The sequence below is a fragment of the Diadema antillarum genome, unplaced genomic scaffold (assembly GCF_040938485.1).
Source record: "Diadema antillarum isolate AM-2024a unplaced genomic scaffold, OU_Dant_1.0 seq00001441_RagTag, whole genome shotgun sequence".
NCBI classification, from domain to species: Eukaryota; Metazoa; Echinodermata; class Echinoidea; order Diadematoida; family Diadematidae; genus Diadema; species Diadema antillarum.
This window is the reverse complement of record NW_027272190.1, coordinates 560591-632679: the sequence shown is the minus strand read 5'-3', so window position 1 is coordinate 632679 and position 72089 is coordinate 560591. Positions and strand designations below refer to the sequence as shown.

The 72089-nt window shown below is 36.1% G+C and overlaps 3 protein-coding genes across 3 annotated transcripts in view; 2 read left to right on the top strand and 1 right to left on the bottom strand.

Annotated features, from left to right (window-relative positions):
- Positions 1 to 24360: 24360 nt before the first annotated feature.
- On the top strand, positions 24361 to 38310 carry LOC139709520 (organic cation transporter protein-like). Its single transcript, XM_071621480.1, has 12 exons — positions 24361 to 24513; positions 28395 to 28664; positions 30065 to 30168; positions 31098 to 31252; positions 32059 to 32227; positions 32855 to 32993; positions 34030 to 34121; positions 35923 to 36131; positions 36862 to 36970; positions 37441 to 37649; positions 37831 to 37899; positions 38135 to 38310. The coding sequence occupies exons 1-12, from the start codon at positions 24361 to 24363 to the stop codon at positions 38308 to 38310; spliced, it is 1854 nt and encodes a 617-aa protein (XP_071477581.1).
- An 8798-nt stretch (positions 38311 to 47108) lies between these two features.
- LOC139709519 (organic cation transporter protein-like) lies at positions 47109 to 64873 on the top strand. The gene is made up of 13 exons (XM_071621478.1): positions 47109 to 47261; positions 51874 to 51919; positions 51984 to 52207; positions 53608 to 53711; positions 53810 to 53814; positions 54522 to 54647; positions 56034 to 56202; positions 56858 to 56996; positions 57958 to 58050; positions 62644 to 62851; positions 63507 to 63615; positions 64048 to 64257; positions 64678 to 64873. Exons 1-13 carry the CDS (start codon positions 47109 to 47111, stop codon positions 64871 to 64873), a joined length of 1782 nt encoding a protein of 593 aa, XP_071477579.1.
- Positions 64874 to 68935: 4062 nt separating this feature from the next.
- LOC139709518 (F-box only protein 47-like) overlaps positions 68936 to 72089 on the bottom strand; it is a 7018-nt gene continuing 3864 nt past the window's right edge. The window contains exons 5-8 of the mRNA XM_071621477.1: positions 71620 to 71778; positions 70425 to 70567; positions 69619 to 69778; positions 68936 to 69057 (exon numbers count right to left, since the gene is read on the bottom strand). Of these exons, the coding sequence (XP_071477578.1) occupies positions 68936 to 69057; positions 69619 to 69778; positions 70425 to 70567; positions 71620 to 71778 (584 nt within the window). The remainder of the gene's footprint in view (positions 69058 to 69618; positions 69779 to 70424; positions 70568 to 71619; positions 71779 to 72089) is intronic.

Here is a 72089-nt window from a genome sequence, read left to right as displayed (position 1 = left end):
CTCTTTTTCTCTTTCAATATGTGACCTTGCATCACATAACTAACAAAAAGTCGCAATCGCTGAGTTTGTGTGGGGACTGAAAATAGGTGAAATGAGTCAACCTTGTCAATCTTGAGTTTTTCATAACTTACTTTATGAAGAGCAATTATTCTTCTATAGTATTGTAAAGTTTTGGGATCATGAGCCGAATGGGAAAGTGTGTTTTTACACTTATTCTTAAACACTCTGTCTTTTGTAGAAAAATGTGAGCAGGTGTATCATAGAGCCCATTTTCATTTCTTAAAAACCCTTTTCACACTCCTCACTTCAATATCTTTATAATAGATAAAGTAACTGCTTTGGAAGTTTATTTTAGTCATAGATAGACGATGTCCAAAACAATTCAATTATTTTTTTTCTTTTTTTCGACAATATTAATAACATGATAATACATGTAACTTTCTTCAGGAATTGAACATGTTAACAAAGCGATATGTATTTAACAGAGTAAACAATGATTGTAAACTTACAGTAAAGATACATCATAATGGGTCTGAAGGAAAATGAAATAAAGAGAAATATCTATTTATGCACTTTGCAAAAAACGGAGGGAACCACTGAAAACACAAATGCGTGTAAAGTGTGGGCCCCCTGGGAAAGAAAAAAAACGGAAATATTGGTAAAAATGGGCATCTAAACAACAACAAAAAGGTTTGGAACAAAAAAAAAATGTTGGGAAGAATAGGGGGGGAAGAGTAGGAAGCCGACAAAGAGTGTTTTTAGAGAATGGTCAATTCCAATCTGATAGCTTCTTCACTGTTGTTGCTATAAAGTTTTACACACTGTTTGTTTGTTTGTTTGATGTTTGTTTGTTTGTTTGTTTTTGTTTTGTTTGGGTTTTTGGTTCCATTCATTGCACGGAGCGCGACGAGGTAGAAGATTAACTCTCTATGTGCCATGGTGTACACCTCCTGTGCAGCATTATTCTGAGAGAGCAATGTAGTTGTACTTTAGGAAAATACCTGTCTTTTCAAATCTATGTAACTTCTGATTGATATTAATTTGTATGTTACGGATGGCGATTTTTTACTGCAGTATACTTTCCTTTAATCGACAATCGACAACAATCCTATGTAAGTTTTGTTTTCCTCTCTCGGAGGAAAAATCTTCAAACTTCTGTGTTTCTTTGTTATTTTCTGTTATTACTTATCTTCTCTTCTTTATATCTTGTGCTTTATCTGTAACCCTCCCCTTCCCCATTTTACTGCAGTTGGCCAAGACCTTTTCCCTGTGTACTCGATACCTTGACTGCCCCGACAGATTGCCTCTGGTTCGATGTCGGGGTACAAGCAGTGTGCCGATGTCGACTCAGTGTATGCTGGCATTGCGCAGATGGATGGTGCTGGACACGCATCTGCTAGACAGGGATCTGAAATGAGCATGGTTTTCGTTATCAGCTTCATTGTGTCTAAACACTGTATAATCCTCTCTCACTCTCTCTCTCTCTCTCTCTCTCTCTCTTTGTCTCTCTTCGTATTTACTTGTATTCGTCTTGTTACTAATTTAACTTTCTTGGGTTGGTGGTTGGATAAAGCAAAAGCTTGTAGAACGTTGTGTAGAACTAGGGCATGCTCGATGCATTGATGCTTACGGATAAGATGATAAAACCACTGTTTACACATGGTTTATGACAATCAGATCGCAATTAGTGGTTAATATTCCCTACGTGGTTATCGTTTGTTTTCTTTCTTTTGGGGGGCTTAAGTTTGTTTGTGTTTGTGTTTTCTTTTATTTCTGGAGTTTTTAAAGCAGTTTGCCTATTTCTTTTAATTCAGCAGTTAGTCAACTTTTTTCAAAGAAAATGCAAACTATAAAATCCAAATTTTTATTGTCTTTTATTTCACAAAATGTGTTTCAGTTCTTCCTTTAAAAGTTTATTTCATCAATGTTGTTTTTTCCCTTCCACAGAGTGTTCTATTTATACACTTATTCAGAAAGTGACATTATTTCTCAAAAATGTGTTTCAGTTCTTCCTTTAAAAGTTAATTTCATCATTGTTGCTTTTCCCTTCCAAAGAGTGTTTTATTTCTACACATATTCAGAAAGTGACATTTACAAATAATTTCTTAAATACAAAACAGAATAATAATTCAGTTATCGACAAACAGTGGCCTACTGCGCTTGTACATATAATAACAAAATGTCTTTAAAGGACAAGTTCACCTTCATAAACATAAGGATTGAGAGAATGCAGCTACATTAGTAAAACGCATCAGTGAAAGTTTGAGGAAAACTGGACAATCAAAGCAAAAGTTATGAATTTCTAAAATTTTTGTGTTGGAATCGCTGGATGAGGAGACTACTACAGCTTGTGAGTAATTGCGTACAACAGTACAAAGAAAATGTAAAGAAAATTCAACATATTTTCACTTTTTTCGCATAATAAAAGAGCACTTGACTTGCCTCTTTCTAAAGGCAGGGGGAATAATAATACCCATAACATATGTCGGTAACGAGTCAAGGGAATGTGTACTTTTTTTTTTCAAAAGATGAAATTTTGTGAAATTCTCTTTATATTTTCCTTATATTGTTGTACGCATGTGACATCTAAGTCATTCATACATTGCAGTAGTCTTCTCATCCAGCGGTTACTGCACAAAAAACTTCAAAAATTCATAACTTTTGAACGGATTGTCCGACTTTCCTCAAACTTTCAATGATGTGTTATACTAATATTGCTACATTCTCTCAATCCTTATGTTTATGAAGGTGAACCTGTCCTTTAACTTTTTTACAACATATTATAATTCATATTATTCTTTTTTTATTGGCAGAAACAGCCCCGAAAACACTTTGAATATAATGTAATATTAATTAAATATTCAAAGACACTTAATAAACAAAGCCCATTTTTTCACAAAATTCCTTTCTCTACAATTCATTTGACTTATATATTTTTCCATCTCAAAATTACATTTTATCTTAGATATTATTATGTTCGAATGACGGAACGTTTTTTTTTTTAATTTCGCTGAAAAAAAAAAGAGCTCTTCTTATAAGAATCGTCATACAGTTTAATGCACTGTTGTTAAGACCATAAAATCCGAATAACTTATGTTGGTTTGTAAATAGAATTTGTTTGTCTATCTTCAGGAGTAACCATCGCTCAAACTTATTCCATATATTATTTGAATAAGGACATGTACAGAATAATTATATGCATTATGGTTTCCTCATTATCATTACAAAACGTACACTTTTTATCTGTTACAAGACCACATTTCAAAAGAGTGTCTTTCATATATAATATTCTGTTGAGAATCTTATATTGAAACCACCTCATATAAATATCAATAGTTGATTGAAAAGGCATTAAACAGTATAAAGACCATGTTTCATCATCAAGATCCAACATACTACTCCACTTCACAAAACTGTTACAACGTTTTGAGGTGTGTCTTAACAACGTTTGATAAATATCAGAACAACCTTTCTTATGTTTTAATATTACATTTAAACCATGAGGAATAACAGGTTCTGTCATCTTCGACATGCAGATTTTGGCAAATGATTAAATAGAAGTATACAATCCACCGTAGTGAAGAAAGTTAGTTTGTATACCAAACTTCCTCTGAAATTCAAAATATGAAAAAAAAAATCCATCATTATCTAAGGGAAAACGTACACCTTTTTCACACCAAAACTTAAAATATACAGTGTTGTTATTCATTTAATCAAAGGATTATTCCAAAGAGCTTGGCTTGCCAAATTTTCATGCGTATTAATTTGTAAAAATTCTGAAAAAGCCAGAAGTACCTCTTTCCAAAAATCATTAAGCATTACATTAGCAAGTTTTTTTTTTTGTGTGTAGTGTAATGACCCCATATATAAATGAAACGATACTGGTTGAGGCAAGAAAGGACGGAACATGTGGAACGTGTAATTTTGGGTCTGCGGATCACAAATGAACCTTCTGATCCAGGATATTTTAAGAGATTTAGCATGCATAAATTTGATATCAATCATTTTAATACCACCATGACAATATAACTGGTACAATTGATTTCTATTTATTTCATCGGGTTTATTTTCCTATAAAAACGACAAAAATAACGATTTATATCTGTCAATGTTTTAAAATTTGTTTCAGGAAGTGATAACACCAAATAATTTAATTTTCACATCAATAATGATTTAACTACAGTAACTCTTCTTAAAACAGTAAGTGATCGTTTAGAACAGGGGGTCATTGTATTTGTAATATTGTTCATTTTTCACGGTAATTTTGTTCAACCATTTCATGTAATTTAACTGAAAATTCTATTCCCATGTACGTAAAGTACCTACCCTGAACAATCCAGTCAAATTACAATCTTTCAATAATTTAGTTCTGCAGTTCCGATTCTTTCATATCCAAATCATTTTAGTCTTTCTGGGGTTAATTCGTAAATTCGATATATTAGCAAAACTAACAAAAATCTCAAGAGCATCTTTTAGATCTTGATCTGATCCGTTGAGTGTCAAAAGTGTGTCATCTGCGTATTGTAATACTTTCATTTTTTTTTCATCAATTTGCAACCCAACTACAGAATTTGTGTGCCTAATCATAATTCCAAGAATTTCACTGACCAACAGAAAAAGTTAGGGTGATAAGGGATCCCCTTGCCAACAGCCCTGTTCTATTTTGAATCTATCTGTAAAATAACCGTTCACTTAAACACTATAGCATTGTTATAAAAACAAATGGACCCATTTTTTTTTCATTTTTCTTTCATCAATGTTGATTGCATTGTAGGCCCTACCGATTTTGTGTAATCATGTGTACTCAAATGTCTCATCGGAATTGCGTTCTTGATGGAAAATAATAAGATGAAACAAGAAAGAAAACAAATGATTGCATCATATTCCAAATAAAATCAAGAATGTCAACGACTCATGTGTCCCGATGATAAATATGATAGATAAGGAAGTATATGAGATGAAAGCAAACTAGTTTCATTCCTTTACCTGTAGGAAAGCACCGAATTCCGTAGATAATGCTTGCCTCATCACAGTTTGGTGCGTCCATTCCGAGATCTTCAGGATCAAAATACCAGCATCCCGCCAGTGAATTTCCGGCTGAGTAACAGCGGATGTCGACGGGCAGAAAAGTGTCAGCGAAGTGCTCGGTGATTGACATTTGTATGTACTCCCAGTGATGAGTGTCATAGATTGCATTGCATACGGTGTCGGCGATCCCATGTCTAGAGTAATTTCTTATGCATGCGCTGGCCCATGACCCATCGTAGAAGACCTCCACCACGCCCTCTGTTGGCACTGTTGCACCAGCAAGGCGGATGTCTGAGTTGTGATGTGAGCGTATGTGGGATTAAAAAGAAACAATATGTCTGAAAATCGGTAATATGTTAAGTGATTCTGAAGTGGGTGATCATGTTACACCTGTATAAGTAAACGGTAAGTCCACCATCCATACACATCCCCTTTAGAATCATTTTCCATATCAAATTGTCACCAACTTTCAGTCAAATTTAACTTTGAGGGATAGACATCCAAACTCTTACGAGATAACCGGCAGTGTAGTATGGTTGTGTGCGTCTAAAGAATGTACATGGATGGAGGAGTACGGTGCATTCCTCTCCAGCGAACACGATTATGATGAAATTTCTTTGAGACGAAGTTTGCTTATAACGAAGAAGAAACAATCTATGTCCCAAAATTATCGTCGTTAAAGTCTATTTATCAAGATACAAAATTCGCTCATAACGAACACGGATTTAGCATTTTTTTTTTATAATAACGAAATCGTTAATGAACGCCATTGACAAAAGATAACTAAGACAATGAATTTGAATTGATTTGATTTGATTTGATTTGATTTCTGAATTAGTTTTTCATTTATGAAATCCAAAGTCAAGGGAACGAACTAAATGAGCACAGTATAATTTGAATCTGACAGTTTAAACAGATAAATGATTTGGCCTAATTCAAATGACCAACATTTTTGTAAAACAATACAAAATGAGAACAAAAATGCATTATTCTATGCATATATTTATGCAAACATAGGATCCCGTTTATCTGTCGCTCAAAGACGAATTTAGCAACTTTTGATGTAACAAAAATGCAGGAGACCATCATCATAAGCAGACGCTTGACGAAGACAATAGCCTCAGAAATTATTGTCTAAACAATACGACATAGTGAAAATATAATATTCAAGTCACTACTCACTGAGTGGAGGTAAATGAGGGGGAAAAAGAAAGAAAGAGTGCAGCGGTGCATTGTGCACAATATGAAGTGTTTGCCTGGAAATACCGATAAAACATATTCCCATACCAAAATCAGTGTTAACGTTTGTTCCTTTTCATTTTATAACTTCGGTTATAACCAAAGGCAGATCGTTTTGAATTGTACAGAAGAATAAGCATTTAAACAGCGTCTCCGGAGTTCAAACTAAGATGAATAGAAATTCGCTCTGAAAAGTCAACCAACTGAAAGCGTTCACTGAGTAAAACATAATCCTAGTTTTTGCGTAACTAAATTGGCTGAACGTATGCATGTTTTGTTTAAAGTTTTTAACAACAGTGCTAATAGCGATCATCATCCTTGTGTTTTTTTTTTTCCGTGCATTCGTCATCTCCTTCTTGTCCTCAAGAAATCGAAGCTTATTACAGGTAGGCTACCTGACACGCATGAAACTCCAGCGTATTCATCACGGGAGCAGTTGACTCCAGAGACAAACTGGTGATCGCAGTCCCGAATGCTGCTTTCTGTTCCATCGCAGCTTAAGATGTCCAGTACTATTGGGAAAAATTCGGAGCCGTTGGAGAATTTCGATCTGGTCCAAGCGAGTTCCGCCCCTTCAAATCCCATCTCTCTACAAGCCACATCGGCAGCGATGATATCCCACCCATCGTCGCAGACAGCGATATATGCACTGCCGAATTGTATCTCTAAGCGGCCTTCCCAAGGGGTGTTCCGTCCCGAACCACCCAAACGCAGAGACATGTCTGCAGTCCCTGTACACGGAAATGTATATGGGAGGTAAAGACTGCTGAGAATTTGAAGTGAGGATGTTTGTAATAAGATCGATAAAAAGCTGTTCAGGTAATAGGACTATTTAAGAGAAAGCCACAATAAACAAACTCTAAAAGAAAGAGGGGAAAATCAATACAGGAAGTTACAAAAATAACGGGGAAAACCGGACAAGAAAATAAGGAAGATAGGACATTCTAAAACTTTATATCTTGTCCGGAAAACATTTCCTGACCAGTTCTCATAAATATTTACATGAGCAAGTTGACGATGCCATACCCTCGCAGATTTTCCTGTGTGGTATGAAGACGAAAAAAAAAAACCCTCTTTGCTGTTACAGGTAAAACATATTCCCTTTCCAACGTTACATCAGTCAGTCACTGGTGATATCTATTCTGGGTTGTTTTCAACTCAGGTTTCGTACTTGTACGGAAATGTAGATTATGAGATTTTACTACTTATGTGAATGATATAGTCAAGAAATTGTGAGAGGATGTGGTCATGAACCTGTCGATATGAGTATGCCTTTTCAAAATAGCTGATCAAGAAGTGTTTTCCTAAAAAGAAAAAAGGAAATTTCTCAATATCATACTTTCTTTACTTCTTATTCGATTTTGATCATTTTCCTTTCTGTTTTGCAGGATTTTTCTCTTTCTTTTGGTATTGATACAATATTGGAGTACATTTCTTCATTAAGGAGTTTACCCATTTGCCTTTTAACAATCAACGCTCGATGAATGAAACGCACACTGCGCAGTTGTTGTTTTTTTCCAAAAGTATGATTATATCTTTCTTTTGTGCCCTTTTGAATGCCTTACAATAACTTTCAACAAATGTTACTGATGACATGTCTTTCTTGTTCTGATATGAGGAAATACGTTTTTCATCATTTTGGATAATTGAGGTAACTCATGTCAGTCTTGATATTGCCAAAATATTTTCTGCAGCAAGTTTATACATTTTGCACTACACTGTTATAATAATAAATATGTGGGGTTTATTTATTCATATACACCAGAGTTACACCACTACGCACCATATCGAGAGGGAAACAGGTGTTAAAAACTTACAAGGTTCGCAAATTACACCGGCGTCTTCGTGGTGTTGACAGTTGTGTACTAAAACAGGGTCATGTGGGCACTCTAATATCAGATCTAATTCCTCTCCGTTGCACTGGAGATCATCCAAGAGGATTACACCGGAGCCTTCCCCGAAAAATGCTTGAGAATGTGAGGAGAGAGCATTGGGATAGCCGAGCATTCTGCAAGCCACCCTAGCATCAAGTATGTCCCAACGGTCGTCGCAGACGGTACCCCACTGCCCTTCGTGGAGCAACTCAACGCGCCCCTCCCATGGAAGGACACCTCCGACTAGACGGATGTTGGTCACCTCTGTGAGGTGCCTTTCTGTTTCTACTCGTTGGGCGAGCAAACCGTTCACTGCAACAGCTGCATGCAAGAGGAACAAATTGTAAAAAAAAAAAAAAAAAAAAAAAACATAAGCATATCAATGAATATAATCATGACCATTGTATTCTGTAGGAAAAAGACGGAATAACTTAATCATGTTATACTCACTTGAACTGCACATACATGTGACCAGTGTAGCAATGGAAGCACCTTTAAAAGTGCAATTTTCCACCTCGGTTGAATGACATTATCATAAAATGTTTTGTAATAGTAAGAAATGTAGTAAAATGTCAAGATTTGTTTTTTTCTTTCAAAAGTAAGAGAAATCAATATTCCGCGAATGTCAAAAGCAAAATGCCGTTATCTCATCTCTTGCTCAGTGTGGTGATCATGACGTTGTTCTATTAAAGTCTTTAGAAGGGAGGAGAGGGAACATGGAAGGTGTTCTCTCAACGCGACTCAAGCAGATATTGTTGTTGTTGTTTTTTAATCGAAATAGAGTGATCTGATGTAATCCACACTCAGCCAAAAAAAAAGAAAGTAAACGCTTTTTCAATTTCATATTTCTCACAGAATATTTGGTTGAAAGGTAATGTATTGTATGCCATATCAAAGGTTATTCAATTGGCTATCAACTTGGTAGGTCAACAAAAAGGGGAACTGTACACATGAGTGAACACCTTTGTTTACCTCTTCCAGGGCACAAAAGTAAAAATTGCAAAACTGAACAAGTTGTCATTCATGCGTATGTGCTTTCCCATACAACAATAAGAACAAACAGCAAATTTCACTCAAAAAGGAACATGAATTAGGTTGTAAAAATAAATCTTTGATCTTTATGATTTCTTTTAAGCCCAAATGATCAATGAAAGCTAAAAATAAAGGATGAAAATGAAGAATCTAATGTCAAAATTTTGAAATTGCCTGACTTGTTTGATTACAACCTAGGTATTTTCATGTATAAATACTCCACGAATGATCTTCCTGATGTTTTTCTTCACATGTTCAAAAGAAACTACTCAGTTCACAATTATCCCACCCGCCAACGGGACGCTTATCACCTTCCACGTACTCGAACAATTTTCGCGATGAAAACAATTATGTATGCGGGACCGAAATACTGGAACGATCTCCCCTCTGAACTCACAGGTTGTTTATCACTATCATCCTTTAAATGCAAATTAAGACAGTACTTATTGAATAATTACATTAATTCAGCTCACTGAAATCTGTTTTGTGCTGTACAGGACTATCCCATCACTGTACTGTACTCCACGGTTGTTGTTATGTTAAAACCAGCTATTTGTGCCCTCAACTTCTGTCACTGTGTTTATGACCTATTGCATTTTCTTCCTTCTCTAAGACATTTGGGGCGAGGTAACAGCTGGTATTTTAATTCCTTCTGCACTGTAACTGGTTGTTGAATGTCTTCTTTTTTTTTGGGGGGGGGGGGATTTGCAGGTGCATGTGTTCCCTCCTTAATACACGCAATGTATAAATCTTTAATACTTTTTAACCGTATTATTGTTATCATATATTGAGTCATATTGTTATTATCTCCAGAACGACAATGGTTCATCCGCCTACAGCATGTGGCTTATCCGACCCCAAATCTGCATTAGAGAAGAATCTGCTGTATAACTGTATAAATGTACTTTTTTTTTCTCCATGTTTCGGTCATTGTTGTACCCGTGCTCCCCATCTTAATCTTTAACTCGATTTTAATTGGGACCTACGCTCAACAAGCTCGCTTTTAAGTAGGTTCCTTCATATTTCTTTAGCATCCATTCACAAATTCAAAACTTCATAGATCGACCACTATATGTTTTATGTATTTGCAATATTTCATGTATGTCTCCAGCTTGATATCATGTACTTCATTTAATTTTGTTATATTTGATGTATTTTTTCATCGAGAAATATGAAAATAAATCGAAATTGAAATTGAAATTGAAATTGAAATCTAAAATCAAATGAAATAAAAAAGATGTAATAATTATCAAAAATTGTAGAAATTTGAGGGTTTTTTTCAAATTAGGAAAGTGTAAATGTGACTCTGCACCTCAAAACAAACAAAAAGTTGCCAGACATGAATTTTTAGTTAAGACCATATTTTGAAAGAGCAGACTTTAAGCTTCAAAATGATGTATGATTAAAATCAAATGGACACTCCTAACCTATCTAAATATTGGAAAGAAAGCACAAACTCAGGAAAAGTGTGAACTGAGAAAAGAGGCTCTGAAGTACAATGTTTATTCAAGCGCTTAATCTTTACCAAACCGTGCTGGCTGTGCGATGAATAGGACAAAAAACAGGAAGTAAACCACCAGAGTAACAACAGTGAAGGGATTATCAGATTAAACTGAAATTGACTATGCCTCATTAAAACATTCTGTCCATAATTAATGCCAACTTTCAAAGCAGTAGCCCTATCCTGTCAAAAGTTATTAGAGTTGAAAGTGAAGAGTGTGGACAAAATTTTTCAGAAATGAAAAAGGGATTCTAAAGACACACCTAATCACACTATTCTACCAAAAATGTTCGAGATAAAGTGTCAAATAAAACGCTCTTTCCTGCCGTTTTATGATACCAAATTATAGCATAATGTAAAAGAAGACCCGCTCTTTCAGAAAATATGGAAAAGTCAAGTTCGGCTGGGTTGACCCATTTCACTTATTTTCAGTACTCACGCAAAATCAGTGTGTGCGACTTTATGCTCGTTTTGAGGAGCACGGTCACATTTAATAAAGATTGATTGAGAACATATGTAAGAGGAGAAATGATTTCGCTTAAAACATTTTTAAAAGACAATTTGTAATTCCATCACATCCTTAACTTTTATATCGTTCAAATTCTTGATAATATCTATACTTTCTTCTTCACAACACGTTCAAAAATATTCATTGAGAATTCCTATTACCTAAATATTTATAAAATCCAGTTGATGATTTCGGGATTTTACTGGCAAAATGTGGACCAAGACTTGCAAAATAATCATTGAGAGATTCTGACATAATGACCGGGTCGTTAATCTGGCGGCCGTCCGCTGAAATATATTTGGGAGGATCGGTATTATGCTTGTGTTTCAGCGCCTCATTAATCAACGCCTCGTTAATAAATTCAACGATCTCTCCCGCAAGCGTCCTAGTCACACTCATCTTCAAACCAGTCTACTGCTTGGAAATTTATTTGATGCTGCTGTGTTTTTATGATTGAATTTATATCACTGTAATGGGTAACGAGAGCCAATAAAGCTAATTCCCCTTTTACTCCGTTATGTTTAACGCCATAGCATGATATCCATGTGAATTGAAAACTGATGAAAACAGTTCGAATCATCGACTTCTCCGCAGTGTATGCCTTAAATATTTGCTATAGGTCCCAACTAATGTGTTATTCTTGTGAGTGGATGAATAAGACTTTTTACACCGCTTTTGCTTTCTTTTGACATGGAGTTTTGCATTGCAAAGTCCATCAAATTAAGGCATGCCTGAAAGAAAAACATAATACCCTATCATGCCCAGCAACTGCACAAGTACAGATGAATATTTCTGATCCGCCGTAAAGTATGTGTTTTTCATTACACCATGGATCGAGTGATAACGCTCATGTTGTATCATCCATTATCCCCTTCGTTACCTGTCCAGCTCCCCGCCTATCTCTTTCTCTCTTCCTCACCCCCTCTCCTATACTATATTTTTTTTTTTACTTACGACTCTCCTTTTCATCTGTCTCATTGTCGCTTGCTTGTCCTTCAGGAGGGGGTTTCACCCGTGAAATCGATTTTTTTTTTTCTCAATTTCGCTCCGAATATTACGAAAGGTTATATTCATAAAATTGGAATATTGTCTTTGTACTAGCATACACACGTGGTTCTATCTTGTAATGGGTCAATAAATTTATTCGACGCCATTCTTTCTTGATGTGAGAGAGGTGGTGAGAAGAAATTGATGAGTTTGCAGATTGTCATCGACGCATTAAAGTGATCGTATAGTTTTGGTTGAGACTTAATTTCAGGTTTCTAACAATTTTTTTCTTGTGTGTGTGTGAGAGAGAGAGATAATGAGAAACCTCCTTTGAAATATGAAAGAGCATGTTCAGAATTCAACGTTTATTTGATTAAAATTGGTTTTGAAATGGCTGAGATGTAAAAAAAAAAAAAAAATGATGCTAATATAGTGTGGGACCCACACTTCATTACGGTCGCTTTATTTCACTTGTTTTTTGGATGTTTCAGTCATTCCAAGCCCGATTTTCATCAAATAAACTTTGGATTCCTCTGAACATGGTATGCTGCGTACTATATAATCATCATAAATGTTTTCTTGGTATCTCGCAAAAAGTTAAAAACCCGTTTCTCATCTCCTCCAGTATTGTAACATTACTTTAATGTCAGCACAGTGTGTGTGTGTGTGTGTGTGCGTTTGTTTGTGTGTGAGAGAGAGGGACAGAAAGGGAGAGACAGAGAAGGAGACAGCACTGACTGTATGTGTGGATGTGTATGTGTGTGTGCTCGCACTGGAATTCTTAATTTCCATGTGGCATGCGCCCACTATTGACATTGCATCCATACTTGCAATTTCCCAGCGCCTAATATGTACTTACATTATGTCGGCAATGCATACTCCAACCCTTTGCTTATCATGGTGCTGATCAGTCATATTGTTACCATCAAAGGGTAAACACGGTGGCCATTAAACGTCTCCGTTATTGTCAAATATTGACTTGGGACCAAAGTCGTGCTAACTAGTAATGAGACGATTCGAGATGTGACTACATTTTATTGGATTTTTATCCATATCTGATACTGGAAACTATAAACAAGGGTGGGTAGGAAATGACACAAATAGACCGATCACCAATGCCAAATTGGGTTACCACTCCTATGCAAACTTTTCGTAATAGAGTGCGAATTTTAGCAAATCATCTCAATGTCTAGTTTTGTCTTGTTACAATACACTGGCATTTAACATTCACTGGACAGGTCACTTTCGATAATAACAAAAATGATCTTACATAATATGTCTCTTTCCCCCATACACAGAAAGAATAAAAACTGTACTGAAGGCACGAGATTAAAGTAACACAGGAAAATCTAAGGTTGCATTCATTTCTACTGATCTACTGCCAGAGTTAAAAGCGCTACTTGAACCTACTAACAAGTATTTCACAACCAAGCTGTCGAAATATTTATGTCAAACCATCGTACAAAGGGAAATTTAACGGGAGAAATCCATCATAAGCTCCTATGATGAGAATTACTGGAAATGATTATCCTCGGTGTTGTTGTTGTTGTTTTAGCATGTCCTGTTAACAAGAGGTTTATGTTTTTTATCTTCATTTTCAACTCCGTCCCGTCCCCGTAACAATGAGTTATTAATGAATCAATCTCAATCACCCTATACGCTAATGGCTGATTAAAATCTCGCATCACTGCCCGGGGAATGGAATTAACTGGCGTCCCTTCCATTAAAGCTCCAATGCTTTATCTAAATGGAACAGATACATCTATCAATGAGGGTATGCTTCTCCCCCATTGGTAGCATGATTTCAATTGTCATGTCAGCTCCACTATCCCTATAGATATAGTAATGAGGCACATGACCATCATTCATGGTGACATCTGGCCCTTTCTGTATGTATATTTTGCAAAACACATGATTTAGATTTTAGAAAATATAGATGTTGCATGCATCAAAAAAAGTATTACATGTACAATCATAAAACGACACTGAATTAAAGCCTGTGTTCCGTATTTGATGAACATTTACTATATCATTTCGTGTTTCTCGTTTTCTTGGTCATTTCTGATTGTAAAAGAGAGAAGAAAAGTTATTGAAAACGAAAACGGCCCTTTGAATCAGACAGGACGCGCATTATGTGATACACTATACAAGCATTGACAAAATTATAGAGTATACCCTTTTCACATTAAAATTTCCTAATTTGTCTTTATCAAATCAATGGCGCATTAATGATACAAATGGCTCAAATATACAAACTTTATTATAAGACGTTCATACCGCATTCACATCGCTCTAATGCTGAGATTCCGGCCCTATATAGCAGCATGCTTGGGTATAACCACTGCGTAAGAACGGGCTTCATCCTCTGACCATGCGCAGTGATTCAGAAGGAAAAGTCTTTACACAATGCTGAGTAGCGTACTTTTGATAAAAGATGAAACAAGATTTTAAAAAAGCAACAAAGAAGATGTAACTGCTTTAATAATTGGCGAACTAACAGCACACCGGGTGCAAAAGTGTAAATTAACAATTAAACTTTGATTGCATCGATCGTGACTTTCAAAGTGCGCTCTTTATTTGCTAAGTTTGGAATAGCAAGTAGACAGCCGTAATAGTATTTGCTTATATATCATTGGCGGATGATTGCAGGTTGTAATTTAGACAGGGAGCTAGATGGTATAATTTCAGAAGTGCATAGTATTATCACATCATGATTATGATTTTCGGGATTATTCCAAGCTATTCACGAATTTTCTGACTGAATTTCAAGAGTCTGCCTAGAGCTAAGAGGTGATGAGGTGTTAAACTGTTTGGTACTTGTGTTTTCTTTTCGCTATTGTTTACTTTTTCTCTGGGCTTAAACTGTCTGATACTTTTGGGGTTTTTTTTTTGCTATTTTTCTACTTTTTTCCCATGGTTTTAAGGTCACTAAAGCATCATTGCAATAACCTTGCATTAAAGAGAATGATAAAAACATTTGGCACCTGATTAACTCTGCATGGTGGTACGAAATATGTCTGCTTCATTTCTTTTTCTTTAAAAAAAATGCTGACTACCCAAGGGAATATCATGTTTTAGAGAATGGGGGAATGTAAAAGTAGGAGTAAGTTGGGGTACATATCTGAATAATTCTGGACGGCGGAGTAAGGAAATCAATGTATCTGTATATTGCATTTTGCTTTGGAGATACTAAACTTAGAGCCAGGAGCGGTTTACGATCAACGTTTGGAGCAAAGTGCTGTTTACAATCTCCCTGTCTGGAAAATTGTCTGGAGAATTAATTCTTTGAAATTGCTGAAGTGATCCCTTTTTGTTTTTTGTTTTTTTATGATGATGAGGACGTCTGGTCATGATGTCTTCTTTCCTCCAGTAAAAGCTAGAGCAGGAGAAAAAAATACGATGGTGTGTCTGTGAGGGTCTTTTCTCTCATGTACCTCTGGTTTCATCCATCGGGGTAAATATTTTAGGGATTTTGCACATTAAATGGAGTTCGTGTCCTAGACTAGGATAATGGAAGGGCCTAGCTCCTAAAGTAAGCTGACAAAAAAAAGTTAATAGCTTAATCAAACATAATTGCATCGAATGGCAGTAAGTGTTCGCAAGGACCTGGTATACATGAAATTATGAAGGCGATTTAATTTCTCTCTAGCTATCTCTCTCTCTCTCTCTCTCTCTCTCTCTATCTATCTATCTATCTCACTTGGTCAATTCGTTTAGCTGCACGAGCTTTTCACATTATTAAATGGACGACTGCCTAATAAATTTGACCTAACTGATAGCTTACAAAAGTATATTGGCACTCTAAAATTTGACAAGTTTCATGTGAAGTATAAAGGCAATGAAGGTAAGGGAGAGGGAGGCCAATTGTCAGGAAACAAAAATCTGAATTCGAGGAGCTCTCTCTTCCAAATTAGGGCGTAGTAGAATGAGTTTTCTTTTTTCTTTTCTTTTTCTTTTCTTTTCTTTACTTTTCTTTTCTTTTCTTTTTTGTTGGCTTTTGTCATGTCAGTAGAAAGAGTAAGACGCTCTTAATTTTCAACTTTAAAACTTTAAGTAACTGCTAAAGGGATGATGTTTCTTCTTTGAAAGTTGGTATAGTAAATCATAAATTGAATGTGGCAATAAAGTGTGTAAAATCTCGTTATTGTGGTTGCTGTAGAGTTTCACACTCTGCTTTTTGTCCCAATCATTTCCCAGAGCACATCTTGGTGAGATTCAGGACTTGACTAGACCCTAAACCTTAGCGTGTCTTTCCCAGTGACAAGGAAAAACAACAACAGACACTGGACTTTTTTCCACTATTAAGGTTGGGAGAAGTTGGGAAAGTCCACTTGTATTGTGTTATTTATAATGCGTATTCAGAATCTACCTTTTGCTCAAAATCCATATCTATGACGACCTTCTTTTTTTTTTTTGGTGGTGGTGGTGGTGGTGGTAATGGTGGGGGTTTGTCATGCAGGGTAACATTTATCATTAGCCACTGCATACAATTACTTTCTTTTTTTATGCCACATTTAGCTTTATAATCGTTTTTCATTGCTTGATCTTAATGGTAGGTTAAATAGAAAGCCGATTTGAAAATCATCCCTGACTACGTGGTATACGGAGTGATTGATTTTCTTATTTAACGGCCCATAGGTGCGTAAGTGATATTTTAGCACATTTGAATCATCGGCATAAGGAAAGGGGTTAAGGGGGCATTTCACCGTGATGCTTGCCAAAGTAAAGGCACGGTGCATGCTTTAAAGGGATCGTATAGTTGTGGTTGAGACCTAACATCAGGGCCCCGTTTCATAAAAAGTTGTTTTATAAGATAGCAACTCTTGCTGGAATGGCAATTGTCATGACAACAACAAGAATCCAGCTTCCTGATTGGCTGCTGCTATTGTGAGTTGGCATACCAGCAAGAGTTGCCATCCTAACATCTTTTATGAAATGGGGCCCAGGTTTCTTATATTTTGGTGAGGTAATGAGAAATCTTATGTGAAATTTGAAGGAGCATGTAATTCCAAGAGGCATTCAACATGTATTTGATGAAAATTGGCTTTAAATTGGCTGAGAATCAAAACCAAAACAGAGCGATCATATCATAAGGTAGGACCCACTTTTATTACGATCGCTTTGTTTTACTTTGTCTGTGGATGTTTCAGCCATTACAAGGCAGACTTTCATCAAATAAACTTTGAATTCTTCTAAGAATTGTATGCTCTGTACTATTTCATAAGTGGTTTCTTGGTATCTTGCAAAAAGTTAAAAAGCCCAACCTTTATCTACACCAATACTATAACCATCCCTTTAATGGTTGAGCGATCAGTTTTATGTCTTTCTCATATATTTCCATTCTCATGTATTTCCATTCACAATCTCGAGGTCTCTGCAGTCCAACAAACACACACACACACACAAACACACACAAACACACACACACACACACACAACAAATGAAATCAAGGGTACAGCTTGATTACTTTTTCCATGTGATCACACATATTCCTTCGTACAACGGATATCGACGTCTTTTTTGATCACGTTATTGAATTCCGTGTCATTCTGCTTTCATTACCCTTCGTTCGCTTGGCAAAGAGAAGACTAAAACGCTACAAGTTTTCCATTTTTGTCTTCCTCTCTCTCTCTCTCTCTCTCTCTCTCTCTCTTTCGTTTCTTCTTTTTTTTTTATTAGCCGCGCTGAGGTCTAAAGTCTGACATCTTTCAGGAATGTGTATCGCAGGGTTGACCGCTGTTTTCGTCTTCCATGACGTTGATCACGAAATAGCGTGCTGGTCCTTATTGATTGCATTGTGCGTAATTAATAAAAATGGGAAAGTAGACCACGACCTCAGTGTCCATATTATACGGGGGTGGTTTTTTTTTTGTGTGTGTATGTGTTTTTTTTTTTTGGTTTTTTTTAGTTCTGTACGTGCCTGTGTGTGAGTGCGCGTGTGTGTGATTCCTAGTGTGCCGCCTTTTACCGAGTAGCTCAGGCCCAGAATTAACAATGGAAAAAAAAAAATGTATACCCTTCGATTTGAACATATAGAATCTGCATAGGTGCAGCCTGTTTCCCAAATTCAGGTTGACGACCAACAACGATAGAAGAGTTTGTTCGCAAAAACCGATAAGTCCATATTAGCCAAATGGAGATATTTGCGATCAAAGGTCAAGAAAAATAAAGAGAATAATAAGAAAATTTTTGCTTCTTCTGACCACAACTTCAAAAATGTACCTTTATATGCAGTGACCAATATATCATTTAAAAGGTATAATTTTTTACTTCATGACAGAGACCGTACTTCAAAATCTTCAAAAAAGGACTTATCGGTTTTTGCGAACAAACTCTTCACTGTGCATTGGTTTTGCAGTGCTTTCACCAATTTGTAGCATCGCTTCCGATCAGAAATATTCTGCTTTTTATTTTTGTTGTGCTTTCGTTTAAGAACAAACATTACAATAAAGCAGCATTATTCCAAAGAACGCTGCTCATTGGCGCAGCAAGCATACTTGCTATCGACTCAGAAGCGTAAAATTCTATTTTGAAGAGGGCTTGTCGGGGTGGCTGAGGAGATCCTTTTGTGGTAGTTGGTTGAGAAAAAATATGTATATACAATGGTGATGATGGTGATGAAACAACATTTATCTGTAGAAACATGTCAAAGCGCCCGGCTCCCACAATCTGGCATTCATCATTTGCAAAGTTGCTGGTAAAATAGGTTTTTAGTTCAGATTTGAATTATCGAGCTTGTTACAAATCCGAAGTGGAATTGGTAGAGTTTTCCATGGAAGTGGTGTAAGCTTAGAGAAGGCTCTATTCCCATACTTTTAGGCGTTTATTGGGCACATTAGGTACGATGGATTAAGTATATAATATACACAGATAAACATAATAGACAGGATTACATCATTATTGGCATGAATATACATCAATTTACATAATATGTTTTATCAAAAGTGACACACTAACATTATTGTACACGGACAATACCGACCAAGCAGTAAACTCGTGGAAGAAATACAACACAGGGAAATTCCAAGCGAGATGTAATTTTGAAACAAGTAGAATGGTTACTTGTTCTTTATCAGTGCTCAGGCTAGATAAATACAGATAGCTGATTTAGGAAAAGTTTAAATAGCGAATATAACGTAGTTTGTTTGAAGACACAATGTTCGGTTTCAGGTACTACCATAAAACACATTGGTTAATATACGGTGGCTTAATTTCGCTAATTGTGTTATGTGGTTTTGTTAACTTGCATGCAAAAAAAAAATGCATCAAACCACTTACTATTTATGTTCAATTTCATTTGCATAGTTTCATAATAATGATTGTATAAGTCAGAAGCTAGATGGTGGAAATCACGTGGTAGAAATGAAGGCCTACTTAATGCACATCTACTTTTCATCTGATCTAATTCCACTTATTTCATTTTCACCAAACAAAAACAGTTACACTAAGATATTTACATAATTACACAAATCAATACAACGTTTGATCAAGAGAAACTACAATGAACTGAATTGAAGTTACGTATCTTATGGTGAACATTTAAATCAACAATGCTGGAAAAAGAGAAGGCTTTATTAAAAGCAGAGTTCGTATTTTGCAGACACCTTGTAAAGGATACGTGCTTTATACTGAACTAACAAACTACAGGCAAGTTTCCCTTAAAGAAGACCAAAAGAAACACATACACACATGCACAGCACACAAACCATCTGTAAACACACAGTCAAACACGATACAGCTCCCTTGTTGGAATAACCCCCCCCCCCCCCAAAAAAAAGGTGCTAACATCAAGCTTCATCAAAATCAAATCAAAAACTCAATATACCAAACACAGGCAAACGCCATAATATGTAGCAGTGACGTGACAAAATACGTTAAGATTACTGTATCTATAAAAGTTCTTGAAAAACGAGCTTTATGCAATTATTCCATAAGTATACTAGTATCTGTGCAGCAGCCAAAAAAAGAAATAACTGAAAGATAGGAGTGACTAACACTCTTCATGTTAGATGGGACCAAAAAATAAATCACTTGAAATACGTGTTGTTGATGGGCAATCACTTTCACAATTGCTACTTCTTTATAAAAGCAAAAGCTTTGTTTCCTTTTGTTCTGTCCTACTGGGTGTTATCTTTGGAAATCTACTTCACGACACGAAGTGTGCCAAATAAAGCAGACGCCTCCTATGCATAAATACTAATCTTGATCCGCTATATTATAATTTCGTTTCAACCTTTAGTTTTTACCGTTTTATCGTAAGGCCTAGCCTAACATGCATTTTGACAATTACAAAAGTACAAGATAAAACGCTCAAACACAGAACTATGTTCCTAATTATAAGTTTATGCAAATTATAGCATTTCTACAAAAATAATTTCCACTTTAGATATGAGGAAAAAATTTAAAACACCACATGAACCCATTTCATTTCAATGGGAACTTACCGAAAGAGAGCAAGTATATTCCCGTCACGATAACCCAGGACTTGTGTGAATCCATGGCAGTTTGTAATTGTCGGGTATTTTTTCTCCCTCAGGTGCTGCTTCTGCTGCCTATCATGATTTTCTCAAATAGGATGGCAAGTTCAGAGTCGTCACAAACGAGAAGTCGGCTCTACTACTTCGTTAAAAGCTGGTAGCACTCAAATGTATGCCTGTGACACAATATTGCATTTTTTTCTTTAAAATTGCTCTTTTTGCAACAGCAATATCTCACTTTCGTTCCCCTTTCTCTCTGTGTTTTTCTCTTCCCGATCCCTCTCGCTCCCCACTTTTTTTTTCCTTCTATCGCTCTGCGCTTTGTTTCGTTGCGAGAGGATTCCAATTTGTGCGTCCGGGCGACATGGAACGGTCTCGCGGAGTGTTTGAAGAGATCATAATGGACGGAAAGGGTTTAAATCAAATCAGACTGTCACCGTTTCCAAGCGTGAGTGATCTCACTGACTTGCACGACGCAAATGCATAAATGTCCAACAGCATGAGACTAATTGCTCCGCTCCTTTGGAGGCCTCATGATATGACATGATGGCTTTCCTGGGTAATTATGATACGATAGAGTGGACTTTCATAATGCATGCAGTATTTTAAGTTTTATTAGAATTGACCGAACGGATGTGTAACTTTGTTGGATATTCCACTTAGTAATCTGGCAACTCGCGTGCAGGCAGCCGTTGCTCCGCACCATCCTTACCTCCCCCACATATACATTAACACACGAACACACACATGCAGACACATGCACACACACAATCGAACACACCCATACACACGCACTTTCATTTTGGTATTCAGTGGAGTTTTGTTTGATGATACCGATGATTTTGAAATGAAATTTAAAATTACTAAAGGTGATAAAGGTGATCCTGTATTCAGTAATATAAATGTATACCACTTTCCAGAAAATAAAAATGTCCCTAGAGGAAAGGGAACATTTATAAAGAGATATTGCATCTATCGGTATAAGCTCTAACATGCAAATTACTAATCTTAGATGGCATCCAATGAGTTCCACAAGCAGATTGTAAAGTCGTGGTGTGGATAAGTGGAGCATTTCCTAAAGAGGTCGAATTTTATCTTCATTTAAAAACGTCTCGTCTCCATGCTAACATGCATATTGATATCTTTTACACAAGGAAAGAATTCAAGTGTGGATATGAATTGTATAATATTTGGGACAAGGGGATTAAACTGCAGTCTTCTTTAAGATGCAGAACGACTTGCAATTTGACCAAACTTAGGAAGAATCACTCTAAGCACTATGCCTGTTAAAGATACGTTCAAATGACAGTTAAAGGTTCCATCTTGTGGCACCACGAAGGGCAAAAAACAAAAAACCATATGTAGCAAAATTATGCAGATCTTTTCTTTTTCTCACTTCGTATTCAGATGCAGCACACCAAAGTCATGGCGCAGGTTAACGGTTTTATAAAGAATGCAAGTTATTGTTACACTTGACACTTATAGTTGTAGGGGGTTATAGGGTGTGGGATCCTGAAGGATAATATTGACATTCAGCAGCTTTATTTTCCTTTGAATATGACTTGGAAGACCAGTATCCCTACAATACTCGCAATGTTTCTTTTTTTTTTCTCTCTCTCTTCCTCGATATTTTTCTTGAGGACGTTTTCGAAAACGGAGGAGCAATAATAATCTTTGTGTTCAAGTATCGTGTATACGTATCGCGGTGTATATGCCGATGACCCCCCCCCCCAAAAAAAAAAAGAAAAAAAAAAGAGAACTCGTAGATTCTATAGTTTACCCCTTATGGGTAGGACCTTCTCGATGCTAAGTTAGTTGCCTTCTTGAATATTCGCTCAAAATGTGTGATTAAAACATTTAAAGGGGAAATCCAGTCCAAATATAAGTTAGTCTGATAACAAAGAGTAAAATATTTCAATGGTACAAATTTGATCGAAATTGGATGAAAGTTATGACGATTTGAAGTTTCGCTATTTTCGGGGGAGACAATTCTTGAACAGTCAATATGAATATGCAAATGGCAAAGTGAGCATGTTATTGCTTCACAACTTCCCATGGGTTTGTACACAATATTTTGAAATTTCCAGTTTCTCATTCAAATGCAATTATGCCCGAGGCTCAAATCCTCATATATCAAACTGATCATTATTATGAATTAATTCAACCAGGAATGACGTCATGTTTCAGACCTCAATGACAGAAACATTGAATTTTTGTCATGTTTTGTACACGATCAATCGAAAATTGCGAGGGTATGAGGGTAAGTTCACTATTTGCATTTTCATACCAACTGTACAAGAACCAGTTACTGTTCTGCTGAAATTAGTAAAACTTCAAAATTTCATAACTTCTTTATTTTTCATTCGATTTCATTCACATTTTTTTTTGCGATGAGCTCGTAAAATTTCACTCTTTTTTATCAGACTAACTTATATTTGGATTGAATTCCCTCTTTAAGTCTTCTGTGATAGTATTTGAGGTATCAAGGTCCCATCATAGAGAGTTCCGTAAAGACATGGCAATGCAGCTCCACTGTGAATATACCTGGACTTTAATTGGCGACTTTCCTGACTGCCATGAACCAACGAAGGTAAGCTTCTATCTGCTGTTTGTACCTTCTTCTTCTGACAGTCTGAAGACGTATTATTTTGTGTCCCTCGTCTGGAGGGTCTTTTTCGCCCTCCCGCATACTCAGAGTGGAAATTGTCAACGGAATGTAAAGATTTCGTTTAAAGGATTAATTATTCGAGGAAGACTGTAGTTCAAGTGTTTCTTGTTGTGTCTGTATCTACCAAAGGAAAGTGGATTGCCGCAATTTACTTCAATTCAGTTCACATCCTGTCACCTAAAAAAAGCTTGTCATGTGTAATGTCAATAAGATTTAAAATATTTTATTTACACCAGACGATCCAACGTAAACCTGCTACACTATGTATACTACCGAAGTGCATTGCAAGCGTGGACATTAATTTGTGCAGTCTATTTGAGTATAAATGAATCACCACTGCGTCCCTGCCTGTTGAATATTGAAGTCAACACAGCATTGCAACTAAAACCATAACAAAATAAACTGAATTGAATTGAACTGAACTGAATTAGAGCACAATGTCTAATTCGACCGTAATGGCAGTATTCCCAATTCATTAGATTTCGGACACAAATGAGTTACACCAGTCCTGCAGAAAGACAGGCGCACTATTTCACAAGTTTCTTAGTTAGTTTCTTATTCTTATACTAATATATGAAACCTATTCTGTGTTATTCTGAGTGCAGATTAAAATTCTAATATGAAATGACTGATAAACTTAATTACTTGACAATTCAATATTTCCTTATTCACATTGCCTGACCAAGATAGGTTCCTTAAAAATGAGGCCAGTGGGTGTATCCCTCAATCGACCCGAAGATTGAACAGATGTTATAAAAGTCTTATCATTATATGATGCCTGTTTATCCACCTGTTTTAGACTTTAACTGGTTTTCTTGTTTTATTTTGACTATAAAACTTCTCTTCGTGACATGACGGCAATCTACTCAGAAAGTTCAAAGAGTACCGGTAGGCGGTGGTGCCATGATAACCATCGTTAAGTTGCCTTACGAGCTGCCCAGACTTAAGAATTGCATCTTTTGTGGCAAAAAGGGACATTTTTCTGCAAAACCAACTACATGTTTTAAGCATTCTTTTTGAAAAGGAAGGAACCAGTGGCATCAAAATGAAGAGCTTCGACGATATCCTCAAGGAGATCGGAGAAATGGGGCCCTACCAATGGCGCATCTTCACTCTCCTCTGCACCGTCAGTTTCTTGAACTCCTGGTCGGCAGTGATAGCAGTGTTTCTGAACGCCCCGTTGGAGCACTGGTGTGCGGTAAGTCAAGAAATTTCAAACATGAAAGCTTGAAATATAAAGATTATGATTTGAAAAAAAAAAAGAATCATACTTAATGGTGAACCTCGACTTCTCGTATTTCTTTCGTGCTACCACTGCAACGACAACACCATTTGATATGATGTATTTATTCACCGTAAATTCATGCATAAAAAAAGAGTACAGTAAAAGTATGACAAGCATAATACAACATATGATCAACAGTGGATTAAAACACAAAATGCATCAAATATGGAACAGGGAAGAAATCAAGAATAATAGAAATAAGCAACGAATATGTACGGTAGGATAGCCCATTCAACTCAGTCTACGAAGACATGGCTGTTCTTCCATGGGGTCCTATATCAAATTGATATTGATATCAGGATAAAAACATTCAAACTGTAAAAATATTATGTATATCACTGACAAGAGAAAGGAAAAAAAAGTACATTGTATATTGACTGAGCTACAAAGAAAATAAACTTATACTATGGAGGGATTATAAAAAAATCTGGAACAAATGATATTAACTTACTAGAAAATGAAGCAGGACTACAAACAACTCTTAAGTTTGGAGGGAGATTGTTATAATGCACAGCACCCCTATAATAAAAAGTTCTTTACAGTATTCTGTCCTGGGTTTTGGCAATGCTAAGTTACCTGTTGACCTAAGTGAATAATTGAAATAACGTTAAGGGATTGTATAGTTTTGTTTGAGGACTAACTTCCGGTTTCTAACATCTTTGGTGAGATAATGAGAAACCTCTTATGACATATGAAAGAGCACGTAATTCCAAGAGTGATTCAACGTTTATTTGAATAAAATTGGTTTTGAAATGGCTGAGATATCCAACACAGAGCGATCCCAATAAAAGGAGGGACCCATCTCTTATTAGGATTGCTTTGTTATACCTTGTTTTTGGATGATTGTGTCAGCCATTCCAAAACCAATATTTTCATCCAATAAACTTTTAATTCCTCATATGATGTTATGCACTGCATTATTTCATAAGTTGTTTCTTGGCATCTCACGAAAAGTTAAAAGCGCAATTTTCATCTCTACCAATACTATACAATCCTTTTAAAGCCGGTTGTAAAATAGGACCTACGTAAAAATGCAATGAAAGTTTGATGAATATCAGGCAATCCATTCAAAGCATGTGATTTCTTTGCTTCGATGATTTTTTTTTTTTTGGGGGGGGGGACGTTACGCCACCGTCGTTTTATCTGAAACTCTCTAAACCTTTCTTGAAGTCAGGGAGCAGCATTATCCAAAGTCAATCGAAGTAAATAGATAAATAAATAACTGATAAATCTACAGTAGTAAGGACAGCATAACGAGAAAGTACTTAACTTGATTCTTCCTGAAGGCAGAGATGGGGGAGGTGAGGATATTATCCTTAAGATCCCAGCCATTCGAGGGAATTATGATACCCAAAAATGTCACATGATATTTTGTAAAATTCTCACTATATCATCTTATTGCATTCCATCACAGGTCATCACGAATTTATACAGCCTTCTTATTGAGCGAAGACGGCATATTAATTTCATCAAACTAGAATTTGCGTATATTTCGAACGTATTATTTGATTCAAATAATTCAAATGAGCTAGAATATCTTGTGATATAACAGTTAGGAAGACAACAGTCACAGATATGAATAGAGTAAGGCAGGCAACATTTTATTTTCCATCCAAGATGGCTCTTATATTTTTTTTTTCGGAATTCTTCATATAATATTCTAGAATACGGTCTCAGTTTAAAAAAAAAAAAAAAAAAAACTATTTTTTTATAAATGCTTCATTCAGTATAATTAGGGTGTTTTCAGAAAAACTCCCAAGCACAACTGACTGACAAACCGAAAATAAAATCATTGAGCAATACCTTAGGAACTCCCTGTACCTTTAAATCGCACGTTTATTGAACCGAAGTTTATGACATTCAATAAAACACGAATACGCGTGTGCGCACGTTTCAGCGTGTTTTATAACGACATAGGCACGGTGATAGGTAATTAGATGATTTTAGAAGTATACCCGAGTTTTTTGTACTCATGGGTTACATAGATTTCGCATTTTCTTATTTAATTTGAATTTGTTTTCGCCTTTTCACATTTATTATCTTTAATTGAGACACGGTTACTGTTTGTATGTACTATGAAGTTAACTCAAATCTGTCACGTCGTAGTTGTTAGCGCGGGGGAGGGGGTGAGGGTGGCAACTAAAATGGATATCTGGGTGACATTTGATATTCGTGGCTAAAAAAAAAGAGATTTCTCTGGGTTAAGAAATAATATCACCAGTTGATACAAAGTTGATGCTTGAACGTTATACAAAGGGACCATGATGATTGAATCCACATCAAGTAATAAGTTGTTCTGCCGCAGAATACACATCGAAGTTCGTGTGTTTGTCACATAATTGCTTTAGGGTCCTAATGTTTAATTTTCAGAGTCTAATAGTCAGACTTGAACGACTGCGAAATGTATGGCAAATTCTTCGCTTTATATTTGAAAGAATATTTCAGTAAAGAGCATAATCTAAAAGAACAGACTTTAAGCTTTAAAGTGATATATAACTCAAATCCAATAGACTCTCCTAACCTATCTAAATATTGGAAAGAAAACACACACTCAGGAAAAGTGTGAACTGAGAAAAGAGGCTCTGAAGTGCAGTGTCTATTCAAAAAACAGGATGTAAACCACCAGAGTAACAACAATGAAGGGATTACCAAATTAAACTGAAATTGAGCATGCTTTATTAACACATTCTGTTCATAATTGATGCTAGCTTTCAAAGCAGCAGCATTATCCTTTCAAAGGTTATTAGGGTTGAAAGTGAAGAGTGTGTACAAGGTCCTTAAGAAATGACAAGGGGAATCTAAAAACACACCTAATCACACTATTTAACCAAGAAATGTTCAAGATAAACTGCTAAAAAAACACACTTTCCTGCCCGTTTTATGATCCCAAATTTTAGCATAATGTAGAAGACTTGCTCTTTCAGAAAATATGAAAAAGTCAATATCGGTTAGGTTAACCCATTTCACTTATTTTCAGTCCTCACACAAAATCAGTGTGTGCGACTTTTTGTTCCTTTTGTGGTGCACGGTCACATTTTGATTATGGATATCTCAACCATTTCATAACAGGTATTCATCAAATAAACCTCTTTTGAAATATAAAAGAGCGTATACAGTGCTGAGAGTAATTCAAAGTTTATCTGATATGAAACAAAGCGGTTCCAATAAAAGGAGAAACCAACCTTTTATTTGGAACACAACTAACAGTATGCTCCCCCTTTAACATTCTTACGCAATGTAAAATCTAATATCTCGCTATAATTTCGCAGTCATTGAATCAATTTTCAGCAATTTGCAAAATGAAAGGTGTCTAAATGATTCCACTGCATGATGTTTCAAACATAGAAACGCAAACAAATTCCTTCCGAAAAAGAAGAAGATAAGTCTTTCAATTGTTATACAGTATATTTGTCCCCGTCATATTCAAAATTTGCATCTACCTTTGATATAGCCTTCGCCGAAATTGGTAAATTTAGCAATTTGGATTTGGAACCATCTGTTCAAAAGACTATCTATCGTATTACAATGTTATAATATTTCTTCTTTTGACGAATAAACTACAAGGAAAAAAATTGGAGGCTTCTCGTATCGTCAAAAAAGGGGGGAAGCAAATTCTCCCCCCCCCCCAAAAAAAAAATAAATAAATAAATAGATAAATGAAAGGCTATCTTTTTTCCTCCGTTTTGTCTTTCTTATCACACATCTGCGTTCTTCCAGAAAATGTTCTGCAAAATACACTTCGAGAGAAGATGTACGCTTCTTTGTAATCAAGTTTTGCCGATAATCTATTAAAGGTACCACACTGGGATGACTATGACTGCAGTGAAGTTGGTCTTACCGATGACGTCTGTGAAGCATCTAAGCGTAATGCCAGCATTCCGTCCAACGTCACCGCTGACGGCATCCTTGTGTACGAGCAATGCCACAAGTACAACGTGTCAGGGGTCGATTTCTGGCCCGGACTCTCTCCATCAAACTACAGCACAGGACTTGATGACGTCATCTCATGTGACGGAGGATGGATCTATGATACATCACAATACAAGTCGTCCATTGTTAGCGAGGTTGGTTATTCGTGTTCCCCCCCCCCCTTTTTTTTTGGGGGGGGGGGGGGAGGGCGAAATTATATCAATTCAGTTCTCTCATGAAAGATACTTTAAGATTTATTCGTTTAAGTCGTTTATTCAATTGAACAAGGACAGTAGAGTCGTTTTGATGCATCTACTTCTCTCATCTCATACAAACAGGCAACAAGGGCAAAAAATACGATGAAGGAGATGCACTGCAATGATAAAACATTGTTGTAGAGTCATGTCTCTTACGCAATTTTATATTTTGTTTCTTACTGTAGCATAACTGCTATGATAATGCTCAAGATCAATTTTAGAAGGATGTTGTTGTAACTTCATGATAATCGATTAAAGGTTTTGGTTTAATTTCATTTTTTTTTTAATAATCTTTCGCAGTTTACTATTACCTCGAGTGTCATTATTGTTGAGGATTCTTATTTTTTTTTAATTTTGCAGTTCAGTTTTTAAAAAGAATATAATATACACATTGAAAAGTAACCTATACAAGAACTTTTTTTAACAAAAAAGAGAACAGTACATTACATATCAAAGTGTGTGTTATTAAGTTCACCTAATGTTGCAGTAAGTAATATTAATAATTATACACATTAACGAATATCCTTTTTCACAATCTTTTCTAAAACACAAAACGTGGAGTAAATAAGATATCAATGTGTGAGTTAAATAATGCAGTAAGCTATGATAATATACATTGTGACCGTGCACCACAAAACAAACAAGAAGTCGCACCCCTTGATTTTACTTAAGGACTCGAAGCAGGTGAAACGGGTCAACTAAGTCAATCTTGAGTTTTTCATATTTTCTGAAAGAGCTATCTTTCTTGTGTAGAATGATCAGATATGTATAGAGGCCCCTTTTCATTTCTTGAAATCCTTTGTACACTCTTCACTTTCAAGTCTAATAACTTTTGAAAGGATAATGCTACTGTGTTCTAAGTTGGCAGTAATCATTAACAGAATGTGTTGATAAAACATGTTTAGTTTCAGCCTAATCTGATAATCCCTTCATTTTTGTTGCTCCGGTGGATTGACATCCTGTGTTTTGTCCCTTTCATGGCATAGATAGCGCGGGTTGGTGAAAGGTTAAGCGCTTGAATAGACCCTGTACTTCATAGCCTCTTTTCTCAGTTCACACTTTTCCAAAGTGTGAGTTTTCTTTCCATTATTTAGGTAGGTTAGGGGAGTCCATTTGAATTGAGTTATACATCATTTTAAAGCTGAGAGTCCGCTCTTTTAGAATCTGCCCCTAACTAAAAATCCGTGTCTGGCGACTTTGTGTAGGTTTTGTGATGCAGGGTAACAATTAATCAAATATGTGTTTGACTCTTAGTTGTCAAATGGTGTTTCTCTCTTTCTCATTACTTCTCCTGTCAGTTTAACCTGGTGTGCGGGAAGGAAGACTTACCCGACGTAGCTCAATCAGTTTACTATGGCGGGTTTTTGGCCGGATCATTCATATTCGGATCGCTAGCTGACTTGTAAGTAATGCTTATTTCAATTCAATTCAATTCATTTATTTCCATACTTCTCATTTATGGACATTATAACAGAAATCAAACAAGTTCTTTCACCTTGTAAACAATGTGCAAAACACAAACAATATACATGGTGATAGCACAGTAATTATATGTAATGATAACTGGTCAAAATCGAAATCGAGATGGGGTTGATCGAAGAAAAGTATGACGGGACCTACATGAAGGCAAGCTTGTTTTGCTGTAAGCCCCGAGTAATCAGTGTTTGTGAAAAAGAAACGGAGAACGGATAGAAGATAAGACCAGATGATGTAATGGTGCCAAATATTAAAAAAAAATACTAAAATGTGAACCATTACTGTGACCGAGCTATCATTGGTTGCAGGAGTACAACATAATTTGCCTAATCATAAAGCCTACTTTGGTATATACACTATAAACTGTTGTTGCATTAAAACCATCGCCAGGATATGATCAGTAAGACACAAAAATTAACATGTACAGCTATTAATCCATTTGGTGCCTGCCGTCAAGCTCTGTATAGAAAGTTGGAGAGAGGAAGAGGCTTTCCACGAACTGTGTTCAATTGCACCATCTACTTTAAACTTTCAAAGAGACACCTGTGAACAAAGACTGCATTTCCCGTTAAAATGACTTGATAGACACGCTTCACTGCATGCATATTTTGTTTTTCATTTATTATCAATACACATGAAAATTTTTTTATAATAATGTGATATGTATAATTATATCAATACTTGTACATATTTATGCACATATACACACCTTTTTAATCTGATTTTATGTATAAAGAGAGAGAGAGAGAGAGAGATGAGAAAACGAATTATTTGCAGCCATGTGTTGCTCATCATTATGGATCATTATGGGTCATAATAGGCAGCCTTATTTTATTCTTTTTTACATCCGGTTAGACTGGGACGACGGTGGACACTCATCGCGAGTTTAATCTTACAGCTAGCCTTCGGTGCTCTCACTACCATCTCTCCGTCTTGGGTAGTTTATTCCGTGCTTCGATTCTTCCAGGGAGTGGCGGCAATCGGTTCATACATCATTGCTTACGTCTTAGGTAAAAAAAACAAACAAACAAGCACACAAAATAACAGAAAAATCTCTAAACCCTCAATTTGTCCCAATATGATAAGACGTTCATATTCGAAACTTTAAAACATTCCGGATCAGAACTGACCCTGATATGGGTCCGTTGGGGTCACACACCGTTCCGGGTCAAAAATGACGCGGAATTCGGTCATGAAGACCCGAAACGGGGTCACCCTGACCAAATTCATGACTCTGGATGGGGTCTTATCTGACCCCATTCCTTGTCATTTCTGGCCCAGAATGGTGTGTGACCCCAACGGACCCAGTTCCGGGACAGTTCTGACCCGGATTTTTTTTTTTTTTTTTTTTTTTAATTAAAGGCAGCTGATATATTTTCTAATGATTATGTCAATAACCATTATAATCATTATAATCGCATAATCATAATAATCTTATAAGTGCCAAGATTTGTATGTCAGGCATGATTAATATAATGATCTTGATCTCTCAAATGTTAACTTATTCGTCATTCATGAGTATAATCATGCACTTCTTATGAAAATATAATATCAGCGATAGACATTGCCGACTTCCTCCGATGGCCCATTCGGGTCACTGAAGTCTTTTAAAGCGGAACTTTTGGTGGATTGAAAAAGAAATGTAGCAATATCTATATGATTGTATGTCATCCATGCTCTGGAGCGTCTGTATTTTTATCATGTTACAATTCCTACATCAGTTTTCATATTGCTCTTTTTTACATACTTTGATTTTTCATAATTACGCGATGCTGGTAACAATGGTATACTTCCTCCTTTCTTTACCTTCTTACAGCAACTGAGTTCGTTGGCCCTCTAAAGCGGAACATAGTTGGAATTGCCTTTGCTATCCCGTATGCCCTAGGATACATACTACTTGCCCTAATTGCCTTCTTTTTTCGCGATTGGAAAACACTTCAACTGGTATCATCAGCCCCAATCACCTTATCCATCATAGCAATATTGTAAGAATGCCGTGTTGTCATCAAATTTGTTGTAGTTCCAACTTGAATACCCACTCTTTTTCACTCACGGTCTCTTTAGTGTGTGACAATCTGAAGCACTCATTACCAAAACTTTGATAATCAATGTGAGTGATTCGATTATCGTTTTCAAGAAATATCCACTCTGTTAATTGCCAGCAGTATAGTACCTCGATACATCTTTTATATCCAGACCCGTGGTCTGTTTCCATTTTCATTTCATCACTTTTCATCCAGTCTCTTTTAAGAAATGACAGAAAAATTTCCATTGTAATTTCACGGAGATAGACCCTGATTTCGATACTGACGTGAATCCTTCCGACGATTTTATCAAAATGTTCTAATGAGTCCACTCAAGCTAAGTCCTTTTGAAGTTAAGACAGTCAGCTGTAGTGATAAATGCAAACAAAAACAAGTAGGGACCATACTCCTGAACGCAGTTTATTGTGTCAGTGTAATACCTTTCGATTACAATATCTATTTTCTATGACATGAATAAGCTTTACATGTTGTCTCAGCAGAATAGCTAATATCACCTATTTCCTGCTAATTTCAAAACTTTCAAATATAAAATAATAAATTATATGCATCTACATAATGAATCTACAGCTTTGTTCCTGAGTCTGTGCGCTGGCTCATGTCTCAGAAAAAGTACGAAGATGCGGAAAAGATTCTGTCAAAGGTTGCTGAAGTGAACCACAAGTCAATTTCAAGACCCATCTTCAGTCAAGAATTTATCAAGGAATCGGTAAGTTAGAGATCGTAGTTATTTTCAATGACATCAACATTAGTACTCGTGTTCTAGCATCATGTTTTACCAAAAGAGTGATAGCTGTGTTGGATGGCTAATTCATAACCCCAACACGCGAGATGTAGTTAGCCAGTGGGCCATGTAAATGTAGCTTTTTTATAACGCCCCCCCCCCCCCCAAAAAAAAAAAAAAAAAAAAAAAGAAGAAGAAGAAAAAAAAAAAATAAAAAAAAATCATGGTCTCAGCTGTAGTCTTTTTAATCCTTGCTTCCCTCTCTGTACTGCTTTTTTCACCATGACACTATAATTACCACACATACTGCCAGATAGGGAATATACCCATTTGTGCACATGCGTCGAAAGGGACAGCATTCTGGTTAAAAAAAAAAAATGAATAAATACCTAAATGAATAAATAAAACATAAGATAAAGTTTCGTCCCGGGATATGAACACTAACCTTGTCAGGATTTGGACTTGAGTACTTCGTATTGAAATCAGGAAACATCTCCTCAGTATCATAGTGCCAAAATAATCATGCCTATCCATTGCATATAATGTATAATCATACACATAATGCACTGTCACTCCTCCTTGGAAAGTACGTTCACCTGCATCAGCCATCTCTTGAACAAACATGATTGTTCGAATTACTTGACTTTAAACCTCAAACACGTATCTATTGTAACAGCTTCATAGAGAGGAGCATTACAGAAAGAAAAAAAAAATCTTCCTCAGGATCGGAAGACCGTGTTACAGAATCCAGTACCATTCTTATCAATCTGTGATGGACTTATAACATCTAAGATAATGAACGCATTATATATCTCTTGCACAGACAACTATTTTTCTATGTGTAAACATTACTACTGTAGATTTTTCGATACCAAAGTTGAGTCTTATGAGAATACTGTTATATAAAGAAGAAGAAGAAAACAAGAAAAAGTTGGGCTATCGAGTAAAAATTACCAGCACCTTCTGTTAAACTTTGTTGTTCATCCTTTATACGTATGTTAATTGTTTTTTTCTTGAGTAGGAGGCTTCCCCAAAGGAGAGACGTAAGACCGGTGTCGACATATTTCGAACACCGAGAATGCGCATCCGATCACTTAACATAATTTTCAACTGGTGAGTTTAGAATAGGTTGCTGTTAAATGAGAATATTACTCTCCCAGATATTTTTTCCTGTTTTGTTCAGTAAAGTATGTTGTTAAAAAATAACTGTTCTTTTTTTTTTTTTCCTCGCTGTGGGGGAAAAGGAAATAAAGTCGCCGGAACTTAATATTCTTCTAGTTTTATTTTTATTTCAGATAATGAAAATAACATAATTTCCAACAGTTCATGTAACTAGAATATAAATGTGCGCTCCTAAAAATCACTCCTTGCTGATATGATACAACCATGTTCAGGTAAGATTTGTGGAGATAGAAAACAAAATGCAAAGTGATTCTGATGTTATTTGTACTGTCCTGCAGAAAGCACGTAGAAATATAAATGTTTTCATGAAGTCGAATTTGTCAGGATTACGCATTATTCCGATGAAACTGGATTGTCACTACAAATGTGACAACTGTTGCAGCTGTCGGTTTCATTGATTGGTGGGAATACTTTATCAGTTTTGTAGGCTCTGCGTATAAACATGTCATAAAACATCATAACTACCACATCGATTTCACTTTATAATGATTTATTCAGTCCCAATCTCATGACATCACTGATTCATTTCATTTCATTTATTTTTAAATTTAAAGCAACAACCATTACAGGTCAAGTCATGACTGTAATAGTATTCTATGTGGGGAACAAGAAAAAAGAAGCTATTTGACTTCAATAATTTGAAAATTACTCAAGAAGCCTAATTGTGATATCATTAGCTAATCGTCATGCTGTATTATCTTAGCTCTCCATATTTTGTATGATATGCTTTATTTCAAGACGTGTGCTGTTTGGGGGCCATGCAATGATTTAGGAGCAAAAGAAATACAATATTACGAAGTGCTTTGTAAATGAATAGCACAGCTGCATGGGGGCGATTATTTTGGTTTCTTAATAGGGGGTTTGTCTGCAATTAATTATTAATCTGAACTATTTTTTGTTTCCTTTTTGTTTTTGTTTTTGCTTATGGTATTTGCTTTAATCTTTTTTTCCATTCCTTAATTCCACATATTTCTCTTCATTTGCGTAAATGTTGTGATTAAACATTACTCCCGTTCTAATATCACGATTATTCATATATAGGGAAGGGACTTACTCACAAAACGTAAATATTACAAAGATTATATGTAAACTAATTTTCATACATTCTTGCCAGCCGGGCCCGGGCAACGATTTCATTAACAATTTCTCTTTTTAAAGATTTTTGTTTATCTTTGGTGGTCTGCATATTAAGCCTATGCCGATTTTGGAATTCAGCATGGAACGAGCTAAAAGCGTTTGGAAGAATTAACCCCCCCCCCCCCCCAAAAAAAAAAAAAAAAAAAAAAGGATCTTTGGACAGGTTTGCTTCAATTTATCAACTACTCTGACATATGTATAATGGCGTTTACAGCGTATAAAAATTTTCTGGACTGTAACATTACTTTTGAAGAGAATAAATGTTGATATGCAATTGCACTTATGATAATAAGACTACTCGACGGGACCAAACATTCTGTCTCGTTTGCTTATATTCGATGAAGGAATGATTCTTTGACGAAATAAAAAAGAACATTCCTAGATGTGTCAAATACACGAGTTGGAATCTCTGCACCGAGAATGAAAAAGAAGTTGATTTACCATTGTAAACTCAGTAAAGCATCATGATTTATCCTATACCTCAATAACACGCCATGGAGTGAAAATCGTTGTATCTGCCATTTCGAATTACATGAAAGGACTTTGCACTAAATAGCGTTAACTAAACACATTAAATCATCTGCCTTTTATCCAGGATGGTTAATGCCATGGTTTACCACGGACTATCGCTAAACAGCTCAAACCTCGGCGTCAACGATTACATAGCCTTTGCTATATCTGGAGGCGTCGAGATTCCCGCTTACCTAATTTCCATTTTCGCCATTGAGATCATTGGCCGACGACTTAGCCTGTGTTCCTGTCTACTGCTAGGGGGCGTGGCTTGCTTATGTACTACGTTCATACGTAAGTGCAGGCTCCCGTATTTAAACCTAGCCACACATTAAACTTTAATGAAATAAAATCAGCTCTTTATTACGTCGTACAGCCTGATTATTTGTGTACATTTCCCACACCAGCATTTTCTCTCCTCAGTAGGCCTACAACGGTGAATGCGGGCACGTGGTGTCTCTCATATAAAACAGTCAATTTGTTTGTTTGTTTGTTTGTTTGGTATTTTTTGCACGAACAACTAGAAACTAAAATGCAAAATTATAAGGCATACATGCAATGAGGGGAGTGGATTAGTGTATATTAAGGTATATGGAAATGAAAAGGCTTATCTCTGGGCCTTCAGTCACCCAAGCATAGATGCTAACATTAATTTGGCATATAACACATACACACACACACACAAAAGATATAAAACTGCGATCGGCTATATTCTTACAACATTTTACGATTTTTTTTATTGTTACTATTTTTTGCCAATTTTCGTTGTTTGGGGTTCGGTTCTGTTATTCTTAATAGGTGAAAGTGAATTTGTTGTTGCGACCGTTTGGAGTGTGTGACGATAAAAAGTAAAATAAACTATACGATGAAAATGCACAAGTCGCAGTAATATTACAGCTCCCTAGATGATAACCGTGCATTATTTCGATTTCAATTTAAAGCAGTGTTTTACAGTAACGAAGAAGAATTTCCACAATTCTCGTCTCAACGTCATCATTTGGTTTAATTTTCGTCACATGTGCAGCACCTGGTGCCATTCTTACTACTGTTGCGATGATAGGCAAGTTTGGAATCTCGGCCTCCTTTACCATCCTGTACCTTTACACATGTGAGCTGTATCCAACTGAGATAAGGTGAGACTTAAAGCTCCTATTTTGAACTATCTGATCTGAGATAGCCGCCATTCAATAGCTGTGGTGCAGCACCAGCCTGAGCATCCACACGTATGGCGGATGCATAATGTTGACAGTGACTGGCTCCCGCCCGACGCAATATTCATCATGTACTAATAGTGTCATAATTAAGCCCAAAAACGTAATATGCGTTATGTTTTGTGTACATTGTAGGTATGGAGACACAATTTGAATTATAAATCTGCAGCCATTTTTGTAAGATTCACATTCACATTATGTCGTTTGAGATTAAGCCGAAATTGAATTAACATGTAGATATCTAAAACTTATTCAATGTCAATTTAAGTTTAGCTTTATAGTTAAATGTATTTTAAATTTTCAGTTTGATCAATTTCGTGTTTGTTTGGGGGTTTTTTGGTCTTTTTGTTTTCATTTCCTTTTTCTTTTTACTTTTTGTTGTGTTTTATTAGGAGTGCAGCTCTAGGAACCTGCTCGATGTTCTCTCGTGTGGCAAGCATCGTCGCTCCTCTCATTTTGACACTGGATAAATTCTGGACTCCACTGCCCTTGGTCGTCTTTGGCAGTGTAACTGTCATAGCGGGACTGCTATCCCTGGCCTTCCCTGAAACCCGCGGCAAGAAACTTCCAGAGACCATAGAAGAAGGGGAGAACTTTGGATGGTACGTCGCTCTCGCATTAACATAGGTTGCATTCGGAAACAAATCATTTTCGAGTTCAAATTGATATCGTACTTGAACCCTCTACTCGTCAACCCCACCAACCCCCCCCCCCCCAACAAAATAATCCTGATGAGAGTCATCATCATCATCATAATCATAATAATCATGATAATGATAACAATAATAATAATAATGATAATAATAACAATAATAACAATGATGACTATTTCAACAATTGCAATAATATTAGTAATGATGATAATGATGATAATAACAATAATTGTAATGATAATACAATAAGGCAGTGGTTGTATCATCATACAGGGTGTTTCCCTGCCATACCCAGAAATAGCTATACCTGTCCCGAGAGGATTAAGAAATGTATATCATATATAATATATATCATCCCAAATGCATAAATAAAATGACCCACTCATTAATTCTCCTTGTTCTACCTAATTCAGCAACACCCACAATGGGTCAGAGAAGAGAAGAGAGAAGACTGGGCCTCCAAAGGACGAAACCACACCTGAGACCGGCCATCACGGAGGAGTTGTGGGCATGGAACGAGGGGCAGTCAACGTTGGTTTCGATGACAAGGAGGATGATATCGGGTTGGACGAATGTACTGACGGTGGGAAGGAATCTACGCGCCTCTAGACAGAGTATAGGATTACGAGTCTGGCAGCGGACGGAGAACTTATTCTCCTAAGCAAGGGTCCCACTTAGCCCGGTTGGGGTCTCGAGTTGTGCCGAACTGCGCAAGCTTGAACTCGCGAGAACTCGCGAGAACTCGAGTGAAATTTGTCAATTTTAATGAGCTGCGCATGAGTCATCTGCGAGGCAACATCTAATTTCCTACGATAGATGTATGAGTGATCCGAGCGTGATACGAGTCATACCGATCTCGGTGTGAGTTGTGATGACCTGTGTACGACTTAAACCGAGCTTTCATCGATTGCAATATAAAGAGCTAGTTACGATCCCGTTACGAGCCCGTTATGAGTTCACGCAGTCTCTAATGTTCGGTTTGCTTGGACTCCAGAGGGGTCTTTCCTCCCATGTTCTTCTATTGGGACCTGGGGCCTGTTTCTTAAAACTTGTCATCAGTGACAAGTTGTCATAGATATGACAAGCTACTGAAATCCATGCAGCTGAATGGTTGAGAGCAAATTTGTCATAGAAATGTGGCAGTTGTCACTGATGACAAGTTTTATGAAATGGGCCCCTGGACCCCATTTCATAAAACAAGTTTATACGATAGTAAGTCTTGTTGGAATGACAATCGTCATGGAAACGGGAAGAATCCAGTTTCCTGATTGACTGCTGCTATTGGAAGTTGCCATTCCAGCAAGAGTTGCTATATCCCAACATCTTCTACTCTCTAAAAAATATGGAGTGAAAATATACACTCTTGAAGGAGTGAATACAAAAAAGAGAGACGGAGTGAAATTGGAGTGAATTTTGAGTGAAAATATTCATTTTTACTCGTTTTGGAGTGACCTCAGGCATCACTCGAATATTTTGGAGTGATCTCTGAGGTCACTCTAAAATGAAAATGAAAATTTTCACTCAAAATTTACTCCAATTTCACTCTAAATTCACTCGATTTTTTTTTAGAGAGTACGAAATGGGGCTCTGGTCCTTTGGGTCTAATTGTTCAGAGGCTTGGTCTTCTGACTGCCTCTGTAGCCCATCACGGATGATCTCTTCTCTTTCTACTGTCTCTTCCTGCTCTTCTACTTCTTCTTCTTCCATTGCTTGATTGATCTCCGTTTCCTTCTCAGGTTTTTTTCTTGGATTTCTTGAGCCGAGGCATGTTTTTTTTTTTTTTTGTCTTAATTGTTACGTAGTTCTAGAATTGTAATGGCAATGGCCATTTTTGTGCACGTGCACTTGCGTGTAGGGTTGAATGAATGTCTCTTGTCATGAAAACGCTGGGAACATTTGAATAATTTCATATTGATTGGTCAGTGCAATGCACTCACAATAAGCGAATACATCACTCGTTGTCAAGTCGCAGAGCTTGATCTAAACTCACGCTTATCTCGAGGGCAACTCTCCTTCCACATAGTAGTAGGGTCGTAGTGCTCGTATCGCACTTTTCAAAACTCGAGCAGAACTCGCGTATATACTGGAAGGTAGCGAGTTACGAAGAGTTCATCGCGAGCTTCGTCCGAGTATTGAGAGTTTGTTTAGAGTAGTACGAGTATATTACGAATTTAAAAAAAGTTCAGCACGAGTTACTTCGAGTTATGAAACAATTTTGAACATGTTCAAAAATCGTTGAACCACTCGCGAGTTCACGGGGAGTTTTGCACATTCACTACGAGTTTCGCGAGTTGTCGCGAGTTATAACGAGTTACATGAAGAGCTTTACCCGAGTTATCGCGAGTGCCCCTTTGAGGCAACTCGCCACAACTCGCCAAAGCTCGGCACTGTAACTCGGCTAAGTGGGAGGGAATTTGTTTTCTATCGCGTGGACGCACCAAATAACTACTTTGGTCCTATTTGTAGTATTTCTGCCTGCATTACATCCTAAAGCAACGTTTATTTGCCAGCCCGATAGTGTTTCGAGTATGTTAAAAAAAAAATGGCATTCAGTTATTATAGGCCTACTGAGTGTTCGAAATTGTTTAAAAATAGAAATATCGCTATGGAACTACAGTGCATTCCCGTTTATTTGATATCACGGTTATAACAAATTTCCGGTTACAAGGAAATAAAAATCTGAGTCGCAAAATTATCGGCTTTTTGATTTTTCTTATTGTTAATTTATTCGGTTATAAAGAAAATTCGATATAACAAAAGAAAATTGCTGGTCCCGAGACTTCGTTATTCCGGAAGTCTACAGTGTAGGGATATTCCTCCGCCATGCTTAAAAACGTAGTATAAGCACGTCATAAACATATAAGAGAAGTGTACTTGCATGCTCTCCATAATATTATATCCAATTAATATTGTTTGTTGAAGTTTTTTTGCTGAAGTTTCGTCCAAATTAGAATATACGAATACAATTTATTGTACTTACAAATTGCGTGGACGTACGCTTGTGAAATATCCTGCTGAATGTGCCGACGATGCGTTTAAAAGTAAACACTGAGAAATAGCGATAATGACATTAATTTTATGGTAAATACGAGTATCTAATTATTCAGCTAAATGATCAAAGTCACAAAACTTACACATACTCCCACAGACATACCCAAAATGAGATGAAAATCTTTATAAATGCTGAAAATTAGTGCACGAACGTAGTAACATCGACTAGTATATTCAGGTTTGTAACCCTTTTGTCAGATGAGAAACCTCGTATGAAATACGATAGAGCATGTAATTTTAAAAGTGATTTAACGTTTATTTGATGAAAATTCGTTTTGAAATGGTTGAGATCGCAAACTCAGCAATCCTAATGAAAGGTGGCATTCACTTTTTATCAGGATCGATTTCTTTTATTTCATTTTCAAATATCCCGGCCATTCAAAGCCAATTTTAATTTATTTTACAATGGTATGCTCTGTACTATTTCAACAGTGGAATATGAATTGTGAAGTGTTTTTCCCTTTTAAAAAAAGATAACAAATACAGCTATTTCTACTCCAGTCGTGCCAATGTGCATTTCCATCAATGTATGTTGCTAAAATCTTGATTGTGAGTTAATGTAAAGTATACACATTAATTTTAGATAAGTATAAGGTTATAAGCATGTACGCACACAATTCTAACGCGAATGGAATACGTGACGATTCTCTTTTTTTTCTGTTGTCTTGTCTCTTGTTTGTTACAGTTCTATTTCCGTTTTTGTTTTTGTCTTTGTAGTGTGTGTGTGTTTTGGTTGTTGCTGTTTTGTCACGTATGCCGCGGATGCGTATAGAATTGACAGTCCAAAATCACGTGTTTTTTTATGACAAGGACATAACAATGGTTTGTTAAATTTATATCGATATATTGATTATATACTGTTGATAATAATTGTATACATGTATACACTGTTCGTATTTTTGTTTGAATTGAAAAAAAAGTAATGAAACGAAATAATCTTACAGGCAACAGACGTCCGAATCTTTAAGTAGAACACGTTTCCTCCTGTTATATTTTCTTCATTATATATATATATATATATATATATATATATATATATATATATTCCGAACATGTTGTCGTAAAAAAAAACTTGGGAAAATGATGTTATTGAGCTTAAAAAGGTGTTTAGTTTCCATAGGCTTTTGGTTGTTGGGTTTTTTTTTACTTGTTTATTTGTTTGTTTGTTTTTATGGAAACTCATTTACTGCTTCCCTTTATACACTGACCAATGAAATTTGATGTAAAGTGTAGAAAACAAAAAAGTAATTTGGCTTTCAGTTCTCTTAACCATGAACTGAAAGTTGTTTGCCTGTGACATTAAAACTCCAAGTCAGTACACTTCTTAAGGCATGTCTCCTTTCTTGACTTAATAGTCTGACTACAAACGTTCTCGATACATCATGACAATGTCAAAATAAAACGACAAAATAGAAGTACCCTTTATTACAGATAAATAGAATCTAAATATAGGTATTTTGCTTTCATATAAAAAACGATTGTCTCAATAGATCATACTTCTACCCGCTACATATTGCAAGTTAATCACGAAATATGGATCTGCAGCGTAAATGTATACAGACTGTACTTCAAGTGCAAACCTCTTCATAACAAAAACCCTACATTGTTCTAGTTCACAAATCATATTCTATGTCATAGCAATACATAACATCAATATACATGTCCAAGGAATTCTGTCCCAAACTGAGTTAGAATGCTATTCGTTTTCAGGAGACTGTAACTTATCTAAATAAGATTCCAATCTATAAAGATACATCATACATTAATTCTTCTATTTGTCATTCATTTTGAGACTTTCGATTTCCTGTCCTGTCTTTTCATTTATATACATCTTATTAACACTATAGTTAAACTAGTGAACGACTTATCCACTTGTTTCAGTATGGTGAATTGGTTATATCAACAGCAGCTTAACTAGTCTGAATTTTTTAATGGCTAACATAAAGCAGTGTGCCCATTTTTTTTTTTTTTTAATATGTAAAACCACTTAGTAAATCTGCCGTGTGATACACACCGACCTGAGCGTCTAGACATGGAGCATCATGCTGGCAACATACATATTGCACCAGTATTATCAATTCTATTCTGGGCCGACTCCGCGCTTGAGATGAGCAAGAAAATTCTTTTTTTTTTTTATCTTTGTTTCTTTCTTTCTTTCTTTCTTTCAGCTGCAAGTACACCAGCAGTATAGCTTATCTTTGCTTGGATTTAAAGGATACAGCTATTTCTTATTGAATTCATTAAACAAATATGTATATAAATACGTATATCATAATGTATAAATGTATATATATATATATATATATGTATGATATACAATATATGATAAAGATCCCAAACATTGCAGGGCAGGCATATAAAGGGTATTATATTTGGCAAATGTGATTGTGTCTTCTGAAACATCGCGTACGTATGGAAAACGCATGAAACCTTACACCATGACTTGTGACATATACAAACCTTCACGAGTTTGTTAGACAAATCACTCGATTTAACAAAGCCATATTAAACGTAGTGCAAAATTTGACTTAGGCGACGAGAGTATAGCCTTTGATAGTGTGTATGTGTGTGTGTGTGTGTGTGTGTGTGTGTGTGTGTGTGTGTGTGTTATTATGAGCATATCAAAGCTAAGGTTAGTTTCCGACAAACCCCATACATTCTCTTGGAAGGTGGATGGAGCTCTGCCACATCGTGTTTTACACATCGCCGATGGTGTTGATGTGACACTCAACGAGAGCTTTCCCCAAATCGTATCATTGTAAGACTGTTTTGGTTAATATCTACCACGCTATAGAAAACATTTTTTATATCTGTTCGACATCGTAGGGAGATGTCCTTCATGTTTCGCCACTGATCTTGAATATCAAGATCAAAAAGAGAAGTTAGGTCAGCCAGATCAAAGAAGAAATAACATAGACAAAAACATGTTTCACTCAAAAGTCTCCAGAGTAACACTACTTGGCGTTGATCATATCCACTACTTGACTACCGTAGGGCTTTCATACAATATCTCATTGCATTCTTAAAAAGGAAACTTATGACAGGCAGTTCATCACCACACAAACTGCGTGATAGTCATCAAATAAGGGTCGCTTCTTTGGCAAACATAAAGCAAACTATTACTGTCATTTACAGCGGAATTGGTGCGACGTTCCAACTTAACCTAGATATTGCCAAAATGGTCATCAACTCTACTCAAAACTTGATATCCATGTTGAAAACGCCAAGTCCAATCTGCTGTTGTCAATAACCAGGACTTGGATGATATCTCATCCATTTCAAAGCAAGGCAGAATTGGCAATGTTTGCTCTTTTCAGAGCATCGTCAAAAGGTCAGCATTCCGAGATTGTTGGTAGTTATTCTTCAGTCTTAAAGGCGCTGACAGCGTCCTCGAACATGATCATGCGGCCTTTGAAAGGAGGAATGCAAGCGAGAAGAAAACACACACACACACACACACACACACACATTAAGTTATCGCGTTGACACTCTACAGGAAGGAATCGTCATTTTAGCGTGCCTTTCTATGGTTGTAATACTAATTACATGAATAAACAAATAGATAAATATATAGCTGAATACGTACATAGACACACACATCGAGTTATTGTGAGAATTTTGAATTTAGCATGCATTTCTACGTTTGTAGAAATAAATGAATAAATAATAAATAGCAAATTATATGAATGAATAAATAAAAAAGAAAGAAAGAATGAAGATGTTCATATGTTGAGTATATGTACTTTTATTTTCATTCGTTTGTTTTGTTGTATACAGTTATTTATGTAATTCGTATTTATTGTTTTACCCTGTAAATATTTGTATTTTTACGTGGACCCCTTTGAAAATCAGTCTTGTGCTGAAAGGGCTATCCACCCTGTGAACAGGAATAAATAAATAGATAAAAAAAATCACTGTCCCAGAATGTCATGTTAAACGAATTTGTCATCAATGCTGCAAATTTATCTGTACGATTTCTTCTGATAAGTAATTCTGTCGATTTTTTGTTATGAATCAATCCTCATGAATATTTTGTGAACTAGTAGTTTACGTCATAAGCAAGATTTTTTATTTTGGGTGTTGTTGTTAAACATGTCATGTGGTCAACAGAGGGCGTTGTGTCTTGAATGCCAGAAAAGCGTGTGCTTTTTAGAGTATGTTACTACCCCCTAGAGCTGGCTGTTTTCAAATGAAAATTTCAGCCTAATGTTAACATTAAGTTGGTATAATAAAATACTGAATATATTATGTTTATTGTTTATATAAATCCACAAATATAGCATAGTATTGACATGATTGAGAAACGTCGGTTCTTGGTATCTAAGGTGAGATATCAGTATCAACAAGCAGGGGTACATTATGAGGTCATACTCTTACAGGGTAACTTTATGTTTTGTGTTCAACATAATTATGTTCTATATAATAGGCTAACTATAGTGTCTGTTTATAGTGAAATTACAAACTTTCGAACACGTTATTTATGGCCGAATGATCATCATAATATCTATTATTGTGTTGGACAAACTAAAATCATATTTGAAGGTAAACTCTGTCACGACAGAGCTACTGTAAAGTATAGTTTGAATTTTAATTTTAAACACGCTTTTAATGAAATTTATATTTTCGTCATCTTCTTCTTTCTTTCTTTTTTTTTGATCAAACGTTGGATTGAAACGTTTGATTATTTTGGCTCTGTACATTAATAACGACCTTTGGTTTGAGCATCAACCCATCATTACTATGTCAGTGTATTGACAACAAATCTTTACGTTTGTTTAAAAATGTTCAGTATATTCATTTGTTTATTTCAATTCAATTCAATTCAAATTCAAACTTTATTTTCACTTTTTCTTTCCAACAGAATGTACAAGAAACAATATTATGAGTTTGACATGGGAGTAACAAAATATACGTAACCAGACAGGATTAACAACATGTTCATGTCTACATGATCAGTACAAAAATACATACAATACATTACAATACATACATTCTACATACACTCTGCGAAAAAAAAAAATGGAGGTACCCAATCAAAAGACTAGGCTTGTATCATGTGGGTACCTCTGAGGGAAAGGGGGAAATAAGGGGGTGAAAAGCTTACAACTACAAAGAGTGCGGGAAACTGGGAAAGTCGGGAATAGAGAGAAAAAAAAAGCAAAAGTGTGAAAAGAGGGAACAAAAAACAGGGAAAAGAGGGAGAGAGAGAGGGGGGGGGGAGAGAAAGAAAAGCCTAAACAATTTTGATGCAATCACCAAGGACAAAAGCCCACAGAGAAAATTAGCCAAGCGTCTTCGAAAGTGATACATTGTCGAGCTGCTTTCCAGCGGAAGAGATTGCAACTGTGCATGGGGACGAGAGCACGTATGGAATACTAGCACGCAATGAAAATTATCTATGCCTCAAGAGAACGCAGCCTATAGTGAAAGAAGAGAAGACAATGTCGTGCTTACGAAATACATTACAAAATCAAATTCATTCGGTTACATTATAAAACTTCAAAAGAAACATTTTCAATCTCTTTTTGAAGTAATTCAATGAAGGTGCATTTTTTAATCCATGGGAAGGGAGTTCTAGAATTTAGGACCTGCATGAATAAAAGTCTTCTGAGCTTTGGCAAGGTTCGAGACGCGTTAGACGATGAAATCATCACTTCTATCATAGGTGACCCGCTACAACAAAAGGATCCTAGAGTCGCTGACGGGCGAGCCAATCATGGCCCAGAAAAATGCTATTTTCTGGCCTTTCCTTTGATCGTTTAGCTTCGAAATTTCGGCAGATGATAGAAGATACATTAGACTACAAAATTATGTTAAAAACAGAAATCCAAACGTTTTGACAGATTTTGGTGATCTCACTTCAAACTCGATTTTCTCGGCTCACCCGTCAGCGACTTTAGGATCCTTTTGTTTTTTGCGGGCCACATAGTCATCAGATAGTCTCACCCACATCGCCCTGATCAGGGAATATCTGTATCAAATCACATTGCCTGATCAAGATAGGTTCGTTGAAAATGAGGACAGTGGGTGTATCCCTCAATCAACCCGAAGACTGAACAGATATTATAAAAGTCTTATCATTATATCATGATGCATGTTTATCCACCTGTTTTAGACTAAACTGGTTTGTTGTTCTATTCTGACTATAAAACTTCCCTTCGTGACGTGACGGCAATATACCTAGAACGTTCAAAGACTACTGCATTGCGGTGGTTCCATCATAACCATTGTTAGTAAAAGTGCCGTCACAATCTGCCGAGGCTATTGCACTTTTGTGGTAAGAACGATAGTTCGACTTCGAAAATCAACGTGATTTTAGCATTCTTTTTGAAAAGGAAGGAATCAGTGGTATCACAATGAAGAGCTTCGACGACATCTTGAAGGAGATCGGAGAAATGGGGCCCTACCAATGGCGCGTATTCACTCTCGTCTGCACCGTCAGTTTCTTGAACTCTTGGTCGTTCGTGATATCAGTGTTTCTAAACGTCTCGATGGATCACTGGTGTGCGGTAGGTCGAGTGATATCAAATATGGAAGCTTGAAATACAGGAATTAAAATTTGTTTTAAAAAAAATCGTTGAAAAGGTGAACGTCACCTTCTCATCTTTCTTCCGTGCCACCATTACGACAACGCCATATTGAGGGGAAGTATAACCCGGGCGTAAAATAGGACCTATGATAATACGAGAATGCAGTCAAAGTTGGATGAGAATCTAACAATGCATGCATGCAAAGTATGTGATTTCTATGCTTTAGTGAATGTATGTGTGTCTGTGTATGTGTGGGTGCAGAAAAGTTATGCTACTGCCTTTTTATTAAAAACTCTCTAAAACTTTCTTACAAGTCAGGTAACAGTGTAATCCGAAGTCAATGAAAAATAGAGAATTAAACGAATGATAAATAAACTTAGTTAATGGAGCATGGTATTCCAATTTTCTCAGATGGCATAACGAAAGAGTATACTCAAAGTAATTCCTTCTGGTAAAGGGAGAGATGGGGAGGGTAAGATATTATCCTCAAGATACTCAGAAGGTATACCCACAAATGCTACATAATATTTTGTAAAATTCTCTATATTACTATTGTTATATCATTTTATTCCATGTCCGGGCAATAACGAATTTTACAGCCTTCTTTTTGATTGATGACGGAATATTAATTTCATCAGAATAACATTGGCGTTCATTGATTGTTTGGTTCAAACGAAGGCAAATGTATATGTTGACCTAGAATTGTTGTGATATAACAATTATGAAGATAACAGTCACGTATGATATCATACCTAGAATAAATGCAGGCAATATTCTACTTTAAATCAAAGATGCCCCCTTTTTTCAGCATTCTGTGTGCAATATCTTAACATTTATTCCCAGTTTTACAAAATACATTGCATAAATTATTCATTGAGTGTAATTTGGGCATTTTCAGAGAACAATCCCAAGCACAGCTGGCTGAGGAACAGAAAATAAAATCATTGAACTATACTTTTTGAACTCTGTGTACCTGTACATCGCTCGTCATTATCTTTATTGAAGCGGAGGTTATCACATTCAATAAAACTCAGGGTCATATTTACACACGTGCCCACGTTTCAGCATGTTTTATAACGTCATACGCACGGTGATATGTAATTAGATAATTTTAGAAGACTAGTATACCTGAGTTTTCTGTAGGCGTTGCTGCATAGATTGGATATTTTCTCATTTGACGTGAAATTGTTTTTGCCTTTTCGTATCTTTTTAATCGCTTTATTCAGACAGAACTTCACTTTTCGTTATTATGAAGTGAAGAAAAAATTATAACAATGCATGATTTATCCTGCGGGGGTGAGGGTACAAAGAAAAATTTAAATCTGTGTGATGTTTGACAGTCGTGGCTGAAACCAGGTATTCCCTCGGTCCAGAAAGAGAGAGAGAGAGAGAGAGAGAGAGAGAAAGAAAGTAATAACACTAGTTGATAAAAGGTTAATGCTTGAACGTTTTACAGGTGCCCTATTGAGTCCACATCAAGTATAAAGACGTTGCCCTGAAATAGAACAAACATCAAAGTTCGCGTTTTTGTCAAGTAATTGCTTAAGAGTCCCAATGTTTATTTTTCATAGTCAAATAGTCAAACTTTAACGGCTTCGAAATATGTATGATGAATTCTTTTGATAGTTTTTGTAAGAGAGTGTTTTGCTGTTGTTTTGGGGAAATTGAATTGGCCTTATCACATAATATGCTATATATAATATATATATATATATATATATATATATATATATATATATCATTTTGATATATATACACACATATATATATATATCATTATGATATATATACATATATATATATATATATATATACGTGTAAAAAACAAAGATAGCAAATGGCTATGAAAATTGATATGAGAAAGCTTATCTCTTTTTGCGTAAAACTATGAGGCATTTTACACACACTCTCAAAGGCATTAATTGACATAGTTTTTATTTTTTTTTAATATCCCGGTTAAGATTACAGGCATGATGCAATTAAGGCTGAAATTGGGCTTATTCTTTTATTCATATATCTATTATTATCTTTTGGGGGGGAGATGATTAGAAGTTACTTTATATGAAATATGATAAAGCATACAGTTTTCAAAGGAATTTGAAGTTTATTTCATGAAAATCGATTTTGAAATGCCTTAAATATAGTTTAAAAAACAGTTATTAGTGGTCCTATTAAAAGATGGGAGCCACATCTAATTGAGACTACTTTGTTTGTGAATATCTCAACAATTTTATGCGCGGTATTCACCAAATAAAGCACGTAGAAAATATAAAAAACCATACAAAGTCTACTTGATTTTAACAAAGCGGTACTATCATAAAAGCTGGAATCAACTTTTTACTTGAAATACAACTGAAACTATTATATTATCTGTTTAATGTTCTTACCCATTGTATACTTGAAGATCTCCCTATAATTTCGCAGTCATTCCATCAATATTCTTAACACTTTGAAGAATAAAAGTGTGAAAATAATTCCACTGCTGTTTCAAATAGAGCAGCGCAAACAAATCAGAAAAAAGAAAGACGAGGAGCCACATTCTAAACCCTATAAAGCCCAAGCTTTTTTGGCCCTTCCCAGGCTCAGGAGGGGGGGGGGGGGCACCTTGTGGGCACATTGTGCCCCCCGATATAACTTTGTTACTGTTTGATGTTTCGTCGTCATATTTGGCACATGGGTAGAGCAATTCATATTCTACATGACTGCATACTTTAATGTTTTCAAGGTCACCCATAGAGGGAAAAACATACGACATATGCTAAAAACATGATTTTTCTGTATAATTTCTTTATCCCCAGTATATATATGTTATCATAGACCAATATTTTTCATATTTGCCACAAATGATGTGCAAGTCAAAGCTCACTATTTGCTATGGTTGAAATTTTTTGAAGGTCACCACATGGGGGGCGATATTCATAACGGATAAAGAAATACATTATGAGACCTGTGATGTATTGTTAGGGATAGGTTCATGCATACTTTATAGCATATTTCATATTCCCATAAAACTGAAATTTTAAGTTTGCAGATTGATAATGTGATAAAAAATGACATTAGAGGTATAACTTGGGTGAGGGAATCAAAATGGCACAAAATAGAACAGCAATCTTTGGAAAATTCAATTATTTTCAAGTATCTCTTTTATATCTATTGTTTTATGCCATTGTCACAGAAAAACAAAGGAAATAATAGCAAAAATATTTCAGGGCAATAATATCTTCACATTTTGCTTCGTCAGCAAATTTCAGCCAAGAAACGCCCATTTCATACATTAAATTATTGTTAATTGGAATTGGAACAGAAAAATACGAAAAATCTGACTGACACGGTTGTCAGTTTATGGTTGCCATGGCAACCAGCATCATCACATATAGCTAAATTATATATCAAAATGTTTGGAATAAGATTTTAGGAAAAGTCATCAATTTGGTTAAAATTGGATTAAGGACGAAGGAATGGCGAATGAAAATCTGGTTGGAGTGCGCAATGTGCCCCCCCCCCCCCCCCTTTGGGCTTTTTAGGATTAATTGTAATACATAATTTCCGCCGCGACATATTGAAAATTGGGTCCCACCTTAGATACAACCTTCAACAACGTTGGTAAATTTGGCAATGGAATTGCTAGCATCTGCTTAAAAGACTATTTGTGACCCTGCACCACAAAACAAAAAATAAGTCGCCAGACATGAAACTTATTTTACTTAAGAGCATATTCTAAAAAAGTCGACTTTTAGCTTTAAAATGATGTATAACTCAAATCAAATGGACTCTCCTAACCTATCTAAATATTGGACAGAAGGCACACACTCAGGAAAGGTGTGAACTGAGAAAAGAGGCTCTGAAGTACAGTGTCTACTCAAGCGCTTAATCTTTACCACGCCGTGCTAGGTGTGCAATGAATGGGACAAAAACAGGATGTAAACTACTGGAGTAACAACAATGAAGGGATTATCAGATTAAATTCAAATTTATCATGCCTTATTAACACATTCTGTCCTTAAGTAATGCCAACTTTCAAAGCAGTAGCCCTATCCTTTCAAAAGTTATAGGACTTGAAAGAGAAGAGGGTGTACAAGGTTTTCAAGAAACGAAAAAGGGACTCTAAAGACACACTTAATCACACTATTCTGCCAAATAGTGCTCAAGAAAAACGGCTAAACACCACACTTTCCTGCCTGTTTTATGATCCCAAATGTTAGCATAATGTAGAAGACTTGCCTTTCAGAAAATATGAAAAAGTCAACATCAGCTCGGTTGACCCATTTCACCTATTTTCAAACCTCACAAAAAATCAGTGTGTCCGACTTTTTGTTCGTTTTGTGGTGCACGGTCACATTTATTGTACAAAACTGTTATTTTTTTCTTCTTTTAACGATAAATTTGTAAGAAAAACAAAGATTGGGAGGTTTTCACACAATCAAAAAAAAAATAAAAATCAAATGGCTATGTTTCCTCGTGTTTTTCTTTTCTTTTTTTATTTGACATCTGCGTTCGTCCTGAAAATTAAAAAAAAAATGTTCTGCACAATACACTTCAAAATAGATTGTTTGCTTGACTGTATGCACTATTTCGCTAATAATCTATAAAGGTACCAGACTGGGATGATTATGACTGCAGTGAAGTTGACCTCTCCGGTGAGCTCTGTGGAGAGTCTGCAAGAATCTTCAGTCTATTGAAGGAGGCAGACTTAATCAGAAGAAGAAGAAGAAGAAGAGGCAAAGCGCAACGCCAGCATCCCGTTCAACGTAACTTCTGACGGCGACCTTGTGTACATGCAATGCCGCAAGTACAACACGTCAGGGGTCGATTTTTGGCCCGGACTCTCTCCATCAAACTACAGCACTGGACTGGGTGACGTCATCTCATGCGACGAAGGATGGATCTATGATACATCATTATACAAGTCCTCCATTGCTAGTGAGGTTGGTTTTTTTGCCCCCCCCCCCCTTTTTTTTGGGGGGGGGGAGGGAGAAAGGTAGAAATTATATAAACTCATTTCTCTGATGAGAGATACTTTAAGATTTATTCGTTTAATTTTTTTTTTCAATTGACCAAGGACAGTAGATAAGAGTCGTTTTGATGCATCTACTTGTCTCTTCTCATACAAACAGACAAAAGAGGAAACAAAGAAAAAACTCTCTAAGGAAATGCACTGTAAATGATAAAAAAGTGTGGCCCAATTATTGGTCTCAGTCCATCTTTATTTTTTTTTCTTATTTTTCCTCTCTCACCCTAATTTCACATTTCTTTTATGGTAGCATAACTACTGAATTTGTAATCAAGATCAAGTTTTAAAAGATGCTGTTGTAATTTCATGATTACTGATTATTAGTTCTGTTTGATTTCAATATTTATAATCCTTTAAAATTCTATAGTGTCTTAATCGTTGAGGATGTTTGCAGTTCCAGTTCAGTGATAATGTGACCGTGCATCACAAAACAAATAAAAAGTCGCACCCCTTGATTTTACGTGAGAGGTCAAAAAAAGGTGAAATGGGTCAATTGAGTCAATATTGGTTTTTTCTCATATTTTCTAAAAGAAATATCCTTCTTCTACATTATGCTTTAATTTGGGATCATAACATAAATGACAAAGTGTGTTTTCAGCAGTTTTTCCACAACCCTTTTTGAGGAGAGTAGAATGATCAGGTATGTTGTAGAGGTCCATTTTCATTTCTTGAAATCGGTAGCACTCTGCTCAATCTCAAGTTTAATCACTTTTAAAGGATAATGGTACTGCTTTGAAAATTGGCATTAATGATGGACAGAATGTGTTAATGAAACATGCTCAATTTTAGTTTAATCTGATAATCCCTTCATTGTCGTTGCTCAGGTGGTTTACATCCTTCGTTTTGTCCCTTTCATCGCACATCTAGCACGGCTTGGTAAAAAATAAGCGCTTGAATAGGCTCTGTACTGCAGAACCTCTTTTCTCGGTTCACATTTTTCCAGAGTGTGTGCTTTCTTTCCAGTATTTAGACAGGTTAGGGGAGTCCATCTGAATTGAGTTATACATCATTAATTGAAAGCTTAGAGTTTTCTCTTTCAGAATCTGTCCTATGAAACTATAAATCCATATCTGGCGATTTTTTGTTTGTTTGTTTGTTGGGGTTTTTGTTTGTGTGTGGTGCAGGGTCACATATAAGAACACAATATACACACTAAAAAGGTAACCTTTACAAGAATTTTCCTAAACACAACGATCGAGTGGGGTAAGTTATTCAGCTTAACTAAATGATTCAGTTAACTACAATAAACTTCATTAATCGAATGATATGTGTTTAACTCTTTTTGTAAAGTATGGCGTTTCTTTCTCCTGTCAGTTTAACCTGGTATGCGGGAAGGAAGACTTACCCGACGTAACTCAATCAGTTTTCTATGGCGGCTGTTTGGCCGGATCATTCATACTCGGATTGCTCGCTGACTTGTAAGTAAATGTATATCAAGGCATTCTTTCTTCCCATGAATTTTGTTCAACTCCACCTTCTTATACTTTTTAACTTTAAAACAGACACCTGTGTACAGAGACCGTATTCCCCGTTATACATATCTCGATAGACAAGCTTCAATGCACATATGTTTTAAATGATATTGATAACGTTGACATTGATAAGAATATCAATAATAATAATAGCAAATTCTTATATAGAGCATTTTAGACTTGAAAACAAATTCAATGCGCTTTACAAATTGTATCATAATATAAATATAACAACAAGAATTGCAATTTACCAAACACAATGCATTATTCTAAAATAACTATTTCTTTTACGTACATAAAAGGACAGACTTTGCAATACATCCGACATGCATAACTGCATTAATAAGGTTTAGTTCCATAAACATAAATATTATCTTAAACAGATAGGTTTTAAGGTTTTTTTTTCTTATATATAATTCATAAACATAAAGATTTTGTGTAATCGATATGTTTATATTCATGATTGTACGTATGCATAGAAACTTACAATCTATTAATCTGATTAAAGATATTTAGACAGACAGACAGAGACAGAGAAATTAGAAAACAAATTATTTGGGTGTTGTTCGTTATTCCGAAGGTTCGTTAGTCCGAAGGTTCGTTAGTCCGAAAATGAAATAGGGTTCGCTATTCCGAAGGCTCGTTTATCCAAAATGATACAGGGTCCGTAACGAACCTTAGGAATAACGAGTTTGTTTCATTTTTGGATTAACGAACCTTCTAAATAACGAACCTTATTTCATTTTCGAATTAAAGAACCTTCGGTGCAACTAGCCTTCGGTGCTCTCACTACCATCTCTCCGTCTTGGGTAGTTTATTCCGTGCTACGATTCTTCCAGGGTGTGGCAGCAATCGGTTCCTACATCATTGCTTACGTCTTAGGTAATAAAAAAAACTAACTAACAAACAAACAAACAAAGGTGCAAGAAAAAAAAAAACAACACCCTCATTTTTCCTAATATGAATAGACGTTCATATTCAAGGACATCTAATACATTCGTTAATGATTATGGCAAGTACAATAAGGGCAAGATTTGTATGTCAGACATGATTGATATAACGATCACGATCTCTCAAATGTTTTACTTATTCGTCATTTATGAGCATAATTATGCACTTCTTATGAAAATATGATATCATGGATCGCCATTGATGCCTTCCTCCGATGGCCCATTCGGATCACTGAAATACTTAAATCTGAAATTTGGTGGATCGAAAACGCAATGCAGTTGCCCGAAATTCTAGAAGTGCCCGATCGCCCCCCCCCCCAAAAAAAACCAATCTATATATATACTAGTATATACATAAATATATATATATATATATATATATATATATGACCTTGCATCAGAAAACAAACAAGTCGCCAATCATGGTTTTGAGTTAAGAGTACAATCTGAAAGAGCAGACTCTAAGCTTTAAAATGATGTATAACTTGATTCAAAAGGACTCTCTTAACCTATCTTGATATTGGAAAGAAAGGACACACTCTGGAAAGTGTGAACTGAGAAAACAGGCTCTGAAGTACAGGGTGTATTCAAGCGCTTAATTTTTACCAAGCTATGCTAACTGTGGGATGAATTGAACAAAAAAACAGGATGTTGACCACCGGAGCAACAACAAATAAGGGATTACAATGTATTAGATTAAACTGAAATTAAGCATATGTCATCAGCACATTCTGTACATGATTAATACCAACTTTCAATGCAGTAGCTTTATTCTCTCTAATGTTATTGGAGTTGAAAGTGAAGTGATTGGACAGGGTTTTTTTGAGAAACCGGAAGAGGGTTCTATGACAAACAACTAATCACACTATTCCACCAAAAAGTGTTCGAGAAAAACTGCTGAAAACACAAGTTCCTGTTTGTTTTATGATCCCAAACTTTAATATAATACAGAAAAGGACTTGCTCTTTCAAAAAAATATGAAAAAAAATCAAGATTGGTTAGGTTGACCCATTTCACCTGTTTTCAGTCCTCACACAAGATCACTGTGTGCGACCTTTTTTTTTTTTTTGTGGTGCACGGTAACATACATATATATGTATGTATATACACTAGAGCCATGTTGAAAATTCAGGTAGCCCCGGGCTACCGCTGATATTTATATGATAGTAAGTCATCCATGATCTGGACCGTCTGTATTTTTATCATTTTATAATTCCTACGTCATTTTTCATATTGCTTTTTTCAAATACTTTGATTTTTCATAATTACGTGATGGTATTAAAATGATATTCTTCCTCCATTCTTTACCCTCTTACAGCAACTGAGTTCGTTGGCCCTCTGAAGCGGAACATAGTTGGAATTGCCTTTGGTATCCCGTATGCCCTAGGGTACATGTTCCTTGCCCTAATTGCCTTCCTCTTCCGTGATTGGAAAACGCTGCAACTGGTGACATCAGCTCCAATCGCCTTATCCATTGTAGCAATATTGTAAGTATGCAGAGTTGTGATCAAATTTGCTGTAGTTCCCACTTAAATACCCACTCCTTTTCATTCATCACGGTCTCTTTACTGTGTGACGATCTGATTATCCAAACTGATAATCAATGTGAGCGATTCGACTGTCGTTTTCAGGAATAGTCCACTCTGTTAATTGCCAGCAGTGCTGTCATATAGTATGCATCTCTATGGATACATTTTTGATATCTAGACCAGTGGTCTGTTTTAATTTTCATTTGATCATTTTTCATCTAGTCTCTTTTAAGACACGACAGAAAAATGCATGGTAATTTTACGGAAATACATCCTGATTTCGATATTGACGTGAATCCTTCTAACGATTTTATGAAAATGAGTTAACGAGTCCACTGAAGCTAGATCTTTTTAAAACTTAAGACAGTCAGCTTTAGTGATAAATACAAACAAAAACAAATAAAAACTATACCTCTCAACGCAGTTTCTGTTGTCTGTATTATACCTTTCGATTACAGTATCTATTTTCTATGACGTTAATAAGCTCTACATGTTGTCTCAGCAGAATAGCATATTATATCACCTATTTCCTGCTAATTTCAAAACTACCGCTTTCGAGCTCCCTTTCAAATATAAGATATATGATATGCATCTACATAATGATTCTATACAGTTTTATTCCTGAGTCTGTGCGCTGGCTCATGTCTCAGAAAAAGTACGAAGATGCGGAAAAGATTCTGTTGAAGGTTGCTGAAGTGAACCACAAGTCAATTCCAAGACCCATATTCAGCCAAGAATTTATCAAGGAATCGGTAAGTAGAGATCGTAGTTATGTTCAGTGAGATCAACATTAGTACCTTCGTTCTCGTTTGTTTTCCAAAATACTTTAATAGTGATAGCTGTGATTGAATGGCTAATTCATAACCCCAACACCCGAGGTGTAGTTGGCCATGTGAATGAAGTTCTTTTTTTTCATAACACCCCACCCCCCCCCTTCCCAAAAAAAGAAAACATCGTCTCAGCTGTGGCATTTTTTACGTCCTTAAATGGTTGCCTCTCTGTACTGCTTTTTTTCACCCTGTAATTACAGTTACCACGCACATACTGCCAGATAGGGCCTATACCCATTTACCCTGTACACATGCGTGGAAAGGGACAGCACTGTGGTTGGGGAAAAAAATCGTCCAATAATATGAACAATAACCTTGTCAGGATTCGAACTCGAGTCCTTCGTTTTGAAATCAGGAAACATCTCCCCAGGATCATAGTGCCAAAATATCATGCCTATCCATTGCCTGTTATACGCATAATGTACCGTCACTCCTCCATTGGAAAGTACGTTCACCTGCATTAGCCATCTCTTGCACAAACATGATTTTCATATTACTTGACTTCAAACCTCAATCATGCATTTATTCTAACAGCTTTATAGAGAGGAGCATTACAGAAAGAAAACAAAAATCTTCCCCAGGACCGTCAAACCGTATAACAGAATCCATTACCATTTTCATCAATCTGTGATGAACCTTATAACATCTAAGATAATGAACGTGTTACATTATATCTCTTGCACAGACAATTATTCGTCTATAAAGTGTAAACATTAATACTACACAGATGTCAACGTTGAGTGTTATAAAAATAATGTTATGCAAAAGAAGACGAAAACAAATCCTTTGGTATATCCAGTAAAATTAACAAGCACCACCTTTTCATAATATATGTTAAACTGTGTTGTTTTACGTTTTATATATGTTAATTGTTGTTTCTTAGGAGGTTTCCCAAAAGGAGAGACGAAAGACCGGTATAGATATATTCCGGACACCGAGAATGCGCATCCGGTCACTTAACATAATTTTCAACTGGTGAGTATAGAACGTTGCTATTCAGTGAGAATATTACTCTCCATTTTTTTTTTTTTTAGCATGTCTTTTCAGTTAAGTGTGTTCTTACAAGCGTACTCGGGTGGTTTTTTTTCCTAGCTGTGGGAGGACAGGAAATAAAGTAATCGGCACTTAAAGGGACTGTACAGTACTGGTTGAGGTAGGGATTCATGTTTTGAACATTCCTAAGTGAGATAATGAAAAGCCTCTTATGAAATATGAAAGATTATGTAACTTTACGAAGGATTCAACGTTTATTTGATGAAAATTGGTTATCAAAATGGCTGAGATATCCAAAAAAAAAGTGATAATAATAAAAGGCGACATGCCCCGACTTTATTAGGATCTCTTTGTTTCACCTTGTTTTTGGATATTTCATTCATTTCAAAATCGATTTTCATCGAATAAACTTTTGATACCCCCTAGAACTGCATGCTTTTTGACATCTCATAGAGTGGTTTCTGAATATCTCGCAAAACGTTAAAAGCTAAACCTACACCTCGACCACAACTGTACACACCCTTTAATGATCTTCCAGTTTTTTGTTTTTTTTTTGTGTGTGTGTGTGTGTTTATGATAATGAAAATAACATCATTTTTAACAATTGAGGGGGTCGGTGCAATATAGCGCTAACCCACTCTTTTGTCAAAAATGAGTTACATGCATTTTCATAATCCTTACCCTTCACTCTAACCTCCGTGAAAATATCATATTTGAATTCAACCAATAAAATGGAAAAAAAATGCATGCATTCATGTTTTATAAATGTACAATGTATGGACTTTCCAAACATTCAACAGCGATTATCTCAAAACGACTATTTTGTGGGTTAGCACGGTGCCTATAATGTTGCACCGAGCCCCTTGTATATTCATTTAACTAGAATTTGAATATGCATTCCAAAATATCACTCGTGATGATACAACAATGTTTATGTTACATTTGTTAAGGCGGTAGAGAAAAAATGCAAGGTGATTCTGATGCTATTTGTTGATATGTATTATTTGATTTTTTGATTGATGGATTGATTGATTTGATCAATCGATTGAGGTCAATTATGCCATTTATTCGGCAAGCTAAAACACAAAAACACATGAAAGTGTTTTTTTACGAGAGCCAGTAGCCTTGAAAGCATCTTGTGCTCGTTAGGTTGCCTCCACAATTCATGAAAATTAATATATACCAGCTTTATGCTATCCTGCAGAAAGCACGTAGAAATATTAATGTTTCCATGTATCAAGTCGAAATTTGCCATGATTACGCATTATTCCTATGAAAATGGATTGTACCTTTATATGTGACAATTATTACTGTCTGTTCCATTGATCGGTAATTGTGGGAATAATCCTATGGTATCAGTTTCGGAGGCTCTGCGTATAAATATGTCATGAATCATCATACCACAACAATTTCACTTTATAACGAGTTATTCTGCTCTAAGCTCAAGACATCACTGATTCATTTCATTTCATTATTATTAGTTCGAAAACAACAGTTCAAGTCATAATGTAATCATAATCAATGTGGGGAACAAAAGATATAGCTATTAGACTTACTTTGAAAATTACTCAAGAAGCCTCATAGGTGTATCATTAGTTAATTTTAGTTATACCTGTTTTTGTCTTTGTTTTGTTTTGTTTTTTGCTTATGTTAGTTGCTTTATCTTCTTTTCATTCCTTAATTCTATATTTTCCTTTCAATTTCCGTAAATGTAATTAAAAAAGCATGATTTTTTTTTTTTTTTGTTACGCATTTACGGCCGTTCTAAATTCACGATTATTTGTAGGAAAGATGTAAATTACTCGAAAAACGTAGATGTTATAAAGATTATTAAATTGATTTTCATGCATTCCTGCAGGCCGGCAACGATTATATGAACAAAAGTTTGGAACAAATTACAGTTGTTGTTTTTTTCTTAAGATGCTGCTGTTTTGCTTGATAATGGCACATAATAATTTTAGTTTGTTTCAAATTCCCTACGCAAACCGGGTGGTCTTTAAGACTATGCCGATTTGGGAATTCAACAAGAACGTGTTAAAAGTGTTTGCAAGAATAAACAAAATAAAAAAGGTTTTTAGACAGGTTTGTTTCCATTCACTGACTACTCTGACATTATACATTATTGCGTCTACAGCGTAAGAGCATTTCTGAAATTAATGTAAGATACTTTCTGAAGAGGTTAAACGTTGATACGCAATTGCAATTATGATAATAAGATGATTCGATAACCTTTGGAACCTAGCATTCTGTCTCGTTGCTTATAATATTCGATGGAACAATGATTCTCTGACGAAATAACAAGTATATTCCCAGATGAGTCAAATACACGAGTTCGAATATGTGCACCGAGAATGAACAAAAAGTTAATTTGCCAGTTTAAAGGAAGCTCAGTAAGCATCATGATTATCTATCCTATACCTCAATCACGCACCATGGCATGAAAATCGTTGTATCCAGTCAGATCGCAGCACGTATGCAAATGAGCCGATCCGGCAAGATTTATTCAGCACTCTTGTTGACGATTTCTGCGTTCGAAAGGTATGGTTGGGTGTTCATCACACCAACCACCTAACGGAAACGTAAAAAATCTTACAGTTTGCCTGAAATTGTACTCACGTGTGGAGAAAATACTTTGGATTCATAAGCGCGAACTGAAAATGCGATCTGAGGTACGCGCTCTAGATGGCGGCTTCGAACGCGTGGGGTGTCGTTTTTTCCGCACTCAGTTGCCCTGTACATTCAAACCGACCACCCTGACAATACGTATGAAGCGCACTAAAAATGTGTTTTTTCGACAAGCTGCTGTTTTTTTTTTCCAGCCGTCATTTTTTCCCCAATAATATTTGAATATATTTTGAATCCTTCGATGTCACTTTTGAAGGACTGTTTGATGAATTTGAATTGATGTTCATTAGGAAACTTTTCATCGTAATTGGAATGAATTAGATGAGTCGGTTTGTTCTTTCACATTCATTTCCCGTTTCTGCTTCAACTCGTACGGTCGTAGCGGGCGACAAAACAATTATGTCATGTGTACGTGTAACGTGTGTGCACGATCGTACAAGCGGCGGAGTTTGAGAAAGCGGCATAATGACAATTTTGCGGTCAAAATCGTCAAATTTATTACTGAAGGATACTCTACATCTATAATGAGTCAGCAAAGGTAGGCCGAGTTATATGTAGTTACAAGATAGATCTTATTCGATTTTGCTAAATTTCAGGAATTTAAAGGGAATACTTATTTGTTTTCGCCTCATTTCACTCGGTAGCGTAGCCCAGTGAAGAATCGAACACCGTTGCGCGTAGTCCCCATGCGTACATTTTCTTTCTGTACGCGCAATGCCATAATAATTTAGAGCGCGGTCGGTTTCTATAGACACGGTCGGTGTGTTGAACACCTACCATACTTTGTCTCGTACGTGCGAGATTTGGCGAGAGTGTGACAGGGCTATGGTTTTCACAGTGTAGCTACTTGTACATACATTCATCATGGCTAAAAGTCACGGTGAATTGTTCTCTAGACTGTGATCTTTATTGTTATATCAAATTTGCGCATACTATCGGTTTTTATCATGACGATATTATCAGTTGAATTTGTGTAAATATTACCTGCTTTTCACGGAAGATTTTGTCGACTGAAGTTCGTTTTTGGTTCCTGACCGGATTAAGAAACTGTTGTTTCTGATTTTGGCTTTTTCGTAGAGAAGAAACTTAGATGCTCATCATATATTTGAGTCGAGGAGACGCAAGCAAGATTTATACTGATTTTTCCGTTTTGAAATGTCTGTAAAATTCACTCTTAAGCCGGAAGTATGCTCCACACAAAGTGTACAGTAAGTGGCGCGAAAGAGCTCTCTCATTGGACAGTGCTTGCATTCAGCCCTGAACTTGGCTTGAACTACACGCGTGCCTGTATGCAAGCATGCGCTATGCACGCAAGTGGCATGAAACGGATCAAACCGTATCATCGTAATGACGTAATGCAAGCGCTGAAAGCAAGCGCTGTCCAATGAGAGAGCTTACTCTTGATATTGCACGTTTTCAAGCTGACCAGCACTGACATCGATGTATATTTTACTGGTTCCTGACCGGATTAAGCAACAAATTGTTAAGATATTTACATAGATACAAAGATTAAGAGATGGACTACCGAATACTGCATTTTCATCGAGACTCAAGGTGAATTTGGTATTCTTTTGACGTCTTGAACGTGTAGGCCTACTACACGAATTACTTTTTCATTATTTTTCAAGCTCAAATTACGCTATGAAATTTTTCATTTACAATAATTTGAGTAACATGTGACGATAGCTTACATATTTTCCTTGAATTTGATACCAAATTTGTGAATATAAGGTGTATTTTTGCTGCCGAAAGCCCAAGGACAAAATCCCCTTCCGCAGCTCATTAGGTATGCAAGCCTCGAGGGGGCTTGCATACGAGTTGAATTTGATATGAGCGAATTAATTATCGGGTGCTGCGGTCTGACTGTATCTGCCATTTCGAATTACATGAAAGCACTTTGCACTAAATTGCGATAACTGCACAGATTAAATCATCTGCCTTTTATCCAGGATGGTTAAATGCCATGGTTTACCACGGACTATCGCTAAACAGCTCAAACCTCGGCGTCAACGATTACATAGCCTTTGCTATATCTGGAGGCGTCGAGATTCCAGCTTACATAATTTCCATTTTCGCCATTGAGATCATTGGCCGACGACTTAGCCTGTGTTCCTGTCTACTGCTAGGGGGCGTGGCTTGCTTATGTACGACATTTAAACGTGAGTGCAGGCTCCAATAACCTAGCCACACATTAAGCTTTAATGAAATGGAATCAGCTCTTTATTACGTTTTACAGCCGAATCATTTATGTACACTTTCCGTTGGCATTTCTCTCTCAATAGGCCTACAAGTTGTACATCGATGAATGCAGGCACGTAGTGTCTCTCATATTATAAAATAGTTTGTCTGTTTGTATGTATGTTTGTTTGTTTGATTGTTGTTGGGTTTGTTTTTTTTTTTTTTGCTTTTTTTGGCCTGAAAAGTAGATAACAAAATACAAAATTATAAAACATACATGCAAAGAGCCGTAATTTCTGATGGAATTGGGTTAATGTATATTAACGTAGGTAAATGAAAAGGCCTATCTTCGGTCCTAGTCACCCAAGTGCTTTTAGATGCTAACATTTGTTTGGCATATAACACACACACAAAAACACAAAACAAAAAAAAAAACAACTGTGATCGGCTTGTCTAACTACACAGTATTACGATTTTTTTCTTTGGCCAATTTTCGGTATTTAGGGTCTGTATCTGTGGTTCTAAATAAATGAAAGTGATTTTTTGTTGAGACTTTTTACAATGTATGATAAAAGGTAAAATAAACTATAGGAACAAAAACGAACAATTTTTATTTTAACGTCATCCCATGTGCAGCACCTGGTGCCATTCTCACTACTGTTGCGATGATAGGCAAGTTTGGAATCTCGGCCTCCTTTACCATCCTGTACCTTTACACATGTGAGCTGTATCCAACTGAGATAAGGTGAGACCGTTTATTAAAGCTCCTATTATGACCGATCTGATCTGAGAGAACACCCGCCATTCAATAGATGTGGTGCAGCACCCGAGCATCCACACGTATGGCGGATGCATAATGTTAATAATGACTGGCTCGCGCCCGCCGCAAATAGCATGTACTAATAGTGTCATTATTACGCCCAAATACGTATGCGTTATGTGTTGTGTAGGTATGGAGATACAATTTGAATTATAAAGCTGCAGCCATTTCTGCAAAGATCCACATTCACATTTTGTTAATTCTATGAGATTAAACAGAAATCGAATGAACAGGTTGATATCTATGTTTTGATTTTAACGTATGTTTAAATATATTTTAGTTTTCATTTTGATGATTTTATTTTGAAGGTTTTTTTTTTATTTCCTTTTTCTTTTACTTTGTGTTGTGTTTTATTAGGAGTGCAGCTCTAGGAACCTGCTCGATGTTCTCTCGTGTGGCAAGCATCGTCGCTCCTCTCATTTTGACACTGGATAAATTTTGGACTCCACTGCCCTTGGTCGTCTTTGGCAGTGTAACTGTCATAGCGGGACTGCTATCTCTGGTCTTCCCTGAAACCCGCGGCAAGAAACTTCCAGAAACCATAGAAGAAGGGGAGAACTTTGGATGGTACGTCGCTCTCGCATTAACATGGGTTGCATTCGGAAACGAATCATTTTCGAGTTCAAATCTAACTCTTCTCGTTAACCCCCCCCCCCCTCCCCAACAGAATAATTCTGATGATTGTCATCATAGCAATTGTATAATAATTATGATAATAATAATAACAATAATGATAATAACAGCAACAACAGCAATAATATTAGTAATGATAATAATGATAATAACAATAATAATAATACAATAAGGCAGCGGTTGTATCATCATACAGGGTGTTTCCCTGCCATTCCCAGAAATTGCTATACGTGTCCCGAGAGGATTAAAAAACATATATATCATAATTATGATATAATTATATAATATATGATAATTATCCAAAATGCATAAATAAAATGACCCACTCATTTCTCCTTGCTCTACCTAATTCAGCAACACTCACGATAAGTCAGAGAAGAGAAGAGAAAAGACTGGGCCTCCAAAGGACGAGATCACACCTGAGACCGGCCATCACGGAGGAGTTGTGGGCATGGAACGAGGGGCAGTCAACGCTGGCTTCGACGATAAGGAGGATAACATAGGAATGAACGAATGTAATGACGTTGCGATGGAATCTACGCGCCTCTAGATAGAGTATAGGGTTATGTGTCTGCAGTCGGCGGATTCTCTTAGCGAGATAATTTGTTTTCTATCGCGCTGATGTACCAAGTTATCTACTACTTCTGAGAGTGTTTCGATTGTTGTCCAAAAATGGGCATTCAGTTATAGGCATAATGAGTGTTCAAAAATAGTTTTAAAATAGAAATATCGCTATGGCGGTACAGTGCATTCCCGTTTACTTGGTAATATCACGAACACGGTTATACATGTAACCAAATTCCGGTTACAATGGAATAAAAATCCGGTTCGCAAAATTTTGGGCTCTATGATTTTTTTCCTTATTGTTAATTTGTTCGGTTACGGGAGTGTACAGTGCAGGGATATTCCTCCGCCACGCACAATGCAGTATACGTACGTCATAAAAATACAAGACATGCGTACTTGCATGCTCCCCATATAATTTAAAGTCATGTCCACTTTGTATCGTTCGTTCTGTTGAAATTGCGTCCAAATGAGAATCTTTATACAAATACAGTCGCACTTACAAATTGCAAGTTAAGCACGTACGCTTGTGTAAAGTCCTGCTGAATGTGCAGGCGATGCGTTTAAAAGTAAACACTGAGAGACATGACCTTCACTTTATGCTTTTATGCAAAAGACGAGTATGTAATTACTCGCCTGAGTGACCAAATATCAAACGTACCCCCACAGACATACACAAAATAAAATGAAAATCTTCATAAAAGATAAACTTAATGAATTAGCGTGGTATCATCGACTAGTATATTCTAGCTACATATCTAGTATATCGTAATTTTAGGTACTCTGACGAAGAACTTCTCTCTACTTTTATTCGACAGTAAGATGAGTACTTGTATCACAATATCGAAGTATGAAAGTGAAAGCATAGATTTGGTTGAGACCTAATTTCAGGATTGTAATTTACTAATCCTTGTGTCAGATGAAAAATAACCTCTTTTGAAATACGATAGAGCATAATAATTTCAAAAGTGATTGAATGTTTGATGAAAATTTGTTTTCAAATGGCTGAGATATTGAAAACAGAGCAATCTTAATGAAAGGGGGCAATCACTTTTTATTAGGACCGATCTCTTTTATTTTGTTTTTGAATGTCTCGTTCATTCAAAGCCAATTTCAATTCATTTTAGAATAGCCTGCCCTGTACTATTTCAACATTATATGAATAATGTTATTGTAAAGTTGTTGTTTTTTTTTACAAATTGAAATAAAAGATAGAAAATACTGCTCTGTCTACTCCAGTCGTGGCATTGTGCATTTCCATCAATGTCTGTTGGTAAAATCTTGATTGAGTGTTAACATAAAGAATACACATTTAGATAAGCAGAACGTTATAAACATGTACGCACAAAGATCTAACGTGAATGCAATACGTGACGATAATCTGTTTTTCTGTTGCCATTTCTCGTTTGTTAAGGGTTCTTTTTCCGTGTTTTTTTTTTTGCTTTGTGGTGTGTGTGTGTATGTGTGTGTGTGTGTGTTTTGGTTGCTGTTGTTGTTTTGTCAAGTATGTCGCGCATGCGTAAAGAATTGACAGTCCAACATCATGCTGTTGTTTTTTATGACAAGGATATAACAGTCTCAATACTGAATTTCTGTTTACATGTTTTTCTTCATTTTAATATTGCATTGAATGTATATTGCTACATATAAACTATATACTGTAAGTATGTACAATCATGTTACATTGTTCGGGTTTTTTTTTAAATTAGAAATTAAAAAAAAAAATGAAACGGAATATTCTTACAGGCAACAGACACCAGAATTGTTTAATTAGAACATGTTTCCTGATGTTAACGTTTTCTTCGTTTCTTTTTTTTTTATATTCCGAACATGTTTGTGAAAATAAAACTTGGCAAAGCAATTTTATTGGAATTAAAGAGGTTTTTAGCTTCCAAAGGTGTGTGTTTGGTTGGTTTTTTATGGAAAATGCTTCCCTTAATACACTACTCAATAATATCCGATGTAGAGTGCAGAAAAAAATAATGATTTGGATTTCGGCTTTCAGAACCACAAATCGAAAGATGTTTGCCTTTATCATTAAAACTCCAAGTCAGCACACGTCTTAGGGCATGTCTACTTTATTGACTTTAATAGTCTGATTACAAATGTTCTCGACAAATCATGACAATGTCACAATGAAACGAAAAAATACAGGGACACTTTATGATACATAAATAGAATCTAAATACACATATAGGTACTTTGCTTTCATATAAATAATTTTCTCAATAGATCATACTTCTCTTCGCTACATATTGCAAATTACACACGAAATACGGATTTTTTTTTGTGTGTGTGTGAACATCTGCAGTGTGATTATATACACACTCTACTTCAAGTGCAACCGCTTTATAGTAACGAAAAAAAAAACCTATACAGTTCTGTATAGTTCTAGTTCACAAAACATATCTCATATGTCATAGCATATTATATCATCAATATACATGTCCAAGGAATTCTGTGCAAAACTGAACTTAAATGCGGTTCATATTTAGGAGACAGCATGTCACTTATCTAAATAATCCCAATCTATAAAAATACATCATAAATAAAAAGTATATTTTGTCATTCATTTTGAGACTTTAAATTTCCTATTCTGTATTTTTACACATCTTATTTACACTGAAGTTATACTAGTGAACGACTTATCCACTTGTTTCAATATTGAGAATTGGCAATTTGAACAGCGGTTCAACCAATCTGATTGTTGTAATGGTTAAAATAAAGCAGCCTGGTCATTTTTCCCCCTTTTTTAAATGCAAACAAATCAGTAAGTCTGCCGTATGATAATGCGAGTATCTCTAGCACACCGACTTGGGCTTCTGAACATGGACCATCATTACTATGACTATTACATCATGACTATTCTGGGCCTACTCCGCGCTTGAGATGAGCAAGAATGGTTGTTGTTGCTGTTGTTGTTGGGTTTTTTTCCAGCTGCAGTACACCAGCCGTATAGCTTATCGTTGCTCCGATTTAAATGATACAGCTATTTCCTATTGATTTCATTAACCAAATATGAAAATAGATATATTTTATATATGATATAATCCAAAGCAATGCAGGAGAGGCATATAAACGTCACATTATTTTTGCCAAATGTGATTGTAAATTATGAAATATCGCGTACGTATGGAAAACGCATGAAACCTTATACCATGACTTTTGACATACAAACCTTCGCGACTTTGTTGGTCAAATCACTCGATTTATCGAAGTCATATTAACCGTGGTGCAAAATTTGACTTTGACGACGAAAGTATATCCTCTGATAGTGTGTTTTAGTATGTGTGTGTGTGTGTGTGTGTGTGCATTATAATGATGACCTTTGTTCCTTGAGAATATTAAGCTTAGGTTTATTTTCGAGAAAATGTTTCCTTTGAAAGTTGACGGAAATCTGCCACATCGCTTCACACATTGCCGAGGGTATAATCTCAGAATTGAAATGTGACATTCAACGAGAGTTTTCCCCAAATCATACCATTGTAAGACTGTTGAGGTTAACACCTACCACGTTTCAGAAAACATTTCTGTTATCTGTAAGACATCGTAGGTAGATGTCCTTCATGGTTCGCCAGTCATATTGAATATCAAGATCAAAAAGTGAACTTAATTTGTAAAGCAGCTTAAAGAAGAAATAGCAGAAACAAAAATATGCTTCATTCAAAGTCTCCAGAGTAGCACATCTTGGCGATATTCTTATCCACTACATTAGGGCTTTCATACAATATATCTCATTGCCTTCTTAAAGAGGAAACTCATGACAGGCAGTTTGTTACGCCAATCCCTGCGTGATAGTCATCTAATAAAAAGGTCCCTTCTTTGGCAAATATTTACTGTCATTTACAGTGGCATGAGTGCGACGTTCCAACTTAATTAACCTAGATACTCAAAACTTGATATCCCAGTTGAAAATGCCAAGTCCAATCTACTCTTGTCAATAACCAGGGCTTGGATGATATCTCACCCACTTCAAAGCAATTCAGATTTTTCAATGTTTACTCTATTTAGAGGAACGTCAAAAGGTCAGCCATTCCGTTGTTGGCACTCATTCTTCGGTCATCAGATGTTGGCGTCCAGCCTTGGTTGACGGCTTGATCGATGTCATCATGAGCTCCCTGGTGAAGCAGGTAAAGGCGCTGACTGCGTCCTCGAACATGACCATGCGGCCTTTGAAAGGTGGGGATGCAAGCAAGAAAACACACACCCAATACACACACATCAAACTACAGAAAAGAATCATTTTAGCGTGCATTTCTATGCTTGTAAAACTAAATACATCAATAATCAAATAAGTAAATAGATAAATAAATACGTATACATGTACATACATACATAAATGCATAGATACATTTAAATAATAATCAAATAACACAGAAAGACAGAAAATATGCACATAACTGTCACAGAATGTTGTGCTATACGAATGCTCTGCCAATGCTGCAAATACAGTGTATGTTTGTAGGATTCTTGCGACCCTAGTTACTCTATCATCGATGAATCGAATGACATTTTTGATAATTTTGTTGATTTTTTTGCTATGAATCAATTCTTGTGTATGTCTTGGTGAATAATTAGTTTACGTCATAAGCGATGATTTCAACATCAATGTACTGAAGGAAAATCTTTACGTGTGATCGAGAGTGTTCATTTTTTTGTTGTTTATTTCAAGATGCGTTAGATGGTAAAATCATCAATTTTACATGAATCAAAGTCATCGCATAAACTTACCCACATCGCCCTGATCAGGGAGGGCAAGAATGATTGTGCGAAAGTAGCTGACTGTAGCGTCCACCAGACCAACAACGTCATGCTCACTGGGTACGATGTCGCAAACTTCGCGAAGAATTTTGACCAGCCAAGACATGTTGAGATTGCTGAGATACGTTACCTGGTATGCAGAAAAGAAGTACACAATGTATCATTTTTGTATGTTCATTAAATAAAAGTTTATTCATTTCAAATCTGGCACATTCAAGTGATGCAAACTGTGCTACCGGAACATCTGATAAAGTACGAAAATAAACATACTGGTTACATTCTTTGAATTCATTTGGAACCATTCCATTTCGTACTCTAGAGTATCCGGTCGCCCGAATCAAATTGTAGATTGGTATAAAAACAAAAATTCAATCCTCTCTTCTGGAGTTTTGCACAATACTCTGGTCGGGAATTTGGAAAGAAGAGTAAAAGATATCAGCTGGAAAGGATGGGTAATGGAAATAATCATCATTTTAAGATAATTGTCAACATGAACATTCACCTGTTCCTGTGTATATGTTTACACAGGTTCCATGACATCTACTCCAACGATAGTTGCTCCTACAAAATATCTGCACGCTAGGTCAAACATAAATCTACCCATACACATAACCCTAACCCTAATCTTAATCCTCACATCAAATTTAATCTAAAACTCCATCAATCGCAACCCTGCCTAACCCTATGTCTCGTAGAAAATTAAACGAAACAATGTGGCAGGAGCAATACACATTTTTTATACATATGACTACTTGTATGTAGGCGAATACTCTTACCACTGCTAAGCCAACTATTATGGAGCTCAGCTGAGTCATCTTCCCGTTGATCGCCTTGCTAGCGAGGACTGGAATGACAATAGCTTCTCCGCACATACACAGCAACCGAGCCACGTTGTCATCCAGCCACTCATTGGGGCAAGCTAAACGGCGAAATCAAGGCCAGAAGAAAGGAGTAACAGGTTTAGAAGAAAAAAATAATGATATTCAAACTACATCGTCATACATGGTAACATCTACATGTAACTCAATTAATGTCTCCCCTAAAAGTGATGAATAAAGATATGAGATAAATAAACAAATGCTCTGCAGAAGGTAACAAATCTGACAACTAACCGGAATTACCACACAACAGTGTTGCTGGAATAACCATGTTTATCTCTTTGTATATCAATACACAGCTCAGTGACCAAATTACATTTTTTAATCAATCCACATATACGGTGTCATTAAGCATTAATCAGCTTTATTCTCGAAATTAATATGAAGGACAGAACAAGCAACTGCTGCACTGTTATTTCATAATTATTGTTTGCATGGCTTTATATTGCATCTTGATGCCACACAATCACGGTGGTGTTGAAAACTCTACTCCCACAATTAGTAGAAATAAATGTAACTTCTTCAATGAAAAAAACAAACAAGAAGTGACAAATAATAACTAAACCGGTTCATTGTTGCTTTCTTGAAAAAAAAAGAAAAGGAAGCAGCAAGGACATTCCTTTTTCGTTTTCTTTTTTCCTGTACACCCGCACTGATGACATCATGATCCATTAGGAATGGAAGGTGCAAGGCTTAATAAACATTTATATAATTGGTTCCTTTGTCATAATAACTTGCTAGCCATTGTGTGGTAAACGTCCTGCACTATCCAAATCCTAGCTAGCTCTTTTATGCATGGAAGTATCCAATCACTCTTACAGACTGTAGTGGCATTTGTAAATATTTTACTTTATCAAAACGCGCGAAGAACAAAATCCTACGTACACTCGACAAAGAAAGGAAGCAACAACGAAACACACACGCGTGCGCGCGAGCACACACATACACACACACACACACACATATGATGTCACTCTTCAAAAAACAGCTATAACCGTCACAGGATACCCCTGTAGAAAAGATGTTGACATCCATGTAACTCTATGAGTGAAAACGTTAACAGATGATCATTACGTATGTTACACAGCTGTACCTGTCACTTCTTCCAACACACTGATGACGCTGTCCGTGTTCCACTCAGAGTGACCATGCAACGCCTTGATCGCCACGGCAAGGTCGCGGAACGGCGCGGAGGCTAGGTGAGACGCGATGTTTTGGTCATCCAGAGACATGAAAGTCCAGTTGATCTGGTCTGCATATGGAGGGAGGGGGGGGGGGGGGGGGGGGACATGAACTGTTACAGTTGTATCCGCTACCGTGTAGTCTTTTTTTTCTGTTGAGAATAATTTGACAGTATGTCTTACATGACATGACACAATGGCTGTAAGTAGATATGTTTTCATTATTATTACTTTTTTTACAGTGTACGGAAGCTTCCATATACGGTGGAAATGACTGTACAAAATTAACTGATCTCACCGTGAATAAAAAAGTAAACCATTGTTTGCTTTTTCTTTTAAGGGGGATACAGGCCACAATTCAGAAATATTAGTAGGGGCCTAA

Coding starts and splice junctions, on each gene's coding strand:
- LOC139709520 (XM_071621480.1), top strand. CDS start 24,361: ATGAAGAGCTTCGACGATATCCTCAAGGAGATCGGAGAAATGGGGCCC. Junction 32,228..32,854: donor TTATCCATCATAGCAATATT/GTAAGAATGCCG, acceptor ATGAATCTACAG/CTTTGTTCCTGAGTCTGTGC. Junction 32,994..34,029: donor AAGAATTTATCAAGGAATCG/GTAAGTTAGAGA, acceptor TTTCTTGAGTAG/GAGGCTTCCCCAAAGGAGAG.
- LOC139709519 (XM_071621478.1), top strand. CDS start 47,109: ATGAAGAGCTTCGACGACATCTTGAAGGAGATCGGAGAAATGGGGCCC. Junction 51,920..51,983: donor CAGTGAAGTTGACCTCTCCG/GTGAGCTCTGTG, acceptor CTTAATCAGAAG/AAGAAGAAGAAGAAGAGGCA. Junction 56,997..57,957: donor AAGAATTTATCAAGGAATCG/GTAAGTAGAGAT, acceptor GTTGTTTCTTAG/GAGGTTTCCCAAAAGGAGAG.